The sequence below is a fragment of the Trachurus trachurus genome (assembly GCF_905171665.1).
Source record: "Trachurus trachurus genome assembly, chromosome: 8".
Classification (NCBI taxonomy): domain Eukaryota; kingdom Metazoa; phylum Chordata; class Actinopteri; order Carangiformes; family Carangidae; genus Trachurus; species Trachurus trachurus.
Window position 1 is genome coordinate 26242017 of NC_139905.1, and position 71570 is coordinate 26313586.

At 42.0% G+C, this 71570-nt stretch overlaps 3 protein-coding genes and 1 gene segment (V, D, J or C); 1 reads left to right on the top strand and 3 right to left on the bottom strand.

Moving 5' to 3' along the window:
• Positions 1-4510: 4510 nt before the first annotated feature.
• Positions 4511-8522, bottom strand: pex12 (peroxisomal biogenesis factor 12). Of its 2 annotated transcripts, none has more exons than XM_083977454.1 (4): positions 8087-8522; positions 7234-7370; positions 6551-7086; positions 4511-5106 (listed from the first exon to the last, which is right to left on the bottom strand). In XM_083977454.1, exons 2-4 carry the CDS (start codon positions 7354-7356, stop codon positions 4674-4676), a joined length of 1092 nt encoding a protein of 363 aa, XP_083833580.1. In that variant the 5' UTR covers positions 7357-7370; positions 8087-8522; the 3' UTR covers positions 4511-4673. The 2 variants fall into 2 exon arrangements, with proteins under 2 accessions (XP_083833580.1, XP_083833581.1); XM_083977455.1 differs by having other exon boundaries at positions 8314-8320.
• A 6863-nt stretch (positions 8523-15385) lies between these two features.
• On the top strand, positions 15386-17287 carry LOC310990181 (phospholipase A2 inhibitor). Its single transcript, XM_083977456.1, has 3 exons — positions 15386-15414; positions 15507-15669; positions 16904-17287. Exons 1-3 carry the CDS (start codon positions 15397-15399, stop codon positions 17203-17205), a joined length of 483 nt encoding a protein of 160 aa, XP_083833582.1. The 5' UTR covers positions 15386-15396; the 3' UTR covers positions 17206-17287.
• Positions 17288-32185: 14898 nt separating this feature from the next.
• On the bottom strand, positions 32186-32630 carry LOC310990389 (T cell receptor alpha variable 12-3-like). The segment is given in 2 exons: positions 32582-32630; positions 32186-32490 (listed from the first exon to the last, which is right to left on the bottom strand).
• Positions 32631-45042: 12412 nt separating this feature from the next.
• Positions 45043-65184, bottom strand: col1a1a (collagen, type I, alpha 1a). Its single transcript, XM_083977446.1, has 49 exons — positions 64953-65184; positions 62587-62778; positions 62269-62291; positions 61891-61926; positions 60375-60467; positions 58864-58932; positions 58721-58765; positions 57751-57804; positions 57605-57658; positions 57441-57494; positions 57282-57335; positions 57135-57188; positions 56380-56424; positions 56223-56276; positions 56051-56095; positions 55869-55922; positions 55254-55352; positions 55049-55093; positions 54755-54853; positions 54457-54510; positions 54244-54351; positions 53444-53497; positions 53223-53321; positions 53081-53134; positions 52883-52981; positions 52702-52755; positions 52541-52594; positions 52281-52388; positions 52131-52175; positions 51461-51559; positions 51244-51351; positions 50848-51009; positions 50684-50737; positions 50454-50561; positions 50274-50327; positions 49947-50000; positions 49692-49853; positions 49472-49579; positions 49120-49227; positions 48941-48994; positions 48709-48816; positions 48538-48591; positions 48325-48432; positions 48178-48231; positions 47968-48075; positions 47565-47844; positions 47242-47432; positions 46884-47126; positions 45043-46764 (listed from the first exon to the last, which is right to left on the bottom strand). Exons 1-49 carry the CDS (start codon positions 65032-65034, stop codon positions 46618-46620), a joined length of 4344 nt encoding a protein of 1447 aa, XP_083833572.1. The 5' UTR covers positions 65035-65184; the 3' UTR covers positions 45043-46617.
• Between the last annotated feature and the right edge of the window lie 6386 nt (positions 65185-71570).

Here is a 71570-nt window from a genome sequence, read left to right on the forward strand (position 1 = left end):
TCAGTTCAAATTCAACCGGCCAATAGTAGCTTTTCTGAGTTTCAATCAATCAATTTGTTTATTTCGGGCATGTCAATTTAAATCATCATCTTTTAAACAGAAGCAGTGTCTACTTCTGTAAGTGAATTACCATCCACTTGCTGTTGTCTGTTTTCACTGAACATATAACAAACCAAATGAAAACCGAGCCATGAGGACCTTTTTCCAAATTAAAACATGACCCAAACATAGGTGTCACATTTTTTTATCGTGTTTTTTTTTACTCTGCTCTCATTCGCTTGAGGTTTCTCTCTCAGGCTCTTTTACTCCCATCATTTTGTTGTGCCTTAGTCTTGTTTTAATGTTTTAATAACATTTGACTGGAGAATTTGTGCGGTGGGTGGTAAATGTGCATGAATGGAAGTGATCCAGTATTGGTTCACAGTAAAACAGCAGAGATGAGAGAGAAGTTTGGAAAAAAATACAACTTGTCTTAATATTTACTCAAAGAAAGGCATCGTGAGGAAGGCAGAGTGAGATCCTTGATGTAGAATCATCAAGATTTAAATGGAAAATTCAGTTGAATTATTAGGTATTAGCAACACACGCATCAATCAAAAGGCACAAATGGTAAAATGTGAACTGATTGGTTAGACCCAGTACAGTCAGACTGAAAAAAACAAAAAAACAATTCATCTCAGACTTTGTTGGCATCAAAACAAAAAGACAAGGCTCGCCTCAGAACGATCCTGTCTGTGGTGGTGGTTGCTGCTCGGTCGGGGCTGAAGCTTGAAGAAGAAGCTGTTTCAGTGGCCAGATGTGACTGGTGTGTGTGTGTGTGTATTGACACCTGTTGAAAAGAGGAGGGGGAGGGGGGGGTCACTAGAGAACCATGTGCACCAGTGGAGTTTCTGTCGTGTACATTTTCAACTCTTAACAATACAATATGAATAGTGTTGACACAGTCTGATGGTCCGTGTTGTCAGGGCAACCCCCCCCCACCACCACCACCAAGTCCAAGAGGCGACACAGCTTTACTGTTGCCACCACCCACACTACGGTGAAACGCACATTTTCACACACTCTGACGATTTTTACTACATGACTTAATACTGTATATTTCTTGATATGTTTGATACTGTGGTGTAACTGTAGTGTCCTGCTGTGATTGGTTTATTCGGGGGGTGGGGGTGGTGATTTTCATTTTTTTTTCTTTTTTCTTTTTTTTTTTGGTGGACTTGAGAGTGGGACAGAGGAGGTTCAGTATCAGTGCGACCGTCACCTTCTCTGTGTTTCCCCTCCCTCTGTCGTGGAGGGCAGAACTTTCTCGACTGAACAATTTGAAAATGCAGTTTTTTTTTTTTGTTTGTTTGTTTTGTTGGAACTGATCACAAGCACATTCCTGATTATTCTCTGTCCGTGCTGTCGTTTTATCCAGATTCTTTCCTGTTGCGACGAGACAACATGTGTTAAATTCTTTCTGACTCACATGTATATAAAAGTGCATATATGTGTACACATGTGCAATACACGCTATTCGAGCAATCTATTACTGTGACTATTATTGATGATTATACTTGTCCCTTTTTCGAGCTTTCGGTCCGTTTTTTTCCTTCTTTTCCCTTCTTGTCCTGATTTCCTGTTGATGAATTGTGTTTGCGAGAGCTTAAAAAGGGAAGGCGACTCTTGTGATTTCTTCACACTCAGTTTCATTTCAGGGTTTGTGGACATTTTATTGAAGCCCTTTTTTATTAGTCTCACTGTAATGTTGTGGCGTTGATCCTAATGATCTGTTTCTTTGTTGTTGTTTTTTTTTAAGTGGGCCTGTTGTTAAACTTTGTCTGGAAACTCAATAAAGCAATTCACTGACTATTTCACCCGCCGGTGGCTGCTGAGTACCAAACATAGCCAGCAGGATGCTAACCTAGCTTAGCATTAATAACACCTGAAACATATAGGAAACAGCTATTATGGCTCTGTCCAAAGGTTAGAAGCTAGGCTAACCAGGGGTGGAGGGGGAAGAAGATCTGCTCTGGCATTTTTGACCCACAACACGTTTTTTGGTGTCGTTTTTTGTTTGTTTCTTTGGCGGTTGGTTCGCATTGCCGGCAGTAAGTCGGACCTGTTCCCGGTGCATGTTGGACTCCAGCAGGGCTGCCCTTTGTCACCGGTTCTGTTCATTATTTTTATGGACAGAATTTCTAGGTGCTGCCAGGGGCCGGAGAGGGTCCGCTTCGGGAGCCACTGGATTTCATCTCTGCTTTTCGCAGATGATTTTGTTCTGTTGGCTTCTTCGAGCAAGGACCTCCAGCATGCACTGGGGCAGTTTGCAGCCGAGTGTGAAGCAGCTGGGATGAGAATCAGCACCTCCAAGTCCAAGGCCATGGTTTTGGAAAAAGGTGGCTTGCCCCCTCCAGATCGGGGGAGAGCTCCTGCCTCAAGTATCGGGTCTTGTTCACGAGTGAGGGAAGGATGGAGCACGAGATTGACAGTCAGATTGGTGCAGCGGCCGCAGTAATGCGGTCGTTGTGTCGGTCTGTCGTGGTGAAGAAGGATTTACTGCTCAATCTATGTTCCTACTTCACCTATGGTCATGAACTTTGGATGAATTTCCTCCACAGGGTGGCGGGGCGCTCCCTTAGAGATAGGGTGAGGAGCTCTGTCACCCGGAAGGAGCTCGTAGTAGAGCTGCTGCTCCTCCACATCCCCTGGACGCCTCCCTCGGGAGGTGTTCCGGGCATGTCCCACCGGGAGAAGACCCAGGACACGCTGGAGTGACTATGTCACTCGGCTGGCCTGGGAACGCCATGGGATCCTCCCGGAAGAGCCGGAGGAAGTGTCTGGGGAGAGGGAAGTCTGGCTCAGACTGCTGCCCTGCGACCCGGGCCCGGATAAACGGAAGAAGAGAAATAATCACTGTATATCACGATTATTATGCATTGATTAATTTCACAAGACTATGAATGTGTAAAAATCTAGTAAAGCCGAAATATAATTACATAACTAATTATATACACAAAATATTTTAAATATCTATTAATACAGGGCCAATTATTAATCCCCCAGGAGAAAATGTTTGAATTATTTCAGTAATTAGTTGTCATCTATACCAAATGTTTAAATTTATTTAAATCGTTTTTTAGGGGGTCTTTTATTTTGTTTTGCCTACAAATGACACACTAACATTTAAATTCCTACTAATTCAATGTTACGTTTGTTTTCGTTCCATGCAAGTTGTGCTGATCTGCCTACATGGCTCCACTCCAAGTAATCGTGACATCCCTAGCCTGTATCTTGGTGGAGTTCACGCCCCTTTGTAGGAAATCAGTGATTTACTGTAGTGTCATCTGGGGAAAATGGTGAGGGCTGTCTGGGGGCTTGTTTACCACCTGATTTCCAACCTGACTCTAATATTGGACTTATTGCATCAGTACACTCAAATCTGAACAAGTTAGCATCAGGGAACAGCGTCTGAAACCCCCCTCACCTGGCCTCTGTTTGTATCAGTACCTGTAAATCTCCTTTAGATGGAGCTGGGCTAACTGTTTCCTCCTGTTTCAGCTGTTTGTGCTAAGCTAAGCTAACTGTGTCCTGTCTGCATTTCCCATTATGTCAACATCTACCTTGAAGGTTTGGAGCTCCATCTCTGTACAATGTCTCGTGTCACCACAGAATGAGTCAGCTATCTGTTCTCTGCCTCATCAGAAAACTTCACACCTTTTTAAAAATTGTTGTTGCATTTATTCACTGGAAAAGAATCATCAAAGCTTCACATTAGCTTAACACTAAAGTAACATTTTCAGAGAAAGATCTTTAGACAGACTGATGCTTCACTTTCAAAAGTTAGGTTTAAAATAAAAAAATAATTTACATTAAAAAAATGTCAGATATCCCTTCATTCCTTATGTAAAATGCAATACTATTCATTCAATTAATATGATTAACATTTATTGGAAAGTATTGTTTTAATAATCAATTAATCATAATGTCACAGTACTATCACTGGCCACATCTTCTTTTTGAGATGACTAATAGATTTCTGTTGCAGTAACTGACCACTGACCACTGTGTTTCCAATCAAAGATTCTATTTGTCACAGTACTTAACTGATTATTACATAATACCTTGTAGAAGAAGTGCCATTGCAAACATTCTTAGGGGAAAACAATTTGTGTCAAATAAATTATCTAACAATATGTACAGCACAGATAAATAACACTGAATATTACATATCGATATCGATTACAGATTCTGATTGGCCAGTGAGCGCAGTTTTGACACTGCGCACCCGAGTAAAAGGCACAGACGGGGGACAGTGAAAGGATCACAGAGCACATACAGCAGGATTTTCTCCCTTAAAGGGATAGTTCAACATTTTGGCAAATTGCCATAATCCCTATAGTCAATGGAGTAGGTTCATTACCTTTAATTATCGGTGCAAAATAATGAACTACCCCTTTAAGTTTTGAATATTTTTCGGTCTGAAATAGAAATTAAACTGTACATCTAATTCAGGCCTGAAAAGATGAATCAAAAGTTTTGAGTACACTGGGAGATCTTTTTTTTTTTATATAAAAGTAAACAAAATGATCCATTGTCTCTCCCACAGCGTCCTGCAGCTGCTCAACACTCAGCATGAGGCTGCAGAGGGAAACAATCACAGATTAAGTGATGCAGGGGCAGTTTGTGGATGTCTAGCTCTCCGGTGAGTAGATCTTGACGAGGTGCTGCAGCTCGGTGGGGTAGCCGGTGAGCGGGCAGCGGTGGTTGGCCTTCACGTACATGTAGATGCAGCGGTAGCAGAAGACGAAGCCGGAGGTGGACAGAACCGTGGTGTTGGTCCGCGGCCTCCGGCACAGGGGACACCTCCTGCGCTCGGTCTCCCCTCCCTGCTCGCCCCTGCGGCTTTTCTCCTCCTCCTCCTCTTCCTCTTCCTCCTCCTGCAGGTGGAGGGGGGGCGGAGGAGCAGGGAGGGAGGTGAGGCCTTTCACAGCGTTCTGGTTCTCGGAGGAGTACCACCACTCCAGGAACTGCAGGAAGAAGACGCCCATGGACAGAGAGGTGGAGAGGGGGACGGCCACGCCCCTCGCCGCCCGCGACATCAGCCACCACGCTTTCTGTGCCAGGCTGGAAAGAGAAGCAATGCATTGTGGGTAATGGATTACAGATCTGACATTGGACTGATTCCAGAATATGTTTGCCTCCTTTATCTGAACCTTTCCAGCAACTTCTCAACTAGACAAAGTCAAAACTTAGTATGTACAGTGCCTGGCAAAAGTATTCATACCGCTTGAACTTTTCCACATTTTGTCATGTTACAACCACAAACGTGAAGTGGAAGGAAAATGATACATGATGTTCAAGACTTTTTACAAATTTTGCACATCTACACACTGAAATTTGTGCCCATTCTTCTTTGGATGATTGGATGGAGAGCGTCTGTGAACAGCCGTTTTCAAGTCTTGCCACAGATTCTCAACAGAATTCAGGTCTGGAATGCTTTGATGTAAACCAGTCCGTTGTAGCTCTGGCTGTGTGTTTAGGGTGGTCGTCCTGCTGGAAGGTGAACTTCCGTCCCAGTCTCAAGTCAACAGCTTGTCCTCCAGGATTGTCCTGTATCTAGCTCCATCCATCTTCCCTGTCCCTGCTGTAGAAAAGCCTCCCCACAGCCTGATGCTGCCACCACCATGTTTCACGGTCGGGATGGTGTGTTCAGGTTGATGTGCAGTGTTAGATTTCTGCCACACATAGTGTTTTGCATGAAGGCCAAAAAGTTCAATTTGTAAAAAGTCTTGAACACAATGTTTCATTCTCCTTCCACGTATGCACTTCTTTGTGTTGGTCTATTACATAAACTCCCAATAAAATACATTTAAGTTTGTGGTTGTAACGTGACAAAATGTGGAAAAGTTCAAGTGGTATGAATACTTTTGCAAGGCCCTGTATGTGTGGACTAGCTCTCAAATTGTATTTAACTTTATTTTAACCTGCAACATCAACCACCACATTCTGTCAGCTAGATTTTGTCATTTCACATTAAAGGGGACCTATGCAAGTCCGGTCGCTTTTCCACTGTTTTGCTAACCCTCCTCCCGGCCATGTGCATTTGTTTTCAACTAAGCCGTCGAGAAAGCAATCCATGGAGCGGTAGATCATATACGATGTTACAATTTGTATATTTGTGTAGTCTTATCTGTCATAAACAAGAGATTACGGGTTATGGGGGCGTGATTGTGTCGCGGCTGAGACAAAAGCTGGGACACCGGGTCGGAGGCTCTTATCTTGCCAAGTTGGTTTTCGGCCAAGAAACGCTACATGGAAGACAGAGAGCCTCCATTCTCCCTGAAACAAGTTACAAGTCATTTATTTAACCATCACAATCACTCTAAAGCTGTTTAATTAGGGTAAAAAAATCTTGCATAGTTCCCCTTTAAGTTATTTTTGTAAATTCTGTCTTATTTCTTCTGTTTATGATATGTGTGCGAGTGTGTGTGTGTATTTATATACATATATTTTTTGATTTTTTACTTTCTAAGTGTAATATGCAGACACTTTTGGGATTTGACTGTACCTCTGCTCAGCTGGGTATCCACTGCTGCTGCTCTTCAGCTCCATGTCTCTTAAATCCTGGGCATTAAGTCGTGCCAGCCTCACCCTGGCCAGCCACAGCAGGGGACTGTGGGTCCTGGCGACTCCAAAGATAAAGAGCAGCTGCTGGCAGAAGCTCAGCGCCTGCCAGGCCGACCTGACGTAGGGGTACGCCGCCACGGCCGCCCGGTACAGCCTCTGGCTCCTGGTCTGCGCCAGCTGGATGGAGAAGTCGGCCTCGTCCCTCTGCCGCTCCAGCACGGCCTCCAGCTTGGCCCGCAGGTACGGCACCAGGCACAGGAGGAGGAGAGATCGCCAGTGCGACTTCCCGCGCAGGCCCAGCAGAACGGACGACGCCCGTCCTCCAGAGACCCTCTTCAGGCCGTAGAAGTTCTCGGAGAAGGAGGCGCTGCAGTGGGACAGGAAGTGGTTCTGGAGGAGCAGGTCCAACAGCAGGTAGAGCTCATCGAAGCGTCGCCACAGGCAACCGAAAAGAGACGGGTTGGACTCCGCCAGGACCTGAGGTCAAATTAAAGAAACATTATTACACTCGCACAACACTCGCTGATGATGAACTTGACATTCATTTCCCTGTATCTATAAACAATCGGTCCCCTGGCTTTTTGTCCAGGTGTGGTTGAGTGATGTCACTGTGATGTCACTCACCTTGACAGCGTGTCTCAGCGCAGGTTTCACAGCCTCCATCAGAGACTCCTGAGCCAGGACCTCGAACACAGACGGCTGCTCGTTGACAGAGGTGGAGGTGAGGTGAGCTCCGGCCCCAGCCATGGTGCTGCTGGTCACTACACCAGAGGAGAAAGAAGAAACAATGCTCAACACCAGCTTTTCTTTTTAGAAAATAATGTTTTCGTTGTTTCTCTAACTTCATAAGTGGTTTGACAAGTAGGAACCATTCATTTTCATCAGTTGTTTCTTCCCGGCGTACATGAACCATGGCCATTTTACCAGTGACGATATTTTTACATTGCACATACAAGTTATATCATATCTTCCTATCTCAGACAAAATGCTTCACTAAAAAAGCAGTTTTACATACTATGCAGATGAGTATGGAGCCAGACCGACCACACATGATGAGCTGGGTCAGACTTGAAACATTGTTTATAATATATTAGCCCGTTTATAAAGATAGCATGTGCTCATTCAAGATCACAAGTCCTTCCTCCCTGCAGCTGATCAATGTGCATTTATACTTCTCCTTATCTATTATTTTGTCTTAATCATAATCTTAACCATACTTTATTACTGCTTTTCTTTATCTTTATTCATTATCTTCCCTATACATTTCTGTAAATGTCCCCAATGTGGGACAAATACAGGATTATCTTATCTTACTGACAAGAACCAGTGGATGGACTGTAGGATCAGTAGAGGAGGTGTCATTGACCTGTGGGGAGTTAAAGTTCATTTGAAGTTGAATTTTAACCTCCTTCACTGCAGAGTTCCTGCACAGTGTGAATTAAATAATCAATAGTCAAGTGCCGTGACATCATGTTACCGTGATGCAGCAGTCAGCAGATCAGACTGAGCTGTCCTGGTAGATGGAGGCTCTGATTTTTCAGACTTCGTCAGACGTTAAATTAAAGCACTTCCGTTTGCAGGAAACACCAACAACACACTGCACCGCTGCTTTAACTCCAGTTTATACGTTACCAGAGGAGCCAGACTGGACTGACCCGGGTTATTCATGCAGACATGTGGTCTAGAACTGGTTGGTCAACGTACCTCCCTCTGTTAGCCGTTAGCCTGGAAGTTAGCAGGAGCAGGTTGCTGACGTTTCCCCGGTCTCCGTGAACATCACACGGTCACTTCACACACACACACACCCCTGGTCCCGGTAAACACACACACACACACACACACAAACACACGCTTGTTAATGTCCATGTCTCCTGTGTTCACTGGCAATGCACAGTTCATCCACAGGTGCATCCATGGTGGTGCACTCCAAAACAACCACTACTTCCGCACTCAAAACGTGATGACGTAGGTGGACGTAGTTCCGGTTGTTTGTTCAGGCTCCTGTAAAAAATCCATTCATGAAATTAATATCAGGATTAAATTAAAGGATGGGAACTGAATTCAATCCAGGAAATTGTATAATTTGCCAGTAAAGAATAATAATAATAATAATAATAATAATAATAATAATAATAATAATAAAAATATATATATATAGTAAAAAAAAGCGCTATATAAATACAGACAATTTACCAAATACAGACCATTACATTATAATTGCTATTATTATAATATTATCAAATTATTTAAACGGGCCTACTTATAATTACATACATAGATATAGCACAATTTCAGTCTGTTCCTTTATCTAAACATACATGTAGTCTACATTTGACCTATCCAGCCTTTTATGCGACAGCAGTGATGCATGTCTATGTGAAAATCAGCTGTGGTTCTGTTCCTCTGCCCATCTGGCTCACCCAGTCGTTCACACACAAACTCGTCTCAAGCTGTTAAGAGTCTTTATATAATATTTAAGTCAGCGAAAACAGACAGATGGAAGGACTCCAAGGCTCCCTGGTGGTATTAAAGGGAAAGCGAGAGGGGGGGTAGAGAAACCAAAACATGGTGAAAACATCAGACAAACTGCCAGAGTTCAGTGGATGAGAGGAAACATTTGGTGATTGGAGAGGATTAGAGGATTACTGACATAGCTGACTGCACTAAGAGTCTCCATCAGCATCAGCATCATCACTGTCTTTGTTTCCCTCTCCATGTCTCATCGTCTCCCTGTCCGTCCTCACAGAGCCGTTTTGTGTGGTGAAGTCAGAAGACATGAAGAAGTCGTTGACGCAGGATGGAGACGTCTGGATTCCTCATCAACAGGAATGGTGAGTCAGGTGGTTGTTGCATATTAATTTTACACTCATTTCAGTGTGTTTTTTACAGTGTCATTATGTTAGCTGATCAGATTTCACCTTGAAAATTAACACTTGACAGTTTTGACAGATTTTGACAAGTTTTATTGTCCTCCAGTTATATGAGAGAGTGAAAAGTTTATTATCAACAAAACTATTTTGTCCAGTGTCTCTTAATCATATAGCTGTTATGTTGTGCATGAATTATTATGAAAAAACAAACAGCCCATTGCTTTCCAGTGAATTAGAAATGAATACAGAAAAACTGTTATTGCTTTCATACTATGTCATACATGAAACAACAGAGTCATCAGAGATGTTCGCTGAATTTAATCCTTTTCCGCTGCACTCCTCTTAATGGCTGTGATTATGCAATTACATTTGGGTGTGAAAAGAAGGCTATAGAGCAAAATGAAAAACCTGTGTTGAAAACAAGCGTCATAATTATGACCTGATTTTAAAATAATCCAGTTATGTAAAGGTGATAATTTGGTGCTTGTGCTTTTGATGCTGTTATTTGATTGTAGGGAGTTTGTGTGAGCGTACCAGTGCTGAAACACTATGTATTGTGCACATGAATATTTTGTTTTCCACAATATGAAGGGTTCATGGTTAAACAAGCCAAATTGTTTTTTGTTTTGTTTTGTTTTTATTCAAATGGAGGGACAGACGCTGTCCTGTGAAAAACAAGGTCATACTGTAGGTCGTCTGTGCAGCAGGTTATTAGGCCTATGACACAGAGTTAACAAAGGGCATGTGATGCTGTGGAAGTGCTTATTTTAACTAAAATCCCAATATTCATCTGAACCTAAACAAAAGGTGGTGGTGTCCAAACCTACCGGTAACTAAACTGTTACATTAACCACAGTCAGTGTGGCTTTTAATGTAGCTAACAATGACAAAAGAGGTCCAGCGGACACAGGAAGTAACGCTTGCCGTGGGACCTCAAGTGAACATTAAAATTTAATTTTGTGATCCGATTGAATTGTGCCATGAAAAAAAAATATGACCGTCCTCTACTTATTTAAAACATCGTATTTCATGCCAAGAAATCAGCAGTTTGTTGTAAAACTATTATAAAATAAAATTCCGAATCTATAAGACTACAGGTGGCGTAGGTGACGTTGCACACCACATGCCGCCCTTTCCCGTGTCAGCTACTCCACTGCCTGTCACTGTCCGTAGAGCCGTCTTCCAACAAAATACATTCTTCTGTTGCCGTTTTGTGACAAACTGCTGATTTCTTGGCATGAAACGCGATGTTTTAAATAGGTTATGGTCATATATTTTTCTCATGACACAATTCAATCGGATCACAAAATAAAATTTCAACTCCCATTCACTTGCATGGAAAAAATTTTCCAGAACTGAGGTCCCATGGCGACCTTCTCTTCCGCTTAGTCTCTCTATACTGTACAAGGCTGATATTTACACAGAGCTGTGTTCAGATGTATGTAAAACTTCATACAGGGCTCAGGTGGTCACAAGGTATTAAGAAATGTTTAAAACATTTATTATACCAACAAAACATTCACAGTGGCATGCAAAGCATGAAAAACTCAGCAGCAATATTGAAAGCAATATCAGTGTATTATTTTTGTTTTCTACAATTTTAGAGTGAAAAGGGGAAACAAAGCAGCAGCCTGCAAAAGAATGGGAAACCCAGGAGACTTGAGCTCTCAGATAACTTAATATTGGAAAATGCTTTAATGATTCTTTAAGTTAACTTGTAAAAAAAAAAAAAAAGGAAAACATTGCATGTCCTGCGATGTGACTATTGAACGTGCACACATCGCGATGGCGATGCTCAAACGGTATTGTGCAACTTTTGCTGCGGGGAACCTTTTCCTTTTCTGTCATTTTGAAAATGTAAAAAAGATGGACATAATATATATATATATATTGTTTAAAATGTAAAGGGAATTTGGCATCTGTGCCTTTTGGAGATCATTTCATCTTCCACTTGCTTTTCACATCAACAAAACTTTTGACCAGGGGTGCTCAAACTTTTGCATGTCACTGTATGTCTGATTTGCAGTAACTGATCTGAACAAATTGTCTTTTTATTTTATTTTATTCCCAGTTCCATCTTCACTGACTGCGAGGCTCGGCAAAGACAAGAGCAGAAATAAACCTCACGGCTTCTTTAACCTTCCTACGTTTTAACTGCTCCACTGGACAAACTGCCCTGGCAGAAATATGAGTCTTCTTCTCCTGGCCCCCCTCCTTCTGTTGGCCTTCCATTCGCCCCCGCTGCTGCTGCTGCTGCTCCCATCGGTCGAGAGTTCACACCAGTGTCCGCATGAGTGCATTTGCTATGAGCACGCCGACCTGGTTGACTGTCGCGATCGTGGGTTCCATCACGTTCCCAGGGGCCTCCCGCACGGCATGTGGCTGCTGGAGCTGGGAGGAAACAACCTGACAGAGATCTGTACCAGAGCCTTCAGCGGACTGTGGTCCCTGCGGGTGCTGGTGATGACAAACAGCCAGATACAGGAAATACATTCACAGGTGAAAAACGATGGGATGGCAGGAAGGATTTTTTCCCCTTGCCTTTCCTTAAAATGTTGGAAAAGATTGATTCCATGTTGGTGTGACGTTGTTGGACTTGAAGTGTCAGATCAAGTGAAGTATTGAAATGAGTTGATGTGAAGTTAGTTAATAACTTCAACTATCTTAAATGTTAAACCTTGTCTGAAAGGTATACAGAGTTTGATTTGGTTTGATTTAGGGACAATCTGCACTTACATTAATCATTTTTAAAAAGAAAAACCCCCAGAAAAGACAGGTGCACCGAGTTAATTTCCATCTTTAGTCCATAAAACATAAAATACACATAATGTTTTGTACATTCCCATACTCATCATATAATATACACACCATCCTATATACAACCTGAAGAATAGTATAGTAATTAAAAACGTGTATGAAAGTTAAAATATAACATAATCACATAAATTATGTGAGGTACCCATCATGCACAAACTCTGAAATCCTAGCTGGCTCAAGTAAAAGAACATCAAGATGGTCAGAGGAGGAAACATCAGAGAGACTCAGCCACATGTTTGAGTCTCAGTCAGACCCAGACCTGGGTGAGGAGTCTATGTTGAGACCAGAACCACAGACTAGCAGATGGATCATCAGAATGATTAGTACAAATAGCTTTTGTTATGTGTCTAATTTGTTCTTTGGCTTCTAATTGACGGTGGCTGTTAGTAGTTGTGCTAAAGCAGACTCTTACTCTGTGTAGTGCATTTAGCCCCGCACCCTAATTCACACAAGATCACAGGAATTGTTCATTATGTTTGTGATGTATGAAACTTTGGCTGGTGGTGTGATATGTAGAGCAGCCCCACATGACAAGTTAAAATCTTGATTTTCATTGGAATGGGTAAAGTAAATATATCAGTGTTTCAAGATGAAGATGAAGTTTTGCTAAATAAAAAATAATAAAAATAACTAATAAAAGAGAGTTGATGGGTAAATGCCACAAACAGATGAATTGTCAGGTTGTGAATAAGCTATGAAAGGAGTTGAAGTGTCATTTTTTAGATAAGAGATGGAAGTAGAAATAAGAACATTTCTTTTGTTTTAAAATATGGGAACAAACAGTGACCGATTTTTCTTCTTTCTCTCTTCACAGGCATTTTTCTCTTTGTCTTTTCTGGAGAAGCTGGATCTGAGCTGGAACCAGTTGACAACTCTCCCTGCCGACTTCTCAGCCAGTCTGTCTGCTCTCAGAGAGCTGCGACTGGAGCACAACAACTTACACTACATAGCTGGATACAGGTACTACCGGTCTGTCACCATGCTCCATACTCCCATCAGACTCCTCCTCCTTATTGTCAGTGCTGGTAAAAGAAAAAAGAAAAAAAGTCTATGCCATCATCTTTTCTTCTCCTTGACCTGATGTTTGATACCAGACTGTGTAGCAACAAGCTACTAATACAATAATACATCTAGTTCATCAACGATCTGAGCTCTTCACCTTGTCCTGAGACATTCTCTAAAGAGAATTCTTTCAGTCTTTACCAACACTGTTGTATCTTAATTTGGATCAAACCAGTGAGGTCCAGTACTGGCATCTGTATCATTTGTGTCATATGTATCTCCATTATTTTGAAATTAATCTTCTGTCAAGGAAAAAAACATGTAAATCGATTTAAAGCTGTTGAAATCAACATTTTCACACTTGCTAACTGAGATTTCTTTTTGGAAAATTTCCACTACAACATGTATCAACTCAAGCCTTCTTCCTACTAAATTAGACAACACTGGAAACCAAAATATACCCTATAATGCACATCACATTGAATAGTTCCATCATCGTGCCATTAAACAACACAAGCTGTAATCAGGCGTATGTATGAGTTATTTGGCCTTATCAACTCTAACTACAAACTCTCAGAGAGAGAACAGAGAGAGAGGAGAGCTGGAACAAAGGGAAGACAGTGAGTGCTGCCAGATCACGAAACAAACAAAACAGAGCAGCTTCTCTCCAGCACAAGTGGACAGTAGATGGAAGGTCAATCCCTCTCTGACGAGCTGATGACGCCAAACAGAGCAGCTGAACAGAAATAACAGCGCTGCGACCCAGACAACAAAACACATTACGATTGATACAAACACAACAGTCCCCCCTGAGTTTTATGGAGAGGTGGGCCTCTTCAAGCTCATTGGTTTGTTTTTCAGGCCTTTTGATAGTTTTTATCTCTAAAAAACCAACTGTCCATAACCTGCCCACCACCAAAGACTGACCAGCTAGTTAATACATCAAGATCATTATTCTTTTTCAGAATAAAGACCAGAATCAGAGGTTAAAGGTCAGAAACTTTTTCATTTGACCCCCAAACACAACTTAAAGGGATAGTTCAACATTTTGGCAAATTGGCCCATTGCCATAATCCCTATAGTCCCTTAGGAGTAGGTTTGTTACCCTTAATTGTCGGTGCAAGCTATTTTTAGAACGACGGAGCAGAGCCGCGAGCTGCTCAGAGCTACACTACAGAGGCTCATGGGATTTCTTGGTTTCCCTCATCAAACTCACCAAATACACAATCCAACAACTCCAAAACGCTCTGGTGGACAAGTTGTGACCTGCACATTCACCACGCTATGAGATAATAATGGAACGTTAAAAGACAGAGTTGTTTTCTAAGCAAATGCAGAGGCTGCTTGCCGAAGAACTGTTCCCGACGGGAACGCGCATCAGTGGTTTTGCATGAATTTACCTCTAAAACAACTCTGTCTCGTAATGTTCCGTTATTATCTCATAGCGTGGTGAATGTGCAGGTCACAACTTGTCCACCAGAGCGTTTTGGAGTTGTTGGATTGCGTATTTGATGAGTTTGATGAGGGAAACCAAGAAATCCCATTAGCCTCTGTAATACTGTAGGTTTGTCATATCAACCTGGTAAGTCAAGGCAAGGCAACTTTATTTGTATAGCCAATTTTTACAGTTTGTCTCAAAGGGCTTTACATGGCATCATAACAACATCCTCTGTCCTTAGACCCTCACATCCACTGAGGAAAAACTCCATAGAAAACCCTTTTAATATAGAAAAAGTTGGAGAAACCTCACGGTGAGCAACAGAGGAGGGATCCCTCACCCAGGACGGGCAGACGTGAAATAGAAGTTGTATACAGACAAGAAAACAGTTTACAGCACGGAATATGGGAAAACATGGAAATTGAATTGAAATTGAAAATTGTCAGTTTTCTAAGAGACGATATCCAGCTCTGATCATTCATCTCTGTGTCTCGTCCTCCTCTCGTCAGCCTGGAGTATCTGGACAGCATGGAGAAGCTGGATCTCAGCTACAACCAGCTGGTGTCCGTAAACCCTGGTGTGTTCAGGGGCCTCTCCAGGCTCAGGCAGCTCTATCTGCAAAACAACAGACTGACTGTGTTGCAGCAGGGGAGCCTGGACATGCTGCCTGGACTGGAGGTACAGTACGCACCTAACTGCTGAAAGGATCATGTGTACAACGTTGTCTTAATGTTCACCTGTCTGTGTGTATGTGTGTGTGTCTGTCTCAGGTGCTCCTGCTGAGTAACAACAACATCTCCAGGATAGACACTGATGCTCTGGCTCCTCTCTACAGCTTGGCCGTCCTGGCTCTGGATGGAAACAACCTTCATCACCTCAAGTTTAAAACCTTCATCAATCTGCACACAACAGCCACACACATCCAGCTGTCAGGTGACGACGACACCTACTGTGTTCACTTTGTTTTCATCATGTGATGTGACCATGCACCACACACTCACACTCTCCTCCTCCAGTGTTGAATAATGGCCAGATGTCACCGTGAAGTTGACCTTTAACCTTTTGGACATAATATTTCATCATTGTTGAGTTAAACTGTGTCATAATCAGGGCTTTAAATACCTTTTTTGATCCATCCAATGTGCTTGATAAGTTTCTGAAGTTACTAGCCATTCAGAAAGTCCACTAGCCATTAAAATGGAAGAAAGAAAAAAAAAAGACAGATGACTGTCATAGTCACGTGTGAGTGTGTAGTCAAACGCTGCGCGCCACTGCGTGCTGTGAAGTAAGTCCGCAGCCAATGAGTGTATGACATGTCATAATGTGGTGTTCATGGGGTACAACGGAGACTGACCAGTAACAGGGCTACAGGGAGAATGGCTTTGAACGATACAGTTACCTCATTGGGCGGTACGTTTTTATTGATAGCCACCAAAGTGAATTTTAACCCACATTTGGCAGGTTGGTGGATATTAATAGAACCCTGCCCATAATTATCATATAATTTGACAACTCAAGGCAAAAAAAGGGTTTTGTGAGTCACAGTGACCTTGACCTTTGACCTTTGACCCTTCACCTTTGACCGGGGGGCAACCGCCATTCCAACATCCCACCAGTCCAGCATAGGTCTCTAATTGTCTAAATGTCAAAACTTAATTTTCTATCAAATGTCCCATCATTCTGACAATTTTTGCCTCCTATGGTCGGAATGACGGTATTTTTTTTCTTATTTTAAACATCCTGCCTTTCCAACAATAGATAAGTAGGAGGGAGTCACCTGTTGAGTAGGGTACATTTCCTTATATTGAAAGCCTTGTCGGAATGGTGGGACAATGGCATGTTGGAATAGCGGTATGTCGGAATGGTGGTATGTTGGAATGACAGCATGTAACCCCTTTGACCACCACGACTCCAATCATTTTATCATTGAGCGTGATTAAAGAATTATACCAGATGATAAGGGATTAAATATTCCATTCATGAGAATAGGACCACCCAGAAAAGCCAAATACTAAAGACAATCTGTTTGAATGAATAATTAAATTATGATAAGAGGAGTTTTAAAATGGATGTTATTACAGAATAAAGAGCACAGTTGACTTTTCTAATCTACATTTTCCCCTCACCACTCTTCCTCCACTATTCATCCTTCCTGTTGCCCCACCAGGAAACCCGTGGAGCTGTGACTGCGATCTGCATCGTGTCTTCAGTAAGATCCTGCACGTCCGCCACCTCCACGTCGACGACTACAGGAACGTGACCTGCCAGGACCCGCCGCAGCTGACGGGGGCTTCGCTGGCCTGGGTGGACAGCCGGCTCTGCATCGCCGAAACCGCCACCGTGCTCGTCATCACCATCACCGTGTTGGTCACCGTGGTGGCGGCGCTGGTGATGGCCGAGAGGACCAGGAAGAGGAACAGTGGGAAGAACTGGGACACCGAGTCACAGAGTCAAACTCACGGTTCCTGAAAAACCAGTATGAAAAACCAATGTGATGAAGAGAGAGGAAGAGGAGAGACTGAAGTGTTCACTTCCTGGGTGATTACTTGAAAGGACAAAAAAGACTTGGGGGACACTGTAGTTTGAGCTTTTGGTCACGTTTCCACTTCAAAATATACACTGTTGCCCATAAAGTTGGAATAATTTTGTTTTGAGACACATTCCTATTATTATTCCTATTGATACACATCAGTAATTCAATACAATTCAAAAACACTTTATTTGTCCCCATTTAAAAGAGCATAACGTAGCTTAAAAATCACCTTTGACCAGGTGCAATGATTATACACTGTCCCAGTTACTAATACTTAATATTGGACATTCTTATGCATAAAATCACCTCAAATATATGTGTTTCTGTTAAACTGACCAAGGTTGAAAAATTGCAACAAGGCCCTCAGTTCTATTCTTCAATACACCCAATTTTGTACAGTTTGCAAAGGTTAAATAAAGTTTTGAGAAGATATACACTTTATCTATCAAGAATAAACCACAATGTCACAATCATTTCATGAGAAGAGGTTAAAAAAAATGTATTCCAACTTTATGGGCAACGGGGTGTTTTCCAGACCTTGAAATCCCTGACATGTATATTTAAAAATATATAAATATATATTTTCTTTGTAGAAACATTGAGCATTTTTAGTTAAGTCAGAGATTTTCTAACCCTGTAAATAAAAGCTTTACTATAATGTTCACACAGTGTTATTACTGTTTATAAAGTAGTTTACTAGAGGCTTTTAAATCCACCAATACAGACAATTCACTAAGAAAATGTATGATAACTAATTATTGGTAATGTGGTAAAGGGTTATTTCATAAGGTTGATTCCAGACTTTTAGCCCAAGAACTTTGGATCCTACATTTCCCATAAAGCAACACAATTCAGTCTTTCATTCCCGTCCTGGTGAACACCTTCAAGCTCCACATGTCCACTGTCAATCATCAGTAGGACTGATACACTCAAGAATAAACTAATCTCTGTATAAAGTTCTGTGTCCCTGAGTGTGATGAATAGATCCCAACACCTATAACTAGTTCATGATTCAGTGCAACCTACATTCAAAGCAAAGGTTTTACTTTTTTTTTCACATGATGGAAGCCAGTGGGCCACGTTTGATATCAAGATGTACGTAAAACATCTTAAAACTTTCCCAACCTGTCTGACCTCAACCCATTTACCTGGACCTTTGAAAAAGTTCATCCCCACTGACAGTGTCTTTTACAGCCTAGACCTCCACCAACATAGGGATTTTCTGCTGCCAGCCCTGGAGATGGATCTACTCCTCAGCTACAGACATCATTCATCTCTCCTCTTCCTCCACTGCAGCAGGATTCTTATTTGTGGAGGCTGCACACCTATTGACTACAGGCCATTGTGAGTATATGGTTTTGCTTTTGGGCTCCAGCTGAGCTCTCTTTGTTCATGTTGCAAACCAACAGCTTTTACAACCAATTTGCAAGTTGTGTACACTCACAACTGTTTTGAATCAGCTTTTGTTATTTCTCATTTGTGTTGTCTCTTTTGTGCCATATTCTCTTGCTTCTATGTAACTCTAGTAGTTGAACATAATAACTGTTCATTCAAAACATAAATCTTTCAAAGTGCAATCCATAATATCAAAGTAAACTTTGTAAACTTCTTCCGGATGCACCCCATGTTTGGGGTCTGGATACTGTCAGATGTCTCCAAAACATTTTAGACACTTATTTTTACAGTGTGAGACAGTCTGATAGACGGACAGCAGCAGAGACAGAGGCTTTGATAAGGACCATATGGCTCCTAACACCACAGTGGATTAGTGCTGGACCCATGGGGGAAAGAGAAAGAGAAACAGTCCTATTGAGGTTACAGTAAAGGCCAGATGTCAGGATGATTACTGCTGGATTGGAATACATTCATTCAATTTGTGGGCTACAGACAGAGGCCAGACAGGACTAACAGCAGACTGATATACAGTGGCGTGCACAGACTTTTTGAAGGTCAGGGGCGAATAGGAAAAAAAAGGGCACAGTACGTGTTTTGGCTTCCAAGAGGGCACTTTAGCACATGTTTTTCAACAATTGGGCCACGAGGGGGGCCGACTGCCCCCCCTGTCCTCCCCCTGTGCACGCCACTGCTGATATACTATTTTTATTTTCATGCAGGATTATTTTTTCATATACCTTTATATTTATTTATTTTATTATTATTATTAATCTCACCCCTGCTGATAAGTGGCTCATCTGAGTCTCTATAATGTTTCCTCCTTTAAAGGTCCAGTGTGTAAAATGGGGGTAAAACCGTGATATCTAGTGTTCAGATTCTAGTCTGCAGCACTCACTCACTCGCACTCACCCCTCTCGTCAGCAAAGTGACGGTGGCCTCTGAGGACAAAAAAAACTGTTTACCACGACTGGGAGTATTTCAGGAGCATGGACTGATGAGGTGAAAATTGAAACTATTTTAATATACAGTATGTCTGCTGTTTCCTACTCCTTCTTCTTCCCTTCAGCCTTCTCCTTCGTTGGTTTATTGATGCATACGAAACTCTCTGGCTGGCTGGATTTTCCGTTCGGGCTGCCGTTCAAACATTGTGGCGCAAGATGGCGACACTCTCAAAAGCAAGACCCTTGTATAAAAGAATAATTATACAGTAAGGCTATGAAAACCAAACCAATTTAATCTTATATTATAGTGATTATACACGTATACAAATGTTTTTGCTCTTGCACTTAAGCTACAGTGTAAGCAGCAGCGATGGTCGAAGCACAAGACCAGATCCAGAGTTTCCCAATGAGGAAGTAAATGTAGATGAGCACTTTTTATGTAAGAGAAAAGTGTGTTTAAACAGAATGTTAATTATGGGAGAGGAATATTTTTCCATATAAAATATGTCTGGAGAGGACCTCACTGTAATTACCACACAGAGGTGAACTAAATGTAGTTGATACTAGTCCACTTATGATACAAGAGGAGATCTCCGAGGGACTGTGGGACTGCACATCCATGTTAGCTGAAGTGAAATCAATAAAGACAAATTCAACCTCCCTGCCCTTCTTAGATAATAGGTTTTAAAGCTGAGCAAAACAGACTGGAACAACAGGGATTAGAGGGAGATTTACCTCACAGTGCCTGACTGACTGACTGACTGACTGACTGACTGACTGACAGACAAGGATATTTCAGACATTATACTCAGTGGTGGGCCCGAGTGGGGGAGGGGGAGTTGTTTCTCTGATCTCTGATGGATGACACAGAGTGGTGGAAATGTCCTGCATGTGAGCAGTTTCCCAACATCATATCTGTCTCTTACCACTCTGTTAAATGCAAAATGACATACAGCTCCTGTGGTATAGCTGAGATGCTAGCAAATATGAGGATGTCAATATTTATTTGAAGTTATTTCTTGCTATCTGATGAACTCTGAGACTCTACTATTAGCTCTATTTTTGTCTCCACCTAACCCCTTGCAGTACAAGTGTGTTGTTACATTTCTCTGCCTTGCCTTCCACCGTCTTTCTTGCTGCTTTGCCTGTATGACCGAATGTTTATTAACCCTTTCTGTCCCTGTCACTCTCTTGCTATTTGTTCGCATAGCCATGCTTGTGTGCTGTCTAGCTAACAACCTGAGTTTACTAATAGAGTCTGGTAAATGATGATTTGGTTTAGATAATATTTTCACAGTTTGATTGTAAATCCAATTTACATGACTTTATAAATGGTAATCACATGTAAATTCATTCAATAGTGATGTAAACAGCTTGTTTGCAACGTTTCTTAAGGTTTCTTTCTTTAATTGAATTGTAGTGAATTTCGTGTCCAGCTGTTGGACTGGCTCATTGTTGTAACAGCACTGGCTGTCCAGCAGGTGGAGACAGATCCCAGATAATGTCCATTTATTCTGAGTAGGAGTGTGAGATGTCAAATAGCCTATATGAAAGTGTTCTGAGGTTGAATGATGTGATTCCATTGCCAAAGTTACACACCCCATTCAGTTCCCCCCTCATCAAAAGCTGTGAGAGCTGTTAAACAAAAATGCCAGATTGTATTGAACACACACACACTGGCTGGTTTGTTAAAGGTCCATTGTTGTATAAAGTGAAATTTCCAAGTCTTTTTTTGATTATAAAGAAGGTATAGAGCCAATCAGAAGAGAGACTGGGAGCCCCCTCTCTTCTGATTGGCTCACTGACCTGTTGATATACACTGTAGAGCTCCAGAGAGAAGCTGAGAGAGGAAATGTAAAACTACAATAAGTAAGTTTTTGCTTACAAATATGCAGTGTCTTATGGATCAATACTTCAAATAAAACCCTGGAAAGTTTGTAAAATACCCTTTAAATATTTTCAGATCCATTGTATTTGTGACTTGATGTTGATGTAATCATAGGGATTTATATATTGTCACTTTACACTTATAAAAATCATCTTAAATGAACACAGCATTACACCTCCAAAAGAAGAGTTGATGACCAAGGATTTTTAAGTAAACTTCATTTTGTTACCTATGTGGGGTTCATTTAGCATTACACCGTCCCTACATTGCTTCTGTTCTGCAAAAAAAAAAAAAAAAATATTGAATGATTACAAATCAACATGTGTGCCTAGATTACTTATTTTCTCATACAATACTTGTGACTTAGTAAGTTAAATTTAGTGGGCTGATTAAATAATGATGTAAATCTATACACAATCAATCAATCAATCAATCAATCAATCAATCAATCAATCAATCAATCAATCAATCAATCAATCAATCAATCAATCAATCAATCAATCAATCAATCAATCAATCAATCAAACATCTGATGACTGTGTAGCACTAAAAACTGTAGCCCAATCATTGACTTAATATACGGTAGGCAAATAAATAAATGAACTGAAGAGTCCTGGCACAAAATGTTTCCTGGTTGTAATATCAGCATTAGAACCATGAATATAATGTCAGTACATTATGTATTTTACGTCATTACAGGTAAACAAGATGTTAATGATAATATTTGTAATCAAGATTCAAATTTAAGACAAATTTAAAAACTTGTTTCACACTTTTAATTTCTTGTGTTTCACGTCCTTTAAGATGTTTAATATGTAGGTGTCTCCAGAAATAAAGCTATTTTCTTTTAAAATAAATATTTTTTGCTACAAGAAGAGATATAAGACTTACTGTGTGTAATTGTGTACTTCAAAAAACTTAAACTTTAAATAGACACGTGTACTATTCTGAAGAGAGTCAGTTTTTTAAAAGAAACAGTTATTACCTGAATGAACCAAGAAATACACAATTAGTATTTTCCTTTCTTTATTCTGGCTGCAACAATTATAAGATTAAATTTAAAGAAAGAGAGTGAGGAAAGTAAAAAATTAAAAATTAAATCTTCCCAACACTCTCACAGACTCATATAATGAAAGCATGTTCATTTTTAAACTGCTGAGGCTGCAGCTGATGACTCTGAACAGCTGTGGGGTCAGAGCGGAGCTTCAGTTGACACAGAACTAACAGTTTGTTGCAGAGGTGTGTTGTTTGGAGGCCTGTTGCACAGATGCAGGTGTTGTTTGCAAAGGTTGTGGTGAGAGAGGAGGTTGCGGCTCCGTTGCTTCTCGGTGCAGAGAGCGACTCGCTGCTCTCTCCCTCCGACCACATCCTCTGCTCTGCTGTCGCTCTCGGCGCCTCCGCAGGGTTTGTTCTCCACTGACAACAGCCTCAGATGAGAACATTGATTTCCTGTTGGGTGGTTGACTCGCATTTGAACATCACATTATCGTTATCAAATATAATATGCAGCTGTAAACCATTGTGCAAAAATGGAAAAACTAGATCTGACTTAAATCCACTGAGGTAACTTTAAATGCACATGAAAATATTTCACAGTAGTAGATTATTTTAGCGTGTAGATGTTATCAGAGACACTCTTTTTGTTTTTGCTCTCTGGAAAATCTCATGATCACTGGAATGACCCAGTTTACAGGACCGGGGCTTTGTGCAGGGGATAGAAAGAAAGGGCAGATTTTTCACAAAACCAACAGATAAGAAGGCAGCTAAAAATAATCCAACTGACTCTGTTATGTCTGTCATAGGTGGGAAGTTAATTCCTGCCTTCATACAAGTGTGGAAACAAAACGTGCACACTAACTGCCTCCAACAAGTAGCTTTACAACTTACAGATGGAGAGATTACAAAAGGTTGTGTTTGTTATTTGTGTGTGCAGAAATAAGATTAACAATCATGTCATTTATCTCTTCTGAAATATTTTATTGAGGAGAAAATCCAGCGTAAAGCAGCTCACAGGCTATTACACAAACAGTATGCATAGGTAACAATCAACATTGGATATTAAACAGTTCACAGGGTTTAAAGGTCAAGCAAGTTGCTTTAATATGCTCAGAATATGATTGGCTGATTGAAGCAAACATCACTTCAATTTGAGTCACTCACAGGAACCAGAGGAGTCGTCTCGGTTGTTCAGTTTCCCACGAAATCCCTACAACAAACACAGAGAGACACATTTTTAATGACTTTTTTAAAAAAGAATCTGTTTTCTTTCATTAATTCAACACACTGATGTCACACTGATGGGCATCAGATGATTTCAATGTAATTGTAGTTTTACATCTCAAACTCAAGCCTCAAAGTCAACACCTGTATCCCAGGGCCGGATTCAGCCTGTGGGTTGTTGCTAACTGGGCCCCAGTAGGGCCACGGGGGGTACCTGCTCAGATCTGGCACATCCCCATGACACCTCACCAGTGTGGCACTAGTCTAAATTTTGTTTTTGTATTTGTTCCACCTTATTAAGAAGATAAACAATTTACAACCATTAAAAAAAGGGGACTTGTAGGATTTTTATCCTACAAGTCCCCTTTTTTTTAATGGTTGTAAATTGTAAAGCACTTTCTGCAGGACAAATTGTCGGGTATCTGTAGATATTATTATGAAGAGAAGGTCTAGACCACTGGTTCCCAACCTTTTTTGGCTCGTGACCTCATTTTGACACCACAAATTTCTGGTGACCCATCAATCAAGATGCACCAGCTCAGGTATTTGTATATGCTGCATTTTATTTGAACTCAATACTGAAAGTAAAAGTATAGAATACAGTTGTTTAAAATTGTGTGTGGTGTTTTTAATCATAATTTTAAAAAGAATAATAATTAGTTAAAAAACATTTTTTATTAGAATTTTCTTTTTTTTTATCAATTACTAGACATTTCAGGCGACCACATTTGAATTCCAGGTGACCCCACATGGGGTCTCAACCCCAAGGTTGAAAAACACTGGTCTAGACCTTCTCTATATATGAAGTATGCTGAGATTACTTTTATTGTGAATTATAAATGAAATTGACTTCTGACTTTTAACTTGATTTGAAACAAAAATCAAGGATTCTGCAGGTTTGAAGAAGGCCGTTCTTTCCTGAATCCAGATTGATGATTGAGTAGTGAGCTTAACAATAAAGTGTAATAATTGCTGGGAGGAGCTGACATATAATGAAATATCTAATATGTATAGTCTTGGTAAATTAGTTTCAGCCATTGGACACAGTGATATCTTTAATACTTTGGCTTTGACACTAAATTAATTTTGAAATTTAATCATATTCTACTATACAAAATCAATCAATATTTTCAATATCCATAGGCTCTTTTGTTCTTCTTTGTGTTCTTCTCTTTTTTCCTTTTTTGTTTTTTCTTGTGTTTTTTTTTTGTTTATTTTCTTTTCTTTCTTTCTTTTTTTTCTTTCTCTTTTTTAAAATATTGTTCTCTCTAAGTAAATGGTAATGGTTGGGGTCACTCCATAAGCCCTCCTCACATTTTCAACCTCACTGGCATGTTCCCTTCTACTCTACATTAAACTGTTTACTGTTTGTGTATGTGGAAATAAAGAATAATAATAAAAAGGCTGTATAAACATGTAGAAAGGTGCATGCATACAAATTTAAACTTGTAAGCCAGTGTGAAATTTCACAATTACAGTAATGTTGTAGTGGAGAACTAAGTGAAGTTTATGTGCTGCTCCACCTGTTTTGTATATAAATAAATATAAATATATATTCATATACACACAGTGATGTAATGGACCGACCTGAAGCTTCCACACCAGCAGCGTCACAAACAGTCCAAAGATGCCGCTCTTCCCGATCAAAACTGCGTAGGACATTTTGATGTTGTTTGAGACCCGCACAAATCTCCCTGTGAGAAAAGCGTAACAGTCAGTGACATGTTTCAACAACATTGATGCTTTATGATCTAAATGTTCACACAAAACTGTACTGACCTCCTCGTGGTACTGGGAGGAGAAGAAGGGAGAGAAGGTTCAGTGAGTATAGAGTCATGATTCATGTCATTAATGTTTGGATTGTTCGGAGCTGTAAGTAAACTTACAAGTGGTCCCTGTGATCGAGTTTGACCAGGACACTGTTTCATTCCCAGTGAAGAAGTTGACAGTGCAGGTGAAGTTGCTGTCAGGTGAGTACCACATTGTTAATGGGATTGTCAGCCTGCTGGTGATCTGGTAGGTTTCCCCATGGCGCCGGGCTGCTCTGTCAGTCGCTATTCCTTTTGTGGTATCCTCCCTATTGATCAGCCAGGGATCCTCCTCGTTGATCAGCCAGGTATCCTCCCCGTTGATCTTCCAGGACACACTCACATGGTCCGGGTAGAAATCAGAGGCCGCACACACCAGGGTCTTCTGTTTTATCTCTTTGTTTTTATTGTGTCTACACTCTCTCTCTGATGGTTCATACACAGTCACTTTTGGAAGGGTGACATTACGGTCTGGTTCTGTGAAGACAAAAATAAATTATTAGATTAGTCTGAAATTTCGGAGAAGATTAAAACTGTGATGTAAACGTGTAGCTATAAGAAGCAGTTTAGCTCATCGTAAAGACTTAGACTTTGTATTTCACTGAAAACTGACATGTGGAAATAAGGGTTCATCATTTAATGTCAGCTTTACCTGCCAAGTATTGACCACTCTGATTTTTCATAGGGATCATTGAACAATTTATGAATCACTTTGCTGCATTCCAAATATTATTTCAGATTATTTCCCAGTGACAAATATGTCATTTGGAAATATAATATGATTATATACTCTAATATTTCCTCTAACATTATATTCAGAGGAAAGATGTGTGAGAGTCACAGTACTGTGTGTAGGTCAAATGGTGGTTTAGAGTTATGGTCGGGAAGAAGTAAACTTTTTACGTTCATACTTGGATTCTTTATGAATAAAACTGTGAGCTAAGAATAACTACAATGTTAATTCTATTCTAAATATATTTTATGAGACATCCCCTGACTTATTAATGACTTTACAGCTCTGAATTTGAAGCATTTAATGAAAAATTTACACTATTACACAACTTGACTTTAGATTATGTGTGTTCAAAATTTGACAGAGACAATTGTCACAACAGAAATTTTAAATTCAAAGACAATTTTATAAAATAATTTGTTTGTTTTTTTGTTTTGCTGCAATAGTGCTGCGATCAAAATCTACAGGATTGTAGCTGATCACACAGACTCACTGCAAGTTTCAAGTCTTTTTGGTCTTTTTTGGATATTTACAACAAAATTTGAACAAAAACTTGAACACCATGAGAAAAATCTGTGATGCAATTTACCCTCTAGAGATTAGACGAGCTAATTTGGGACTTGGGTTGGGATTAATGTTAATTTGGGCTAATTTTCAAGATATTACACATTGTAACCTTTGAATTATCTAATATAGTAATATTTATCTAAGACTGTAAGGCTGATTCCAGACCCAAAGTAAACCTCTGACTTGAACTCACCGTTCTTCCACAGACTGATAAAGACTAATCTGGGCAAAGAGCCAGTTCTTCTGATGAATAGCAGGTCAGGACTGACTAGTTCACATTAACTAAACTAACTGCTGCCTTAAGGCTGTTTAAAGAAAGGATTTAATGATGCTGAATAAAATCACTCTAAATTCTAATCTAAGTTTAGCTTGTTCTCTCACATGAACACAGTGTCACACATGCCTCAGACAGATTTGTTCTTACCTAATACCGTCAGTTTAGTCCCAGCTCCGAAAAATGCCTCAGAGAATGAACACGGAGCTCTGACACTGTGACAAAAACCCTTCCTGATGTGAACTGTGCTCAGAGCAGCCTCAACTTACAGCTGACAATTTAAATCTTTTAGTTTATCTATTATACTAACATTTCCTATGATTCCTAAACGCAACACAGCTCTACTACAGAGTATTAAGCTGGAAGACAAATTTCTTTGTTTCAAAAATTGATATAATTCATAGCTATCACATTAAGCTTTTTACATTGATGAAATAAAATGAAAATTTGACAGGTTACTCACCAAGAACAGTCAGTTTTGTACCCGACCCAAAATGGGCTTCATAAGACACACAGTGCACAAACCTCATGTCAAAAAGCACTGCGCTACAAGAGCTACAGAGGCTCAGCAGCAGGGTTTCTAAACTACAGCAATTCAACCACTGTACATCTACTTAAAACTGTCTATTATGCTCCAGTTCCAGTTCATATACTGTAAAGACACTGAGCATGAATTCCCTCTGTCACCAAATCACCTCCACACATTTATTCTCTGAGAATCTGAAGATATGTCCCCAGAATCCTAGTCAAGGCCACAGCATTACAGTAGAATCACAAATTTTGTCACAATGGAGGTCAAACTTACCCTGAAAAATGAGTTTAGTTCCACTTCCAAATTAAACTTCAGCTCCAGAGCCACATTAATTGGATCTTCTAGAATAAAAAGTGGTAAAACTGCACATAACTGTCTCTTGGAAATAATCAAACAGCCCATTTTTTAAAATCACTATAGGGTGAGCTGAGACAAAATGTCCAGACTGTCCTCTTAAAAAAAAAAAAAAAGTTTAAGAATGGATGAAGCCCAAGAGCTGTGGATTGGATTGTAATTTACTCAAAAAAAAAAAGTCCTCCAGTGTCAGAGGAGTGAGGCATCATCAACATATTAAAATGCTGAAGCTTCTGTTTTTGTTTCCAGGTGTCACAGCTCATTCCTGTGCTCCACACTCAGCGTTTTTAAAGGCAGGAGGTTTTTGTACGGGGACTCCATTAGGTTGTATCACCGTGTCCCCCTGTCCCCACAGTGAAAAAGCTTTACACAAAAACCTGACTTCTCTCCGCTGCTCTCAGCTCGTCTTCAACCCCCCTTCCTCATATCTCAGCCTCCATCTGTCTCCAGCTGTCTGCAGCAGCAGCTGTGTGTGTCGGGCTGGCTGGTGGCTGAGGTGAGCTCCATGCTGCCTCACTGATGCTATTCCTGTTACAGCTAAAACAAGAAGAAAACAGTTGTGTTTCTATGTAGAGTAGCTGCACAGAGGAAGTGACGTGTTTCCTGGTCACACCTCTTGATCCTCCCAGTGCAACCCAGTCACAGCTGATGAGCTACAGTGACTAACACTCACTCAAACACTGTATGTAATGATCCTATGTTAATTGTTCACAAGTGTTTGCACACTAATGATATTTGCTATGCCAGATTACCATGAATTTGAGTGTAGTCACCTTTGTCCCCAGAGGATGATCCCTGTACTTATACTATTGTTCCCTTTCTCTGTTGTAGTGGGGACCAGAGCCATGACATGACATGACTTTATCTCATGTTTCTGTCGCTTCTTCTTACCTTTGTCCATGGACACAGAGGTGAGTGTCAACTTGTTGGACCAGACATTGTTTATCCAACCAAAACAATACTTTAACACGGTCTGAATGATTGATATCCACAGAGGAAAACATGTATTTTGTTTTATTATTAACTCAGCAGCCATGATATTTATATCATCTATATAATAAATCTATATTAAATTGGAAGCTTTGATGATTAACGATGAGATAAATTGTTCTTATGACAGCTGAAGGATCGCTGATTTGAATAAATAAATCCAGATAATGATTACTCCAACTCTAACTAATCTCTCTTAGGAAAAAGAAAATCCCTCTGAACCTGAACCTGTACTTTGTTCTATCACTAAAATAACTAACATTCCAACTTCTCTTAAAGTTGTAGTGGATTTAGTCTCCAGCCGATTAAACATGACACCAAAAGCCCCATTTTTATGGTACACAAAATATTGTAAGGTTATCTCTCCACTCCGTTACATATTCCATATGTGCAGGGGTCATATCCCTGTACATATGGAATATGTAACGGTGTGGAGAGATAGTCTCGAGACAATAGAGAAATTCAGTTTAGTCAGGGAGACATGAATAAGACACATTCATTCTCTGCAGGTGAGGAACCTCTGTCATTATTGTTTATTGTAAAAACTTTAAAAACAATGGTACATCTTGAAAATGATAAGATTTCCATAATTTCTAAATGTAATGGTAATAAATTACACAATATCACCCTGATGAAAAATTTTATCAATAATTGCTGTCATTTACAGTACTGTAAGTGTTAATGAGTGACTGAATGAATATATTATGTTTTTAACAGAGAAGTGAAGGCTTCTATGTAATATAATTTTGATACATTATCTAATAAGAGCCAAAGCTACAGCTTTCCATAAACAAATTTCAACATTCTCTGCGATTTGACACCCAACGTTTTTAATATGTAATACCAAATACAACCTGTAGAGGTCAGTGTATGATCAACTCTTACACTTGGTCTTTTCTACCAGTTACAGCAAAAAAAAAGAAAGAAAGAAAGAAAGAAATCCTTGGTTTTCTCAAGAAGCAAAATAATTAAAGTCTCTGGGTTAAATGAGAGAGCATAGAGCAGTCTGCAGGTTCAAACCACCATCCTCTACTCTGTACCAGCACCTGTGGACTTATCAGACTGATCAACTTCGTGGTTCTGCAGAGATATCAGTGAACTGAAAACGTTCATGTTCATGTGAACTACAAGTAGAGGATATATGTTTAATAATTCCGCCTTGGAAATTTAGAGGACTATGATTAGCATTTACATGTGTTGGCACTGTGTTGCAGTGGTTATTGCCTCACAGCAAGAAGGTTCTGGGTTTGATTCTTTCTGGCTGGAGTTTTCATGCATTCCTAGGGTCTGTGCGGGTTCTCTCCATTTTCTCCAGACTTGTGACATGTCCTGCCCTAACCCTGTGTCAGAGATGGCTCCTATCCTACAATGATAACCTACACAGCAAATTGAAAAGAGTAACATTTTTGGTGTCAGTGAAAGTTATCTATACTCATATTCAACTCATTAATAAGTGTTACAAACAAGTGTAATGATCAACTGTTTTCAAATTGACGATTCAAGTAAGTGTCATTATAATGACTCTGAACCTGGCTGTGACACTGACAGTGTTAATTTAATTAATTCATTTAATTTATTTATTTAAAACGGACAATGCACATTAATAACATCAGCTCTTTTCTCTTTTTAAGGAGAAGTCACATTTAAATCACGCCGCCCTCATCTTCTCAAACGCACCAACAGAATCCAGAGTCCAGAGTCTCCTGCTGTCCGCACTCGGCCCTCAGCAAACCCTGTATGTTGTAGGCTACTGTAAGTAAATAAGAAAAAATGTTAAAGTAATAATTTGATATCGATATTATTATTTGTTTTGTTTCATGGTCAGCTAACATAATATACCACCACACCGCAACACAATGTTTTCTTACACGGCAATGACAAGTTTGCAATGCAGGAATTTTTCATTTTGAGGTAGGCTATTCAATAAATAGATTAATGCTAATTTGTCGGTATTTTGGACGAGGGTTTAGCTCGGATGAGGGATTATCTTGGCGTGAGCTAACGTAACGCAGGGGTCTCCATCATGTCGCTTGCGAGCTAACAGTAGCTCACAGCCCCTTTCCCAGTAGCTCGCCAAACGATTAATGAATCATACATACTACATTTGAAAACTTGCTTGGTCACTCTGCAAACCTGTACCTTATATCTAGGATTTTCCCTCCCTATTGACCATATTCACAGCGTCGCCATCTTCCCTTACATCACCATTTGGGGTGGGTAAACAATGACGTTAGCCGGCGTCTTCAAAAATGTTAGCTAACATTTTTTTATGAAGATGTTAGCTGTTATCAACATCCGGGGTCTGGAGGTTGACCTACTAACCTCTGACCTGGATGATGTCATCTCTGATAATAATGATTCCGCTTCGGCATTCGGATCCATTTTTAGCGCAACTAGCCAGAGCTTTAGTAAGTCCAGGTTGTGGAGAGGAAGCCTGTGGAAGCTGAACTTCGTCCAGCTGCTCATTTAGTTCTGACAAGTCGGAAACACACAGACACGAACCGTAGCATTAGGGGTAGCAACAAGCACGGCGCTCAGAGATGACATCATCCAGGTCAGAGGTTAGTAGGTCAACCTACAGACCCTGGATGTTGATAACAGCTAACCCCGGACTCAGAGGGGACTAGCACTAGCGTATCATAACAAAATATTGGTGAAATGAAGGAGTTTCGCGGTAGATAATGTGTTATTTAGAGGCTGCATTCCACTGCCCCGTGTACTCGCATTATACGGATACGCGGCTCTCGGCTGGAGCTAATTTCGTCAGAACGACTTGTAATGACACCAAAGTTATCTGGGTGAGTAAATGATCGTATTTTGTGCTAGACCACCTCAACATTGGCTAATTCAAATGGTGGAGAAAAACAATGAGTGAGTGGTGGTATATTGGTATGATATTAGATTTATTTCCCTTAGATAGACAATGGATGGATGGATGGATGGATGGATGGATGCATATTACCTGCCAAGACTGATGACTCCCTAAATGTTGATAATAGAGCTTTTAAACCTGCATAACATCAGCCAGCAGGTTGCAACACTCCTTCAAAAGGTGAAACGAAACAAATATGTCTCTGAAATCATTACAAATGGCAAATTTGAAAATCCCATCTGATCCCTGCTTGACAATTTGACTGACTCTCCTGCCTCTAAGCTGCAGCTGTAAGTGAAAACACAGCGAGGGCTTTTTGTGAGGCGGTGTGATTGAACCACATCACTGTGCCCTTGCAGCACACAGATACACAGCTGAGTGGGACGTGTTTGCTCTGCGAACGATCAGAGCTCCGCTCATTACGTCTTCACTCCTCAGCTCAAACTGATCCTTGAACTCTGGCTCATAGTTCTGGACTCCCGATCCATACCCGTACCCAATGAGGGACAGCGAGCGACTGTCTTTCTGTTGGTACCACAGCATCAGTGAGAAAGTTTTATCCTCATGGCTGCAGTTGATGTGGACCTCAGCCCCCTCTTCCACGATCTGAGGAGGACTTTGGTGTAAAATGATGCTGCTGAGCTGACCTGAGGGCAGTTTAGATGAAGCAGAGCGGTTAAAACGAGGTGGTTTGGATTAGATTCTGTTAAGGAGTCTGTTCGGATTTGAAGATCTTACCTGGAAACCAGATGAAGAGGAAACAGAACACGGACAAGAGCACAGACATTGTCACGTTCTGCTGCGTGAACAACAGCTTTACTCTCAGTCAGTCAGGTTTTGGTGTTTTTGTCCTGGGGAGGTGCTCATTCATCACAATGGGCCCTAGTTTGCTGGCGCAGCGCAGGTGGCGCAAGGTAGTGCAGCCGGTCTAATGCAAGTTTCGACCAGCGCAGCCTAGCGCAAAGTCAGATTGGGAGATTTGTAGATCGCGCTGCGCTGAGATAGGCGTGGCCGCGCAGCAGGGGGAGGCGTCACAGATTCAGCTTGGTGCAGTGGAAGTTTTGTGCGAAAATGTCTCGCCGAGGTTGCGCTGAAAGCTCGCCACCTCCAACCAGGTCTACTCTCAGCGCAGGGCGAAGCGCAGCAGGTGCAGTGGAAGTTTGACTGACTGACCTGTAGTGCACACACGTCACCAAGACCTCACAGGCAGATTTCCACAGTTCCAGACACATTTCAATGCAATAAATATCCACAATAACCACTATTTAATGCAACTAATGGAATCAACACGTGAATTTATATCTATATAGATTGTCCCGTCACATCTGACGTCAGATCAAAGCAGAGATCAAAGGCTGTGGCACGCGTAATGGAAACTCCACCTGAATTAACACAGCAGGGAGGAACTGGCACTGAAAAGCAGCTGTGGATGTCCCAAAAGCAGGACTGAGGGTGGATGACTGCATGTCTCTGCCGTGTTGAGATACCACTCTGCGCTTGTGATGATCGCTTTATTTATTTATTTACTTATTAAATCATTAGCGCGAGCGACCGCATCAGGCAGCCGTAATGAAAAACAAAACACAAATCTTCATCTCTCTTAGTCCACCACAGCCTCGGTATCAGATAGTCAGTATATAGCCTACTACAGTATACTCTGCATCTCTCATCACAGAAAAAAAAGAGAAAAAAAGAGACGGACAGAGAGAGAGAGAGAGAGCGTCCTTTACGCTGATTTCATCCGTTACGCATGGTGTTTGTTTATGTTGTGATTACACCTCTCATCTCGCTTACACAGGGTTTGAATAAATGTGAGTTTCTTTATTAGTTTATTAGTTGTTGTTTCTTACATTGGGCAGGGGTTCTCAGTGTATCAGATCAAACCTGATTAAGGATATTTGTATTATTATTAGTAAACTCATTATTGGTCACTCTGAGCTCGGACCTCGGAGAGGTTCGGCCTCTGGCGTCGCTGTCTCCTCCGTCCATGTCCAAGTATAAAATGACAAACTTGCAGCGCGCATCGCCCTCCGCGCAGTTAAAGGTGAGGAGAGGAGCTCATTTGATTGGTGAAGATCTGACTCGGCTGTGTCAAACCCACTCCACGCCTTTCTCTCCTCCTCCTGTCTCCCTCCCGCCCTGTCTCCTCCCTCTTCGCCGTTTGCGCCGGTGGGAGGGACGAGGGGAGGGCTTGCGCTGGTCTAAGTCTGACTGCGCGGCCCACCAATCTTGCGAAAAGGACCTGGTCCACGCCCCGTTGGCGTGGCGAAGCTGCCCTGAGGTTAGACTTCGCTCGGTCTAAGAAACTAGGGCCCCATGTGTTAAAACCTCTGCACCGTGTGTGTGCTCTGCCTCCACCTGTTGGCTGAATATACTGAATATAATCTGTGATTCATTTTACATTCGGTTAAATATCTGGCTTCATTCAGACTGGGTCAAGCACAGGCCATTTTCAATTCACTCTCACTACACTGCTGGCAATGGCAGCATCATTAGCCAAAAAAAAGCTTTGTGTGCAGATGTTTATTTATTATTATCAGCCATGTTTGACTTTTTTTCGTTTCACTTTTTTACCACATGCTTATTTTTTATATAGTCTGACTTCATATCAGCAGGAAAAACAATGATAATAATGAAGGACTGTTGTGGTGCTACTAAAAGGTAAAACTGCATTTATTTTACATTTTACACACATCATTAGGTTTATTACTCTGAAACTATGTGGAGGAAACTGGCTGCTGTGTTTATTCTGGGCCACAACATTGTTGACATACTAAAGCTGGCCAACAGATTGCTCACAAAGGCAAGGGATATTAATGCTACTGATAATAAAAACATCCAATCAAATCCAATCAAATCAATAAGAAACACCTTTAGAGACAGCAGACATATTAAACTATATAAAGTATTGTGTACCATTTTGAAAACATACTGTAAATAACACAAAGCATTAAGCAACATTAACAGACAATAGAAAAAACACCGGGAGGTTGACCGCCCAGGCATCAGGTCAGCACACCGGCCGCCGCCGCCGCCGCCGCCTCTGTGAGCCGCTGGTGCCGCTCGGCTGCTCTAGTGGCTCTGCGCTCCTCCGAACACGGAGAATTGTAAAACTATTTATTTATTTATTTATTGAAGTAGCCTAAATATGGTTGAAATATGATTTTTGTACGTACAGAGCCCCAAGGCTGCGCTGCTCACACACACCTGAAGCTTCACTTTTCATTCAAATGAACTAAATGCGACTGCCACAGTGCCACTGTTAGATTTCATCAATGAGACCAACATTTATCTCCTAAAAACAATTCAACCAACCGGCAGAAAACCTCTAAAAACCTGTGGGGAAGTTACTCGGCTCGTTTTCTTCCCTGGGAGGAGGACAGCTGCTGCCCGGCCGATGAGCTCAGCTCCCCGGCTGAGGACGCGAGGACGAGCATGCAGCGTCATTTGACGTCACATCCGCGGACAGCGCGGGAAATTCGGACCCAGAATTGCAGCGCATTATGCAGCACACAGCCTGTTCAAGGCAACGGAGAGATACGCGAGTGGGCTCATTCTTTTTGGTTTTGAACGCTTCATCGCCCATTAGCAGTAAAAAACTTAAAACGCATGTGCATTTCTTGCCTCATGAACCTTTAATAATAACAAGTATTCATGTAGATGTATAAATGCAGGTTAGAGATAATGATTACTCTCTAACTCTCTGGATTCTTTCTTTCTTTCTTTCTTTCTTTCTTTCTTTCTTTCTTTCTTTCTACAGTTAATATGTGTCATTCACTGAAATGACATAATTCTGTAATTGATTCAAAGATCACTTTTATCATCTCGATTTGTATCAGTGTGAGTTCAAATGAGGCAGACAAGGCCCCTTGTTGGAAGACAGATGTTTTGTGGTGTCGTCACATGATCCCAGTGGTGTCTCTCCTGTGTGTTGGTATCTACTTAATCATCACGGTTTTTGTAAGAGAGACGAGCTGTTTTCAACACGGTGCCGATCTCGCTGCTGCAAAATACTCTGCGCTGTGTTCAGGGTGTTTAGGGCCTATGATGTGAAGATACGCCGTGTCCTTTCCTTCGACACTAAAATTGAAGTGGTCTTTGAATGATGGTTCAATAAACGAGCTTTCGTAATAAATGTAGCCGATCAGCTTCAGGGCAGTTTCTCCCTTTGGTTTCTGATACCAGAGAAAAGTGGAATGGTCACTGAGTTTGCTTGTGCACTGCAGTTTGACATTGTCGTTCAGAGTCAGCAGCTCAGCTGGAGTCTGGAGAACCTGCATTTCTTTACTGAGGGACACTCCTGTGGAGACAAAGAGAGGACATCAGGATAGTCTCTAATACAGTCTATGGAAAAGTGAGTGTGAATAGAGCAATAAAACCTTCAAACCTTAGAATAATGGGTGCCACTTTTTAATTCTCAGTTATAAAGGTGTATACATTGCAACTAATTTATTCATTGCAACTTTATTAGGATTATTAAAACATTCACATTCACTATAGAGTAGAAACAACTGGACGACTGAATACAGGCAAAACAGAAAGTTTGAAAGAACAGAGAACCCTTCCGCTTAATGCAAAAACTTCTTATTCTTATTCTTATTCTTATTCTTATTGCATCCATTATGAAATCTCAGACTGGGGCAGGACTATGACTTCGAGACAATGCAACAGTGTTCAAATCAGCAAAGTCACAATATGTGAAAATAATCAAACAAACTTTCTTACTATAACTTTCCATTATTTGTAAAGAAAGGGGACAGACAGTCCAGAAGATGAGTTCACTGACGAACCAACAACTGATCTATAACTTACTAAATAAAAATAATAAAAATAAATCACTGATTAGCTATTAATAAAATAATTAGCTGCACATTATAAACCCAAAGAAGTTTATCAATAAGCATCAGATCAAATATTCCTAACTCAATGTGTATGAATACCTTTGATCCAGACGATGATGGGAAATATGATGATCATGTTGAATGTGAAACAGCAGCTAGAAACCAGCATCTGAAGACAGAAGATGAACTGACTGTCTGCCAGAGGAGAACTCTCACTGTGTTTCCTCTTTAGCTCCTCCCACTGTGTGTGTGTACTAGTGTGTGTTCATGTGGTTGACTAACAGGTGTGCATGGTTTTTGTAGCAGAAGTCGGGGCTTTTTCATCATGGTGCGAGGCTGCACAGAAATAATCCCCGCTGTCTCTGGGATGGCGGGGTTGGAGATGCAGGAAGGCCTCGCTGTTCCCGTCTCCACTGACGCTGCAGATACTCTTGTAGGGGTTTTCAACATTGAAAACGTTAGTGTAACTTGTATAACCTACTAGCTTTAAGGAAGTGTCCCCTCCAGGGCGATGGTACCACAGAACAGTGTAATAGCCGCTGATGTTGTGCTTGCAGCTCAGTTGGATTTTATCGCTAACATTTGCGATCACAGCAGCTGGAGTCTGATCAACATTTTGATTTGTTAATATCCCTGCATGGAGGAAGAGAGAGAGAAAACAAAAACAAGAATATTAATCCAGCTGATGTCACATGATCAGAAATAATGCTGATGAAATAATGACTTGATGTACCTTGGATCCAGAACAATGCAACTATTATTGCAATCAGAGTTTTCATGTTGAGCATCGGCTCTGCTGAGGACAAAGAGCTCTTCACTGTGTGAGTCTGCAGCTGGAGAGGAAGTGATATGATGGAGGCAAAAGATGTGTGACTCGTATGTTGGAGGCTACATCCCAGTGGGTGGAACAGTGTGTTCACTTGTGTACTGCAAGTGCTGCTGGACCTTTGACCTCTTCAGACTGTTTTCCCTTATGTACCTTTGTTATATTGATATTATGAAGTTGTACCCAAAACCTTTAATGTCTCTCAGGCTTGTTGGTCAGACATTCTCCCCTTACACAAACGTAATATATCTTCATATGAATTTGACTCTGGCTATGTATGTATAACTGATCAATGTTGTTCTGTGACCTGCCCTGAGCGGGTTTCGGACCCGGGTGGCCCACACGATGCTAACTGTTTTGCCAAGAGGTCAATGACCACAATGAGGTCAATGACGTCTTTTATGGGTGAGTGAGTTTACCTTCAGTACCGCTAACCGCCACACGCTGTCACTTCTCCTTACTGGTACTGTACCTCGTGACTGTGACTATACCCACAGACCTCCGTTACACAAGTGTAGACATGCATTATTTAAATGTACATTATATACAGTGGGATGCATAACTTATTCATTCAATTCAGTCAAATTGGCTTTATTGACATGACACTTTTATACATTTAAATATAATTACTAGTAAAATATGGATAAAGCTACATATTAATACATAATATACATATAAACATACACCATCAGCCATAACATTCTTTTTTTTTTTTACCTTTTTTTTCTTTTTTATTAGTGGAATATAGTGTGAAGACATACAATCAAAAAGTACAGGGGTGCAACAACAGAGAGGAGACAAGAACAGACAAAAAATTTAAATAAATAAATTAAAATACAAAAATAAAGAATAAAAGATGGGTTAGGTGGGATAAGATCATCAGCCATAACATTAAAACAGGTGACTGGATAAGCTCAGTGCCGCGCTCCTTTCCAAAGTTTTAGTCAAGTGTACCGGCAATTTAGACCATTTTTGACTTTTTATGTAGAGCCACAGTGTATTCTATATTATTGCCACCAACACATACTGTGGCTCAATTGAAAGGTTTAACTTAATGCTTCAAGTGGCCACAAACCGTTTGTTTCTACGTGCCTCCGTTCCTGAGAAAAGTCAAGCTAAACATGGCTGGGTTTCACCAAAATCCCTCCTTTTTTTTCTAGAAAAGGAGATAGAGCGTCTTTTATGAAAGGTGCGCTGTTTGTGTCTGTCGCTCTTCTCACACTCGCATTTCTGGATCAAAGGGCTCGTATAAGATAAATATATACAACAATTGTTGTTCTATTCACAAAACCACCATCGGGGGCGGGGGGGGGGGGGGCGCCACTAAACAACAATAACACAGACGCACCGTGCCGTGTCACAGCTTCTCGCCGCGGAGCGTGAGGGTCAGTCGGCCACCGCGGCTCGGGAAGACCGGTCTCGCCGGTGGTCGCGGTCCTTCTGTGGTACGGGTCGGTGGTGCCGGTCTGCTTTGGCCCAGAGACCATCAGATTTTACCGCGGGAGGACTTTGGGGAGGACACGGTGTTGCTCCAGCTGAAGACCGGGCGGACTGTCGGCTGAGAGCTTCCTGGTTCAGCTCCGAGCAGCTCGAGCAGCTGGAGCAGCAGCGCGGGTGAGAGCAGAGCAGCTGCGCTGCATCTGCATGCAGAACTCGTTTGCAGAAGCCGAGTTATGATAAAAACTTCCAGATCATGAGCTGTCATGTGACTTTGATCGTCATCTATTTCAGTTCTCCTCGTCGTAGAGTCCCCACATTTACATATAATGTGTATTAAAGTGTCTATTTTCATAATTTAAAAAAAAGGCAAAAAACGTAAAATTACGTTGTTGGCACTCAACGCATGGGAACGAAAAACGAGAAATTACGTGGTTGGCACTCAATGAGTTAAAACAGGCCATGATCAGAAATAATGCTGATGAAAAAATGACTTGATCATCCACAACAATAAAACCAGTTACCATGATGTTGCGGCTTAATATTAATCAATGTATAAGAGCACATACAGTAAGTAAAAACAGTTATAAATATATTTGATTCAGAATCTGAATCTGAATCAGCTTGATGCCCAAGTATATGCAAGTATAAGGTGCCTGAAAACAAACTGATTCCAACTTCATGGGCAACAGTGTATATGTACAGTAATGTATATATTGGGCTTGTACTGTCTCTCATTTAGTAGTAAGGAAGTGTAATACATTCTGACTGTACCTCTGTTCAGATACAATTTCACTGCTACCCCCTAGAGGTTGCACTCTTACTTGCACACAATGATACAAAACTTGATAGAAGTGGATTTGTGATACAGTGGTTAGCCTCACAGCAAGAAAGTTCTGTGTTTGAAAGTCTTTCTGTGTGCCCGTAAATGAGAATGAAGAAGACAGACTGGAATATTTGTCGGAGATTTTAAAACAGGACAGCCAGGTCATGTGGTAGAACCTTCACAGGGCCTGAATTGGGAAAATCAATCAGTCAATCGATCAATAGGACTCTTCATCACCAATCACCTCAGAGGTGAAGCTTCATGAATCTCTACATTAAGATTCTGATGACTGCTGGTCATTAGTTAACTGTTGATATTCGCTAAACAAATGAACTTTTCATGGGTGACCTAAGACTGTCCACAGGACACACTGAACTTGTCTTGCTGTTGTCTCACTCACATTCTCAGTTATATTAAGATGCTCTGAACAGCATAGTATTAGCTGATGGTGGCACGATATCGAACCACAGAAACAGGTGCCTGCTGCATGAAACCACCAGCGCTGAAAGTCGAGTCGAGTCGAGTTTTTGTAATGAGCATAGGAACTTTGAGTTAGTGTGCATACCTTGCTGCGCAGTAATACACTGCACTCATCTCCTCATGGCTAGTCACAGTGAATATGAGAGAAACATTTTTTTCAGAATTCCCACTCAGATCGCCGCTGATTTTAAAATGCTGTTCATACGGCTTTTCCATATTTTCCACATTATAGTTCAAATGTCCAATAAGTTTGATGTCGGTCAGTCCTGGAGGCTGCTGGTACCAGAGCATCACTCTGTACTCAGTTTCATTGTGGGTGCAGACGAGCTGTACTTTGTCACCGGGGCTCCGGATCAAGACAGAGGGAGTCTGATGGACCTCGACACCCAGACAGTCACCTGGACACAGATGGACACATGTTTTATTTCATTGTGGATTAAAGAGAGAAGCAATATTTTGGAGAAAAAAAAATCATCATTACCTGCAAGGAGACAGAAAAAAAGGAGGCAGATCATCTTGACTTTTTCCTCCTCACAGCATTTCTATCTAATGAACTGGTAGCTCTGCAGAGCTGCCTGAAGTCTGAGGAAAGAGATGTGTGCTCATAACTGAACTCCGCCTCCATCACATCCAAGTCATCAGCTGTGGCCTCTGTAACACCACCATGATTTTTCCCCAGTAGAACAGCTACACATGAGATTTAAAGTTACATTTTTGAAACAATTTGAATGAGCCAGCTTTGACATTGTGATTAGAGGTTTATGTCTCAATCTATATTCTATACAACCCTCCTTCTCCTTCCTAATATTGTCAGACAGGACTAATTTAGACTTAGTCAACGTTATTTCATCCAGTTTTTCTGAAAGGAAGCAATTCAATTTATTCAGTAATTTCTTACATTTTACACTTTTTCTTACACAATTTTGCATATTCTATCAGAAGCCCAACATTGCATTTTTGTTTTTAACCTTCGTCTTGTGTTAGCTTTCATCTCCTGTGTTCGGGTCAGTTTTGACCCGTGTTTTAAATCAGCTGTAAAATACACTAAAAACATGGGTGAGTGGGTTTAACTTCAGTACCGCTAACCGCCACACGCTGTCACTTCTCCTTACTGGTACCTTGTAACTGTGACTATACCCACAGACCTCCATTACATAAGTGTAGACATGCATTATTTAAATGTAGTGGGATGCATAACTTATTAATTCAATTCAGTCAAATTGGCTTTATTGGCATGACATGAAATAACCTTTTATACATTTTAATAAAATAATATAATTACTAATAGAATATGGATATAGCTACATAATGTACATACACATATTTAAACATACACCATCAGCCATAACATTCTTTTCTTTTTGGCCCTTTTTTTCTTTTTTATTAGTGCAATATAGTGTGAAGACATACAATCAAAAAGTACAGGGGTGCAACATGGGTGATTAACAAACAACAATGGTCAAGAGTGTATACTGTATATACAGTAATGTATACTGGGCTTGTACTGTCTGTCGTTTTCTGCCCAATCATTTAGTAGTAAGGAAGTGCAATACATTCTGACTGTACCTCTGTTCAGATACAATTTCACTGCTACCCCCTAGAGGTTGCACTCTCATTTGCACACAATGATACAAAACTGGATAGAAGTGGATTTGTGATACAGTGGGCAGCCTCACAGCAAGAAAGTTCTGGGTTTGGTTCCCATTGCTGGAGTCTTTCTGTGTGCCCGTAAATGAGAATGAGGAACTTGTTTCACCTGATGATGAAGCCAGATCAATAATCACTGGGATGTTCTGAGGACCTTAAGATTCTGATCACTGCTGGTCATTAGTAAACTGTTGATTTTCGCTAAACAAATTAAGACCAGGAGACACTGAACTTGTCTTGCTGTTGTCTCACTCACATTCTCAGTCATATTAAAGGGACAGCAAGGAGTTTGTATTTGGTTATAAAAAAGTCTCACGTGAATGTGGATGAATCTACGTTACCCACACTTGTTAATGGCTCCATTTTCGATAAATATATTGTTTTGTCTCTACCGAATCGCCGTTTATGGTTGGAACTACGACGGTATCTGATCGTCTTCAAACCTCTGACTTTAATTCTTGATGAATGAAAACATTCTTGGCATGACGTCCGTCTTGCGCCCATCCAAGAATTTCACAGTGCGCGTGGAGGCTCATGGTAAATGTAGTATGAAAACACTTCGCTTTCCAAAACTCCTCGTTGTCCCTTTAAGATGCTCTGAACAGCATAGTATTAACTGATGGTGGCACGATATCGAACCACAGAAACAGGTGCCTGCTGCATGAAACCACCAGCGCTGAAATTCGAGTCGAGTCGAGTTTTTGTAATGAGCACAGGAACTTTGAGTTAGTGTGCATACCTTGCTGCGCAGTAATACACTGCACTCATCTCCTCATGGCTAGTCACAGTGAATATGAGAGAAACATTTTTTTCAGAATTCCCACTCAGATCGCCGCTGATTTTAAAATGCTGTTCATACGGCTTTTCCATTTTTGCCTCATAATAGTTTAAATGTCCAATAAGTTTGATATCTGTCAGTCCTGGGGGCTGTTGGTACCAGAGCATCACTCTGTACTCAGTTTCATTGTGGGTGCAGACGAGCTGTACTTTGTCACCGGGGCTCTGGATCAAGACAGAGGGAGTCTGATGGACCTCGACACCCAGACAGTCACCTGGACACAGACGGACACATGTTTTATTTCATTGTGGATTAAAGAGAAAAGTAATATTTTGGAGAAAAAAAACTTCATCATTACCTGCAAGGAGACAGAAAAAAAGGAGGCAGATCATCTTGACTTTTTCCTCCTCACAGCATTTCTATCTAATGAACTGGTGGCTCTGCAGAGCTGCCTGAAGTCTGAGGAAAGAGGTGTGTGCTCATAACTGAACTCCGCCTCCATCACATCCAAGTCATCAGCTGTGGCCTCTCTGTAACACCACCATGATTTTTCAACTTTTTTTCAACTTTGCAACATTTTGAATGAGCCAGCTTTGGTATTAGAGGTTTATGTCTCAATCTATATTCTATACAACCCTCCTCCTCCTTCCTAATATTGTCAGACAGGACTAATTTAGACTGAGTCAATGTTATTTCATCCAGTTTTTTCTGAAAGGAAGGAATTACATTTATTCAGTAATGTCTTACACTTTTTCTTATACAATTTTGCATATTCTAACTTATTTGTAATTACAATCAGAAGCCCAACATTACATTTTTGTTTTTAACCTTTGTCTTGTGTTAGCTTTCATCTCTGTGTTAGGGTCAATTTTGACCCGTGTTTTAAATCAGCTGTAAAATACACTAAAAACATTTCTATGTTCATCCAATTTGTTTCTCATCTCTTGGTTACGTTGTTAGGCTTCCTTATCCATAAAAAAGGTTGGTTTTGCACTTATGATTTCAGTTTTAACTATCATTATTGTTCTTATCGTTATAACCGGGTAAAAATTGACCCTAACACCACAAATGACATAATTTTAACCAGAGCATTTTATAATTTTGTTTAAATACAGGTTCCTGACAAAGTCAAAAAGCCTTGATGCAATAAACACATTTACTGTTTGAGGTACTTTCATGCATTTAAAACCTGAAAACGGGTCAGTGGTGACCCAAAACGAGGAAGGTTAAGGTTTACAGCATGTCTGTTTGGTCTAAATTTGCAGAAACCTGGGATGCATCATTTAAATAACATAAGGATTCAGAAACATTTCATCTTTTTAAACAACAATAACAAAACATTTTTAACAAGCAATCCTAAACAGCACTGCATCACAAACAATCCAGTTTGTGTGGACTGATCCTTGTACAGCACCATCTATCTGCTTTTACCCAGCCTCACCCTCATCTGCATCAATCTAATATTTACCCTCAGTGTGAAGTCCCACCTGCCTGCAGTGGGGTTTCCTCTCTGCAGATAAAGCCTCCTCTGTGTCTGAAACCGGAGAGGTCAGCATTCCTGTGCCCAGGCCTCAAATAGAGACCTAAATTCTTGCAGAAACAGTCCCCGGTTCCCGCTGGGAGTTGGAAACCTATCCTCTGTTCCTGGGCAGCTGCCTCCCTCAAGGTGGACAATCAATGTCTTTGTGAAGCCAAGCCGATGCCTCCTGCGCAGAGCCGGTGCAGATCAGTCTGCCCGCCGCACAGCCCCTCAATCCTGCCTGTATGCAGTCGGCTGGAAGAGCTGTGGGAACCCTGGATTATTTTTTTCGCTTGGATGTCACCGTGATCCTTGTGATCAGTGCTGGATTATCAGAGCGACATGTTGTTTTCTCTGTGGATTATGGATGTTCAGAACTTTCATTTACAAACTGGATTTAAATGGCGCACATTAAAACATCACCGGCTCTTTGGGACCGCCTGACAACAAGAAGGAGTCTCCAGCAGGTAGGCCACAGTTATTCCTCCTCTCTGACTCAGACATGGTGCCCAACAGCAGCACAGACAGGGACATTTTTACTGAGCAGTCAAGGTAACAACAATGTTTAAGATTAAAAACTAAATAGACACAAAATGTTTAGTTCAAATGTTTCTCAGTCTATTTGGAGTTTGACCTGATTTGAAGAACAAGTTAAGAATCTGCTACTGCCCAGCAGACAGTCGTCTTTCCACACAAGTTACTGGCAATTACTGAACGTTTTTAGACATTTCAACACAGCTAGATAATTGTTCCACATTCAGTCACAGTACAAGTGGTTAGAAGGTACAAAGCTGCTTGAATTCAAGCCCTGTTGGGGTGGTAGTCAGTCAGGGAATTAGGCAGAATTCAACCACTTAACATGCTTTATTTCAGCATTCAAAATAATTAAAAACATCTCAATTTATTATACATATACAAAATAGGTACAGATCCTTGTGGTGTTTTTTGTGTCTGCCTTCTCTCTTTCTGTGCATTTTCTAAAAATTCGATTCCAATTTTGTATCTGAGAAAAAATTCACTCTTTGCACAAGAACAACAAGAAACAAACCACAACAGTTGTGTGGTGGAAAGAGGGCTGGAGGAGAAATTTGGGGTGACAGATGCAAGGTGGACAGCAGGTTTAAAAAAAACAAAACAAAACATTAAACCATGGAAGTGTGACGGACGAGAAGAGATGCAAATCCACTTTTCACTTGAACTCAAAAACAGAGTTAGATTTTCACTGCCAGTATGACCAACCAAGGCTGAAAACAGAAGAAATCTGTCTCATACTGGGCACCAAGATGTTATAGCTGTGGTATCATTTTTTTAGCACCAAAGGAGGCCCTGTCACAGCAGAGTGGCCCTAACACTACAGAACAATACAGCCACAATGGATGGGACAGGGAACCTCAAATAAAGAATAGCACCTTAATTTCAGCTGTTTCTGCTTCTGCTACATGTAAAGTGTCAGTAAAAACCTCTACCATCCCACCGACCAACACAACTACTGCAGGCACTTCTAAAACACAGGGCCCTTTTTCATAGCTGGTACTCCTTGCTTTCTGAGGTAGCCATAGGATTATTATTTCTTTCTTTCTGTCTTTCAAAAAAGAGGTTTAAACCCATGTTTCTCTGCCGGTGGTTTTAATGTGACTTTTCAAAAAAAATGGAGGAATAAAAACAAGAAAAAGCAACCACAACAAACAAATCACAACAGCTACAGCATGAGCAGATGTAGAGGAAGGGGTTATACCAGCCTTGTCTGGGGCAGATGGAAGAGAAAGAAGATGAGGAGGGGGAGGTTGGGGAAGATGGGGGGGCAGAACAACAGAGACAAACATGGCTGTCAGTTTCACCGTTTATTCATCAACACCTGAAACGTGGTACAAAGCAATTGGGTTCTGTCTGTTGGGACTGTCCTTTCATTCCTCTCACCGCAGTGGTGTATAAAAATACAAAAGTCAACTGTGTGTTTCTGTAAACTCCAGAGAGGCCTGGTTTGGCTGGATGAAGAGGGGAAGTAATTTTTTTTTACACTTTACAGAAGCATATATTATTTTCTTGTTGCCAGTGAAACAAAATGTCTTCTCTACAGGATCCTTGGTGTTGGTGATGGTAAAAAAAACAAAAAAAACAAAAAAAAACAAAACAAAAAAAAGAGTCAGAAGCAAAAAAAGTAGTGGTCCCAAACGCGATGATGCAGACACTGCCACATCACCGCCATCTTGTTGAAGTGCAGGTTTTAGGCAAGGTGGACCATCGGAACAACGGCCGAATGGAAACTCGTAGAAATCGGGAGTGAGGGGTTGAATTTTTCAGAAAAATGGCATTAGAAGAATGTTTTGGTGGGGTTTTTTTTATAAAGAGAGAGATGACTGCTAGAAAAAATAAAACACACTCACACACACAACAACAATTTCAAGTCCAGATTTCTCTTTTTACAAGAAACAGACAGGTCCAACTTCAAGGCCAAACTCTTGGTCTGGAGCACCAACGTCCATAGGAGCGATATCAATGATGGGCAGGCGAGATGTTTTCGATGTCTTGTAGTCGATGACTGTCTTGCCCCATGTACCGGTGTGTGACTGGAAGGAGAGGAGAAGAAAAGGGGGAGTCAAAATGGGCAATGCATAGAACACTGGGAGCATTGAAACTTACAGAACTGATACCCGGTTCCTCTAAATCAATATCAAGATTTGCTCACCGTGCATCCGTCCTCCAGGACGCTGTAGGTGAAGCGGCTGTTGCCCTCGGCTCTGATCTCGATCTCGTTGGAGCCCTGGAGGAGCAGGGCCTTCTTGAGGTTGCCAGCGGTGGCGTCCATGTAAGCGACGCTGTTCTTGCAGTGGTAGGTGATGTTCTGGGATGCCTCGGTGGACATGAGACGCAGGAAGGTCAGCTGGATGTTGACATCCTCTGGCTGAGAGCCCTCGCTTCCGTACTCGAACTGTGCCGGAAAGGAAGGTAGAAGTGGGGTAGATTAGTGATCGGTACTGTTGGGCTGAAAGGAAGATGGGGAAGGACAACAGGCGGAAACCAAAGAGTGAGGAGAGGGCATTTACCTGGAAACCGTCGTTCATGGCCTCTCCGAACCAGACGTGCTTCTTCTCCCTGATGTTCTTGCTGACGTACCAGTTCTTCTTGGCAACCTCAGGCTGAGTTGGGGTTACGCAGGTCTCTCCGGTCTCCATGTTGCAGTAGACCTTGATGGCATCCTGAGTGCAGCCCTGGTCGGGGTCAATCCAGTACTCTCCTGAAGAACCAGGGTTCAGAGAGGAAAAACGTTAGAACCCCCATGTGATATTTGTCTTCAAGAAGTCCTAATTCTACCGCATGCCTTACTGTCTGTCCTAACTCTACCCTTTCAACTGTATCGGAGACTCACCGCTCTTCCAGTCGGGGTGGCACATCTTGAGGTCGCGGCAGGTTCTGGCGGGGTTCTTGCGGGTACCGTCGGGGCTGCGGATCTGCTCGATCTGCTGGCTGAGGCTCTTCAGGGTGGTGTCAACCTCCAGGTCGCGGTCGCGGAGAACGTTGGCGTCGTCAGCGCGGAACATGCGGAAGGGATCGGGTGCCTTCTCCTGGGGCTGGGCAATGAAGCCAAGGTCAAATCCGCCACCGGGGGCACCAGGTGCTCCAGGAGGTCCAGGGGGTCCGGGAGGTCCCTGAGAGGAGAAGAAGATATAGGGAAGAGCAGGAAAAAAAAAGGAGTTGGTTAATTCATTACTGAGGAAGGTTTTCTGGTGCTGAACAAATGAACTGATGGATAGTTAGATGGTCAGACTTACAGCAGGTCCCATCTCTCCAGAACGACCACGGGGTCCGGGGGGTCCAGTGGGTCCGGGCAGACCGCTCATACCATCCTTACCAGCAGCACCGGAAGATCCGGAAGGACCCTGCAAACAGCACAAAGGAACAGCTTAAAGTGTCTGAAGGACAAAGAGTCTCACCGAACACTTTCAGACATGAAAAACGGCAAAGATGGTGGGCTAACTCACTCTAGCTCCAGCGGGTCCAGCAGTTCCAGCGGGTCCCTGCTCTCCTGAGGGTCCCTATGGGTTCATGAATGAAAACAGTCAGAGATACACTCTCCATATGAGTTGTTTCTATGAATTATGGGTGGGCTAAAGTGTAACATAACATACAGAAGGTCCGGGAGGTCCCTGCATGCCAGTGAATCCTCTGTGTCCCTTCATGCCTCTCTCTCCAGCCTCTCCGGACTCTCCCTTGTCTCCACGAAGTCCCAGAGCTCCCTGTTAGGGAAGAAGAAGAGGGTGAGGAGCTTTGCTTTGACTTCCTCTATATGAGTTTTCCATCTATTATAGTAGTCTTTTAATAGTGATAATGGTAATGCTTACAGCGGGGCCACGAGGTCCAGCAGGGCCAGCAGGACCAGCAATACCAGCAGGTCCCTGAAACATAGAAAAAACAGTTTGGTGCATTTGCTTTTACCCATGCTACATCTGACATTGATGGCTAAGGGAATGATCTGAAGTTGGAAAGATAATCAGGAAGGCCTCGTCACTCACAGTCTCTCCACGGTCACCACTCTTTCCAGCGGGTCCAACGGGTCCGGGGGCACCAGGGGGTCCAGGGGCACCGGAGGCTCCACCAGGTCCACTCTCTCCACGATCTCCCTAAAACACAAACATAAAATCACTTGATTTCACCAGCTGGACTTTTTTGGGCGGAAAAATGGTCAGCTAAAACTAAATATCTGTTCTTTGCTTTCTGATTCTGGTCCGTTAGTGATGAACTCACCTTGGGTCCAGCGGGTCCGTCGCGGCCAGCAGATCCCTCGTTTCCGGGGGTTCCCTAAAACAGAAACCCGCAACAGGTTAACTGATTAGAAACGCTGATATGGTTGACTTATACACACTAGTATACCAAAGTCAGACAGAAAGCCTTGTTGTTCTCAGGTGCCATTTGTTTCATCATACCTCACGTCCGGCCTCGCCAGGGGCTCCAGCCAGTCCAGGGGGTCCCATGGGTCCAGGAGGTCCACGCTCGCCACCGGGGCCGGCAGATCCCTGCTTTCCAGGCTCTCCCTGTGGGTGACACAGCCACAGTCAGTCAACAACATAGTTACAATAATTGAATTGAATTGAATTTATTGAGGGATAGCCCCTTGAGATGCAGCATCTCATTTTCGAGGGGGTCCCGATAATCTCAGTTGTCATCCGTCATTGAAACCATCTTTTACTTTACATTTCATGTAGGTGAGCTGAGGTTTCACATATAAACTAGAGTTGAATAGTATTTCCAAGTCATTCTCAGAAATGATTAACTCACGAGAGATCCGGGCAGGCCAGGGAAACCTCTCTCTCCTCTCTGTCCGGGCAGACCAACAATACCACGCAGTCCAGCGATACCCTGAGGTCCGGGAATACCAGAGCTACCCTGCAGGTGACAAGAGATTGAAATTGGTTAGACACAGTTGGAACTGACAGCAGTCAGTGGTTTTGTGATCATTTTAATCTGTGGTGAAAGTTTCGCCATAAAGATAACTTACAGGGGAACCCTCAGCACCAGGGTTACCCTTCTCTCCGGGAGCTCCTGGGGGTCCAGCGTTACCGATCTCACCAGCGCGACCAGCGGGTCCAGTCTCACCACGGTTTCCTTTGGGTCCCTCCTTGCCAGCAGGTCCAGTGGGTCCGGCAGGTCCAGAGTTGCCCTGCAGGTGGAGGAAGGGTATTTAAAATTAAACACTGCTAAAAAGAAAACGTATAAAAAGTGGACATTCTACCAACGTTGGGGAAATACTCACAGAGGGGCCGGGAGGTCCAACTCTGCCAGCAGCACCAGGGAAGCCAGTAGCACCCTAAGGAAACAGATACAGGTCCATTAGCGGGATGAGGTTGGAGAGATGGCTACATCAAGTCAGTGCAAACATTACAGAAACAAGAAATGAGCCATGAACAATGTGCTCTATGCAATACAAGTAGAACATCTGAGAGAGATTGTGTTTTTGTGGATTATCTGCAAACTGCTGACAGTGTGCTCAGACTCTCTCTACTGCTTGATATGTTGAGGTTGGTCTTAATGTAAATGTTAAAGAAGGATAAGAAAGAGTAGAATGACAGTTGTGACTTACAGGAGGTCCAGCGGGGCCACGGGCTCCCTTGGCGCCAGTGTTTCCGAGGGGACCCTGAAAAGAGACAAAATAGTGTCTTTGAATTAGGGAGAAACAGCAGCAACCGAAGCAGCTGTTTTATTACATATCACTGAATTTTTTTTAAATTGTAGTGGGGTGTGACTGTGTAAGTTTACTAACCTGAGGTCCAGGGGCACCAGTGGGTCCAGCAGGTCCGGGGGGACCAGCATCTCCCTTAGCACCATTGTCTCCAGACTCTCCCTTAGCACCAGCCTGTCCATCAGTACCCTGTGTTGAAACGGCCATGGATGGAGAGAGAGACAGAGTGTTAATGTGTATTGAAGCTTCAAGCAAAAGACAAACCATTGTTAGAAAAGGGCAGGCAGGACATCCATGGAGAAGTTACGTACAGGTGGTCCAGCGAATCCGGCAGGTCCGGGTGGTCCAGACTCTCCACGCTCACCCTGAGGAAGAGGAGGGGTAATAAGAGTCAATCAAAGGGCTTTAAGACTCAAGAATGAAGTTGCTGGAGAACTTTCAATTTCATTTTTCTGCTCCTGAGGCTGTCACTCACAGGGGCTCCACGGGCTCCAGCGGGTCCGACAGCTCCAACGGCACCAGGCTCTCCCTTATCTCCAGTGGCTCCAGCAGGTCCGGGAAGTCCAATAGGTCCGGTCAAACCACGAGGACCATCCTTACCGCCAGCTCCATCAGCGCCCTTTGCTCCTTGGTCACCCTAAGTTATTGGATGGCGAAGAGGTTTGGGTTATGCACAAGAATGATCATACAACAGATCCTGTAATACTGGAAGTATTCTGTAGGGGGCACTACAAGAGCATGGTGATACTGGGGAGCTACTGTGAATGGTGGTAACAGCCTTAAACCGGTCAGAAAGCCTGATCAAAGTTGTAGTTGGGTTTATTGAGGTTATTCTGGGGATATTACTAGGAATATTGCTGAAGTCACTTACTCTGTCTCCTCTCAGTCCTGGAAGACCAGAGGCACCGCGCTCACCGGGCATTCCCTGCAGTCCAGGAGGACCCTGAGCACCGGGATTACCAGGGGCTCCAGCATCTCCCTGAGGAAGAAGAAGAAGGATTATGAGAAAGAAATCAAAATAGTCAAATAAGATGCTGCCCGACAACAGGACATCCACTATTTTCTCTTTGAAAAACATCCTTATTCACCTTAGCACCATCGTTTCCAGCAGGGCCGGGGGATCCACGAGCACCAGCGGGTCCAATGGCGCCGGGGGCACCACGCTCACCGGGGAAACCTCTGTCACCCTGAAGGGGAAGGAGAGGCAGTGAGTCGACTTTGAAGCAAAAGAGTGGTTGAACAAATCTTAAGGATCTACAGTATTAGCCTGGATGCCTTCTCAAAAAAGCACATGGTCTTCCTCAGAGGGAAGCACTACTCTGAATTTGAAAGCTTTCATCTGTAAACAAAACACTACATTAGCCTATTTGTCTGGTTGAAATTAACCATATCACATTGCTGGCCAAGCTAGCATGAGCCTGTTGTTTGTAGCATTACCACTGGTGTTTTAGCTCAGTTAGCCTGCTAGCGAGTTAGCAAGCTCTCTCCTCTCTGTCCAGGCAGACCAACAATCTTTGCTAACAATTATGTGGAGCAGAAACAAGCCCCAAATCAGTTCACTGTTCCAGTGACCTACATTCTAACTAATGTTTTAATTTACTTTAATTAGAAACATAACTGAATAAATTAATAGCAGTGATATGGTAACAACAATCATAGTAAAGATGTATTCATAGTAAACTAAAAAGACAACTTTCTAATGATTTGTCATTAAAGGACACAAGTGACAATTGTGAACATGATGATAATATTACTCACTCTACTTCCAGCAGGTCCAGGGGCTCCAGCCTCACCAGACAGACCCTAGATAGACAAGAGATACAGACAAAGAGGCAGGTTAATGCATTTCATTCACCAGAAGTATACATTTGATCATGGTGCGTGGGGGCAGTCGTATCGCAGTCTTACCTGCTCTCCGGGCTTGCCAGTCTCACCAATGTTACCCTGGGGTCCTGGAAGACCCTGGAATCCAGGAGGTCCGGCAGGTCCTTGCTCTCCTCTCTCGCCAGCGGGGCCCTGCAGATGAGCAAGTCAATGAGTGTGAGAAGCAGCAGTACATCGTATGGGAATGACTTGCTATGCTACATCTAGCTATGTGTATTTATAAGGGATGCTACAGCTGAGTCAGGTGTTAATGTGGACATATTTGGTTTGTGTGTTTTACTTACAGCAGGTCCAGAGGGACCCTGGGCACCAAGGTCACCGTCCTTTCCGGGGGCACCCTATGTAGAAACGTGGCAGGCTTTTAGACACACAGTCTCTATACGTACCAAGAAAATAGTGGAGTAGTACAACAGATTCAAGGACTGGCAAAATGTAGACTACTTACAAGAGGTCCGGTGGGTCCCATCACTCCTCTCTCACCGGGCTTTCCACCCTCACCCTAGAGACGGGGGCAGAAAAGCACCATCAACACAGACACATAGACTAGTGGCAAAACTGTCAGTAGTTCATTGATCAAAGATACTGTGACCGAAGACACTGTGTAGCAGTTGGGACACATTACTTACAGCGGCTCCCTTGGGTCCGGGGAATCCCATGACTCCAGGCTGACCTCTAGCTCCAACGGGGCCAGGGGGTCCGGGGCGGCCATCTTGTCCAGGGGCTCCCTGGTGAAGAGGATTAATTATGTTAAGTTAAGTTAAATAAACTTATAATGTAGGTATCTGGAGGAGTTCAATTTATTTTAATACTGAATATAAACTTACACCAGGTCCAGTCTTGCCATCAGGTCCGGGGCTGCCTGGGCTGCCAGTCATACCCTACAGATCAGAGGTCAGATGTCAGAGCAGTGCAGGGCCAATGATGTTGTTGTTGACAACCGTGTGAGACGTTTATAGGGTATCTCACCTTAGCTCCGGGGAGACCGGGCTCGCCAGTGCGGCCAGGCTCACCAGTGGCTCCCTTAGGTCCAACAACACCAGGGCCTCCACGCTCACCGGTGGCGCCCTATAATGTGCAGGGAGAGGGAGAAAGAATTAAAGAAAAGCAACAAGTGTAATCCCAGTTCTTCAAAAGAATCTTGTGAGTGAGAAAAATATGTCACATTCAAGTGTGTATGTTTTACTCACTTTGGGTCCAGAAGCACCATCAGAACCAGGGAAACCGCGACCACCAGGGGCACCCTGTAGAGAGAACCAAACCCACCTTGCTTAGTCATGTGACCACAACTGTTACATGTAGACAAGAGAGCCCTATATCAAGAGCCAAAATGTGTCCCCACCTGAACCCTAGCCCTTAATCCTGAATTGATATCAAATAATAAAAAAACACTAAAATCACCCAAAACATCATGTATTATGGGCTGGATCTGGGTGGTCTTCAAGTACAACCCTATGACTTGAACACCCCCTGGTGTCTGCATTAGACCTTGCAATCAGTGGCTTAAAGCCATTCATATTGTGTGCTGCTCCATTTCAACCCTTTCGGGTCTATCCATCATGCACAACAGTATTTCCAAATGTTTGTGTTTACAGCTCAACTGTAGACTGGACTGCTGGCCTGGAAAGTTTGTTTACATGGTCTTGATGCAGGCAGATGGGTATCTACATCATTTTTAGCCTCTGCTATATAGTGGTATAATATAGGTAGGAAATATTGGGAACATTGCCTCTCTCATGTTTGTGTCTAAGTCTAAGTCTAAACATTTAATCCAATTTGCTTTGATCAGCGTATTTAAAAAAAAAACAACAAAACAAAACATGTAAAGTCTGTAGCCACACAAAAAGACCTAGAAAAAATGTCTATACACATTCTTGAAGCCATTTATCTTTAACATAGTATTGTACCACCAGAGGGCAGTTGTGTCAGTCAGTGTAAAGAATATAAAAGTGTGTCGCACAACATAATGAAAATCATCCAAGATACATACACGCTCTCCAGGGGCTCCACGGCCTCCTGCAGCACCAGGCTCTCCTCTGGCTCCTCTCTTGCCCTCCTCACCGGGAGGTCCTGGGGGTCCTTGGATTCCAGCGGCACCCTAGAAAACAGACCCATGAACGTCATGATGGACATCATGATTTGCATAATGTCATGATGGGAATAATGTCAGAGCTCTGCTTCATGCTGACTGTGTTGAACTTACACCCTCTCCCTTGGCACCAGCCTCTCCCTTGGCTCCTGGGGCACCAGCATCACCCTGAGGGAAACAAATAAATTAGTCAACACAAACAAAAACATAACACAACACAAGAAACAAAAACAAGACACCTAAACAACAAAAACAAAATAGCATTCAACAATAAACAAAAAGCACTGGAAGAAAGCTAATGCAGTACTGTATCTTTACTTTTTTTTTTTTTTTTTTACTTTTACATCAGTGTGCTTGAAGTGACAACTTATTTTACATTTAAGAAATTCAGTTATGAGAGAGCTTTACTCACAGTGTTACCCTTGGGTCCGGGGGCACCACCTGCACCCTGAGGTCCTGAGGGTCCACGAGGTCCGGGGAAACCGGGAGCTCCAGCAGATCCAGCAGCACCCTGTAGGGGACAGCACACAACAACAACCCAGTCACATCATGCTCCACTGTAACGGCAGCAGTGAGTGTAGTGAGTGGCTGAGCCAACTCTAAGAGCCCAGACCTAGTTGAGTAGCTCAGCCATTTTTTTAGCTAGTCAGGGATTCAAACCGTCAACCCTGACATGCTTATAAAGGAAATGCAGTGAGATACTTACAGGGACTCCCTTAGCTCCAGGGGCTCCATCAGTTCCGGGGTTTCCCTGAAAGAAGATAGAAAAGGAAAAGATTGTCACAGATAATCCAAGGACCAGAAAGAAGCAGCCAATGAGCATTGTGTTGTTTGATGATCTCCATTACGTGGGTCACAAATAATTCTTCTGTGGCCAGTTTTCTTATTAGGACATTATTGTTGGTACTTACAGAGGGTCCGGCGGCGCCAGCGGGTCCAGGGTTTCCGGGCTCACCACGGGCTCCAGCGGGGCCCTCAGCTCCACGAGCTCCCTGAGCTCCAGCATCACCCTGGGTAGAGGGAAAAGTAATGAATGATTAAATCAGGACAGATGATATGCTATGATCTCACAGGGTTGAAAAAAAAGACAAATAAATAAATACATTTGAAAATGTGCTGCCTGCTTTCAAGTAAAAAGGACATTTTCAAAAGTCTCCTGGACTTGATGAAGATTTAAAACTAATACTGTAGTAAGATCATACATCATCACTGAATAATGACAGTTTACAAACAATTTATATTTTATAATAATAGGACTTTCGGTTATGACCTTCTATGGTCCACACACTCATGTGATCCATGTGTGTTGGGTCAAAGGTGAAATTAAAGGTCAACTATCTACACACATTAATGGACATACTTCTAAACACTGTAAAGGCAGGTCAGACTTTCTAATGACCCTTACAAAGAGAAGAAAGGAAAAGATTGGTTGAGTGTGTTGAAGATAAAGGACATGACAAATTCCAAATTCAGGATGCAAAAGATTATTTCTATTTTTTTTTAGATAATTTAGGGATGTGTTGTACCTTGGATCCAGGGCCACCAGGGAATCCGGGGGGTCCAGCGGGGCCAGTGGGGCCCTGGGAAGAAACAACAAAACAAAGAGAAGTTTCAGAAGCAGTTTCATCTGTTCATGGCTGCCACATATGGCAACATTAGTTTGATCTGCTTGATTCATTTAAGAAAAGTAACAGTGCGTCATACTTACAGGAGGTCCAGCAGCACCAGCAGCACCATCGTTACCACGAGCACCCTGTAGCACAGACACAAATGTGTTAATCACAAATATGTGATTGCTTGTTCAATTTTTTGAGCAATTGACTGAATAAAGACAATTGGTGTGTGTGTGTGTGTGTGTGTGTGTGTGTTTGTGGACTCACAGCAGCTCCATTAGCACCAGCACGGCCTCTCTCACCAGGCAGACCACGAGGTCCCTAAGACAGAGAGTGACAGCAGGTCAGCAACCGATTTAAAGTGACCTCCACTGGAAGGCAGAGAAGAGCCAAGATGGCTGCTTCATAAAAAACATTTACTCACCATAGCACCGGGGGTTCCGTTCTCACCAGGAGCTCCACTCTCTCCCTGTACACAGAGACACATAGGCAGGTGAGCTGATGAGAACCAGTCAGTCCACTCAATGTGGCTGCCACAAGCTAATTACTACTAGCCAATACAGCTAAGCTAATAACTAGCCAAAATGGCTGCCACATGCTAATGACTAGCTAATATGGTTGCTACAAGCCAACTAGCCAATAAGGCTATTTAATTACTCAATATGGCTGCTAGACTCTAACAACTAGCCAATATGACTGCCATAAGATAATAACCAGACAATAAGGCTGCTACAAGCCAATCGCTTGTAGATAACATTGCTCCTTTAATGGACAGTTCACATACAAGGTTGGATTACAAACCATTTGGACATGTTTCTTATTGCGGACTACAGATGAATAACAGAATGCTGTTAGTTGCATTATGTGAAATTTAGTCCACTTTAAGGCATCATCACATTTGCTGCTTCCTTATTAATATCTGTCTTGTACTGTATCTACTGCTATCACCATTATTGACATTAGTGCCACTGTTAAAGCTACTACATGCCACTATGACTGACTTGCTGTACTGCTGACTGCAATATCAGTACTTCTATTACTGCTACTATAAAAGCTGGCTTCTTCTATTGTATTGCTACTGAAGCAGCCCTCTGCTGGGTGTTTTTGACATTTGACATTTTTGGCATTTTTCAACAAAGAGAGGTGTGGTGGAGCAGTAAAACATAGAGGGACAGTCACCTTGGGTCCAGCAGGGCCACTCTCTCCCTTAGCACCATCCAGACCGCTGAATCCCTAAAGGGAAAGAGACACACACTGTGAGCCCGACACAGGTCCACAGAGAGCAGACGGTATACGGCTGATTGGTCATGTGTAGTGTTGACTCACTCTGTGTCCCTTGATTCCGGGAAGACCGGGGGTTCCGGGGAAACCACGAGCTCCCTGGGAGAAAGATAAGACAGGGAGACATAAATTATTACCACAGCTCCATGTTTTCATCTTTTGCATCACTACGAATCACCGTGCCATGGAAACAACGTAACCTACCTGTGGGCCAGAGGGTCCACGCTCACCACCACGACCAGGTTTGCCAGACTCACCCTGAAAGAAAGAGAGGCAGAGATAAAGGGGGTGAACAGAGAGATACATTCGTTCTGTAACATAAACTGAGATAAAGTGGGCGAATGCTGATACAAATCCAGTGGACTTACATCCTCTCCGTTCTTTCCAGGGGGGCCTGCAGCTCCACGGGGACCCATGGGACCCTGTAGAGAAAGACACACGCGTTGAGACAATGGCTATAGACTAGAAAGGCACAAGTTCTAAGTGTGTATTTGTTTCGGTGTTCTTTACTTACAGCAGCTCCAGCCTCACCAGGCTCACCAGGGGGGCCAGTGAATCCCTGAGGTCCCTGTAGGGGGAGACAGAAACACCATCAGCAAATCAGTTACAGTGTATGAGCCACTTGAAACAGGAGTTGTTGTCTGTCTGTCTGTCTGTCTGTCTGTCAGTCAGTCAGAGGGGCATCACTGTGTCATGGCTGCTGTCAGCTGACGTGGGCAGTAGTGATGGGAAGAACTGAACTTTTTTTTTTTTTTTTTTTTGCTCCTCAAATTCACTGAGTTGTTATGGAAAGCATTTGCATGTATTTGTCCTGACTTGCTTCAGCTGCATTCACAGATTCTCTAGCTCCAGCCCACTGCATCAGTGTCTCAAGTCCAGATAGATTCGCTTCAGTCTCGAGCTGTCTCTTGGATTTTATGAGAGAATCTCAAACCTCCCTTAAACTGTGATGTTCATATCATCCTCTCCTGCTGTTTTAATTCAGACGCTAAGGAGGAGAATGTAGGATAATGCATGCAGGGAGCTGTTTCACTGCTGTTTTGTTATTTTTCCAATCACTGTTCATTCATCCACATAAGTCTGGCCACTGTATCACTTGTGTTAACTCACCACAAACAGTCAGACATCATTTTACATAACTAACTAGCAACAAACGCAATCAAATTAGCAGATTTTTGTCAATTCAGCATCTGTGAAGCTGAATCATCTTCAGCTCACATGGATGCATCTTTGTATTCATCAATTATCATAATCAATTAGCTTTGTGCTCTTGGCTGCATGTGCAACTAGGTTGTTGAATTACACATCTTTTTGTTTTTATTTCTTGTGCCTTGTTTTCATCTTACTCAGCTAGAACATTATGAAGCACAAGGCGGTCGGCTGAGTAATGATGACATCATGAGGTAGGGATGCCCTCCCTGCTCTCTCAGCTAACAGATCTGAAACATACTGAGTTGAGGAAGGAGTGTAGTGGTGTTACTTACGCTTGAACCGGGAGCTCCAGGGGATCCACGGGGTCCCATTGGGCCCTGTCAATCAAACAAATAAAGGTCAGACAAAATGTCATCATGACTCAAAGGGAGGTGATACAGTATAGGTGTAAGTGTGTGTATGTGTGTGTGTGTACCATTGGTCCAGGCACAGGCATGGCAGGGGATTTCTCGTCATAGCCACCAGACATCTGAGGGGAGAAGTTCTGGGGGGAAAAAGACAGACATGAACACATTAGCCACAGTGAAACATCATGTCACACTGATGAACTGATATTCAAATCCATCTGTCGAATCACTCGTAGTATGACAATGCCAATTCCCCACAGTAAGATTAGGTTCAAATTTCCCTATGTCACCTATGCTCTTTTCTCCCACTCACATGGAACATTTTAATATTTAATCAATATTTAATTAATACAATGTACTCAGAAGCTCATAAAAAAACATTCAAAACAGCCAAATGATGGCCCAATCAAATCTGGGAAACCTCCAGCAAAACATGTTGGATCCAGCATCACAGTGTACTACTTCCACCCTCCATCATCTACCATGTCCCTTGATTCCTTAGCTTTGTGGATGATGAGTATTGCAGTGATAATGCAGTTTACAGTCCAACAGGAATCATCCCCTGACCTTTGACCTCACTGTGGTCCTCTCTACTCTATGGATGCTACTGATGTTATCTGACCACAATCTGCATGTACATGCACACTGCAGCCAAGGCAGAACATGATGTCTGAGGGAGTGAATCTGGGATAATTCTGGCTTCGGTCTGTCACTGACATGTTGCGGTCTGTTAGTAAATTAGGCGTGATAAATTAGATTCATACAGAATTCTGCTAAATGACAGCATGTCGTTAGTGGTCAATCATTCTGGGATTGTAAATCATGTTAGCTTAGCCTGGGAAATTAGCATGTGGGTCAATGATACATTTTTTTTTACGGCAATGCTAGCTCAGTATGCTTAGCAAGAGTGATCAGAGTCAGTTAAGTTGGAGTTTATTGATGAACTGCATAGATTGTGATGAACCTGTAATGCTAGCTTAGCATTATAATATGAGGCCTGTGGGCATGAAATTGTTCCCATGGTAAATTCAACTACTTCACATAAACAAAAAAAAACAATGAATGGATCAAAAGCTTCTCATGCCTCCAATGACACTAATGACCTCCTGACCTCCTGACCCCAAACTTAAAGAGTCAGTCACTTTAAGCCAAAAATGCATAATGTGGTGGATCAGATCTCCCCGTCCTGTCTGCACTCACACCCAACATGCTCTGACTGGTTTATACTGCTCCTTTCTTGTGTCATTCACCACAGCACAATCAGAAGTGCTCTTTGTCTGAGAATGTAATCTGACAAACCACAGGAAGCACAAGATACTATACAGAAACAAGCACAGAGGGGCCAAGAAAAACTAAACTGGGTTAGTTTTCTTTCTGTTCCATTAACTTGTCTGACTGCCCCATAAAAAAAGGTTGTACTTATTGGTTTTACTTAAGTTGATACAGTATGACAGCTCTGTCCAATCCATGAGCTACATGCATGTGTCATGTGACATGTGTCATTTTGGGCCTGAACCAGGCAAACAGGGGAATAACAACGAAAAAATAAAAACAAATGACAAAAACTCTGACAACTTACTCCACCGAGGCCGGGAGGTCCAGGGGGGCCGGGAGGTCCAGGCAGACCAGGCTGGCCGTCGATACCATCGTTACCAGGGGGGCCAGGAAGACCCTGCAGAGGGGGGGGACAAAACAGAAGAGTCAGAATAAAAAGGGCCAACTGCGATACAAATACCACAAATAGACAAACATCTGATCCGTATCACATGGCAGCCTGAGGTCACCACAACAGATCTGTGTGTGTGTGTGTAACTTTTAGTTTCCTGTGTGTTTTTCTTGGCAGGTTAAGTATGGTGTTGGAAGCAGCATTAAACCTGGAGGGGATGCAGTTTTGTCACCTAAAAGACTGACCATGTGACCAACCAGGAAGGACTGGTGGTAGTCATGTGACATCAGGATGCAGGAAGTGGGTAAGAACAGTAAAAAATAAAATAAAATAAAATAAAATGCCTTCAAGTATTTAAGGAATTATACAAATGTTCATAATAAATTCCACATTACAAATAACATCAGAAGCACATTATAAAAAAACCCAGAACTGGAAACTCCCAGTCATAAACCATTACAACCAGCAGCTAAAGACCTAAAGAGTCTTCAGATCCAATTTGTCAGCCAACCCTCTGCAGCTGAATCCAGTCCAATTATAGCAACTCAAATGAAAATCTAATTCAAGTAGAAGTAGCATCAACACTGAAAAAATTACAATACTAAACCTGCATAAATAAATAAAAAAAACTCTTAAAAGCCACATCTGAATTTTGAGAGGATCAGTAATATTTGTGCTTCTTGTAAAAACAATTACTTCATAATTTAGCTGAACATTAGTTTATTTACCAAGAATCTCAAGTTTGATCTCGATTCGTCTCCATTACAATGTGTAACTTTCCTTCAACCAAGCAACACTTAAAACTTCCTGTCCCAGTCCAAACAGCTTCACCCTCAGCCTGCAGGTTCCAACTTGACGCCCTGACATGTTTTCACACACTGCTCCCAGCCAAACACACACACTCTGTTAAAGCAAGCTGCTCTCATTCACACCACTGCTTTAAAAGCATGCCTGGAAGCAACAGATATCGACTTCACTTGGTAACATAGCACAAGGATTACACTTCAGTGCAGTTGTATGGAACTATATCAGCATGTTACATTTATTTTTATTTTTTCCCCTCTCTTTACTTTTATGAAATGACTGCAGCTAAAATGAAAAATCCATCACAGTGAAGAAGACAAATGTCCAGTACACAGTTTGGCCTGAGACTATTTGGACCAGGTTCTCTACTTCACATATTAGACTCTATGTCAACCCTAATTTTGAACTAAATCCTGTTTCCTCATAATGCAAGAACAATGCAAACGTATGGAGGTTTTGTCAGTGTAGCTTTTTCCTCTATGACATGAACACACACACACACACACACACACACACACACACACACACACACAGTGCTGGACCTTAAATCAACCAGGCGGTTGCCACGTGACCACAGACAAATGACACAGAACTGAAACATGGGGAAAAGAGAGTTTGAACTTACTCTCTCTCCCTTGGGTCCACGCTCGCCCTTGGGTCCCTGTGGGGGAAAAAGAAAAAAGAAAAAAAAAGAGGTGTGTCAGTATTTAATTCATGATCAGAGGCTGATTCATGTATCAGAACATGATGTATCTGATCTAATCGTTAAAATGATCCATTGCTGATAATAATCAATCTCTTACTACAGAGTTAAGAATTATCATCTTATCCTTAATCATCACTATATGACAACCATCAATCAGTAATCAGTATTCAACATTACACTGCAATGTCAAACAAATTCATTAGTGTTTCACTGCTGCAATGGTCTATAATGGCCTACACAAACTATTCAGAGAGGTATTTTTAATGATTGATGATCAATTAAGTAATTGATATTTACCTCAACTTGACCCTCCTGGAAGCCTGCAGAGGTGAAGCAGACAGAAATGTATGTCAGATTATGAGAGAGAAAAATACATAAAACAATGATATATGTTAGTAAATATAGAGCTATAGATAAAGAGCATTAAATCCCGAATGATGACATAATCGATGTATTAATCGATTATGTGGTGGAGGAGGGACAGCTGTATCTGGTGCTGGAGGAGCAATGTGTCTGTTGGTGGTAATGTATGTGTTTTCCCATTCCCAATGATGCGTTCAAGTAACATCGGAGTGTTTCTTGTCAATAAAGAGCGGCAGGTGTAATCCCCCGTACCGTCGTCGGGGCAGATGGGGCAGCACTCGTCATGGGGAATGACGGGGTTGGGGCAGTCAGTTGTGTCCTCGCAGATGACTTCATCGCACATCACCGTGCCGCTGTCGCACACACAGATCTGGCATGGCTCTGGTTTCCACACATCCCGGTCCGCAAACACCTGGCCGTCCAGGGTGCAGCTTCCGCCCGTGCCTGAGGGGGCGACAGAGACACACACACACGACAGGTGAGATACCTGAACACACGCACTCGCACACGCACTCACACAAACAGTCACACGCATACAGGTGGACACGCTACGCACAGAAACACGAGGAGAGGATGTGACTTAGCTTTGCATAGGCTACACTGTAAAATTATTAAAGTTGAAAAAAGTTGAAAAAGAACAATGTGAAGAGGTTTTTTTAAAGCAATTTGAAAAAATATATATAGTCAAACAAAGAAAGACAAAAAATATGGGTGTTTCATTTAAAATTAATCCACTTCCTGAAAAAAACAACACCTATCTGCACTGTAAAAATGGGAATAGAATAATATTTTATCACTAACCTGCTACTGCATATCTAATGAAAACTAAGCTCCCTACAGGCCTATGTTTGTTTTGACTGGCTAGCACCTTTAGCTTGAGAGGAATGTTTTAACATACAAAAAAGTATTAATATGTTGAACTTAAAACCAACTGAGAGCAAACAGAGATGGATAAGACAGAAACATAAAAACACAAAGCTGAATAAGTGACTGTTGGAAAGTCTGGACATGAGCTGAGCCTCAGAGAAGAAGACACGCTGAGGTGACAGACATGCACATCATGTCGTCACGCTGCTGACTTCATTCCCCCCTTAAACTGGCTATTCCTCTGCTGCAACGGGTCACATTTTCCAATCTGAGCTCCATCACTGCTGCTGCATGTTCCTCAGGCCAAGCTGGGCCCCCTTCTAGGGCTTATAAATCTCCCAGCATGCCAAAGTGCTGAGCTCAGAGGGAAAAGCAAAAGCAGCAGCAGCAGCAGCAGCAGTGCCGCAGACTGTGGGCTTGGCAGCTGCTGGTGGAAACAGTCCGCATGTGTTTGCAATTAGAGGAAACCAAAAAAAAAAAAAATGAGTGGAAAGAAGAAGAAGAAGAAAGGGAGGAGGAGGAGGAGAAAAGAGGAGGAGGTGCGGGGGACGTGGCGGCCAGATGTGTCTGGAGATGGTGAGAGAAGCCTCTAGGTGGTGCTGCAACACAGTTCAGAGGGTCAGAGCACATCTGCTTCAGATAGACAGGCAGGAGGGCAGACAGCTGGGTCTCCTCCAGAGGAGAGGAACATCTGGAAAAACAGAGTTTCTGCTCCATGGTTCTGGTTTCCAGGACTGAGCCCGTGAGACCGACTCTTTGTCTCTTTACAGGAGAAACTATTTGTGCCTTTGTTCCTCTGAGTGGCCTACTACACAACTTCTCTTTATCTATATCATACAACACACCTGAGCTGTAGTGGACTTGGAGCTTTAAACTGAAGCTGGAGGTCAGATGTTTCCAGCAGACGAGACTACGCCTGCTCACCTACTGTCTCTCTCAGTTTCCTCCCTATGTGACTCTCCCTCGCTCACCTGGCCAACTCAGCACTCGGCCTCAGGCGGTGAATTACTCTGCCACATCAATCAGGCCTGTGAGAAGCTTTCCCATGTCTGGAAGCACACTAATCCTGAAGATGCACAAATGCCAAACCTTTTTCCTTTTTTTTGCAACTTTAACATCCAAAAACTGCAGAGTACACCAGCATATTAGAGTGGACATTAACTTATGGGGAGGGGAGGGCTACAGGCAAGCCTAGTTCAGGGCTGTTACGTTGGTAAAATGTCATGGACTAAAGCAAAGAAAACATTTTTCCAGCTCTTTTAGGTATTCAAATTTGACAAAACTTCTCCTCATATATATTTTTTTCTGTTGTTGTGTCCATTAGAAACCCCTTGCCTGGAGGAGAGCCTGGAAAACTTGCAGCAACTCGCTCTGCATGCATGTGGGGGAGGTGGGGAGGTAGAGACACATAGACAAACACAAGGAGAGGAGGAGGAGAGAGAGGGGCCTTCTTGAGATGCCCAATGCATTACGCACACTGTCCTGTCTAAACTACAAGCTGCTCCATTTGCCTGCCTATCTATCCCATCTATTCATCTCTCCATTTATCTATCTGGAGACAAAGGTGCAGCCAAAAGACCAAAAGTTCTTATTTCTAGTTCAAACTGTTTTTTCTTTTCTTCTCTCCTCTGTCTAGATCTCAGCAGCCGTCCACCCACGTAGAGAGAATCCACTTTCAAAAACCAGAAAAAACAAAAAAAAGGAAAAAAAAAAAAAAGGTTGAGAAGCTCCAGTAAAGTGATGAAACTTACGGTCGTCCTCGCCCTGCGCTCTAACCAGGAGCACTGCCGCGCTGAGCAGCAGCGCCAGCCGCAAATCCACAAAGCTGAACATGTCTAGATGCCACTAGACATGTAGACTCTTTGAGGCAAGAGAGGAAAAAAGTTGGGGGATGTTTTCTCTTTCTGCTACACTCCACTCATACACGGGTGTTTGGGGCAGGGTCCGCTTGTCGGTTCACAGTCCTCCTGACCCCAGCAGAAAACTCCCTACTGCCTACACTCACTTTCCACCAGGGTTTTTATATGGGAGCAAGAAGAACTGGGAGGTGCTGGGGACTGGACTGACTGGGGACGCACCCTCATTATCCCGTTGCTGCCGCTCACGTTTAGGGAAGACAAGAATGGACCCCTCCTTCAAAGAGAAAAAAAAAAGAGAAGAAGGAGGAAAAAAGAGTAGGTCCCTCCTTCCATAATTCCAAGAGTTTCAGTTTGGATCCGAGAGAGAAGGGGGAGCTGAGCAGGAGGAAACCTGATCCTGAAGAGCATCAGAGGGTCGGAGGAGGATCTCCACCTCCAGCATTACATGGGTTTAATCCAGATTTTATTTCTGGTTCTGGTCTACTTCCTGGTTCACTTTGATTTCAGACTACTCCTGGTAGTCCTGCTTCAGTTTTAAATTTTCAGAGCAATCCCTTTTCTTTTCTTTTTCAGGTTCAGTTCACAGACTAATGGACCAGAACGTAGGGGTTTTTTAGACAAGTTCTGCTTTTAGTTGAATTCTTGAACTTTTCACATTAGTTTCTGGGTGCAGAGCTCTTCCAGTTGTTTTAGTCTTCCAGTGTGTTTGTGTGGTCTTAGCTGGCAGAGTGTTAACTTGTGCTGGACATGGCTGCAGGCTTAGAAGTGTTTGGTTTAGCTTAGTGTGTGTTTTTGTTTCTGTTGCTAACTCAGTTCTGATCAGGGTGGAGGGTCATGTCAGGTTTGGGAAAATCTCAGTTTTTGCATTGTTTGCATGACTTCAAATCAATGTATTTAATGTTTAATGTATTGTCATCACAAATCAACCTCTTACAGTATACGTATATGATGATTACATCTATAATATCATAGAGTCTGTTGTTGTTATTCTTGAGGATAAATCAAGTAAATAAAATAGCTGGAATAAAAGTTGTTTTGGATGTTTTATTGACCATTTTCTGATTGTACTTTGTGCAAGGAAATAGAAAGAAGTTGGAATTTACCAGAGAGGAAATGTCAAGTTGCATTGTGGGAACTGTAGGATCCAGCATTATTGGAGTTTGACTCATGTGCTCAGGTTTGATAGTTGAGATATTTCAGCCCCAGAGTTTGTTGTGTGAGGGGATTTTTTTTTTCATTTCCATTTATTCAGACACAACTTAGATTATAATCAGTGAGTCACCAAGAGTGAGTGTCTGCTACTCTTATGTTTAATTATGAGTTCTCCTGAGTCAGCTCTCAGATCCATACCGCCTGTATAGTGTGAAAAGTATTACAAAGCTTTCTGTTGATCATGTGACCTGAGCCCCTGAGACCTTACAGTGCTCATTGTTTAGCTTTATATTATTTCTGCAACATTGTGAGATTAACAATATATAAGAGAAGTGTGACATCAGAGTATAGGACCAGAGATGTTATATTACTTAATCCCATGCATTCTTCTTCTTTGTCGCCTGGTGCTGACAGTACAGTGCATTTTGACCACCACCAATTATGTCAGAGGTCCAGGTGTGCAGTTGCATTCAAACCTCCTGATTATCTTTTTTTTTTTTCTTTTTTTTTTTAAAGGTTGTGATCTCCATGCTGCAACAAGTTATGTCATTAAAGGTCACAGACACCTTGGCACAAAAGATGAGATGAATGAACTTTCTGACGATTCTATTGCCCTAAGGCTTCAACAGTAGCTGATGGTAGCATGATTAGAGAAATGGCCAAAAGGTGTGTGAACATGCTCACACACTGTGTAAGCCATAGGAATCTGATGAGATATGTTGTATCAAATCATGATGTAGAGCTGGAGCCTCCTCAAAGAACATCAATACTTGAGATCAGACTTAATATTGCCTATGTCAAACTGGTGACAGTAGCTTGTAACGGGATCACAAAAAAAACAAAAAAAACATCAATTTTTTCATTGATTCTTCCTCTGGGAATGGCAACACTATATTGATCATGTATACTCTTATAGAGGTGCAAATGTGCACAAAAGAAAAATTCAGAAGTGTCAAAAAAAATCATTAATCATCACAAAGACCAGGAATATTCAATATGTGTCTGTAGATCTGCCCATGCAGAAAAATATACCTCTGCACATTTGAGATTTACTGTAAGTCATAATTTCATTGCTGATGTAAACACCAGCATTGTTTCTCTGCTTCTCTTATTTTATGTCTTTGTTTTGTTGTATTTTTTTATTAAAACCTCTTCCTCTATTACGTAACGTAATGATGTGTCTGCTGCATGGTGCTGTACACACATACACACACATACACTGACTTGAGTGTTGAGATGCAGAGCTAAGTGGTCATAAAGAAATACATATTCTTCATGCTTCATGCTTCATTCTTCCTCTTCTAAGACTGTTGTCTTTCTGATCCAGTTCTTATTGTTAATGGACCAAGTTCACATTTAACATTGAAGGTTTAAGCATCGGCACCCTCTGATTTGTAGCTTTTGGAAGGTGACGGATCTCTCCTGATTCCCAGAAGTGAATTCTCTGGGCCTCAGATTGACCTTCTGCTTATGTTGGAAATATCTGCAGAAAAAAAGATTAAGAAGTGTGTTTACTTGTGCTTAGTCAGCAAGGAAACTGAAAACTACCTGCAGACTGAAGATCATTTACTGTAATATATAGATAGATAGATAGATAGATAGATAGATAGATAGATAGATAGATAGATAGATAGATAGATAGATAGATAGATAGATAGATAGATAGATAGATAGATAGATAGATAGATAGATAGATAGATATGAGATATGAGTGATTGTAAAAAAAAAAAAAAAAAAAAAAAAAGCCTCATGAGACTCATGAGTGAACCAGATGTTTGCATTTTTAAGTGAGTGGCTGCAGTCGGCTGAAACTGCCTCTGTTTGGAAATACCTGCACAATTGTGGGGTTTGCAGACATTATGGTTGTTATTGGCTCTAAATAATAAAAGCCCTTTTTTTTTAAGCGGCTGCATTTTTCTCCCCCCCCCTTGAGCCCAAATAGAGGTTTATATGGGCGATCCTCTGTCCCCCCTCCTCCCTCCTGCAGGAGGCTGTGTGCAGCGCCGGCCGGGCTGCAGGTGAGCTGTAATTAAGCAGAAAGCAGACATTATGGAGCAGATGAGCTGCAGGGAGACACAGAACAGCAGCTTTCTGCCATCTGATCCACCAGCAGCAGACACGTTGCACAGTCTGAAGCTGGCCAAGCAAGCCTCTAATTCACTCCTCCTCCTCCTCCTCTCTCTCTCTCTCTCTCTCTCTCTCTCTCTCTCTCTCTCTCTCTCTCTCTCTCTCTCTCTCTCTCTCTGTCCTTCACACACACACATGCACACACACAGCAGATACCTTCACATTATCCATGTGTCTGCCTGCTCCTTTTTTTTTTTTTCTTTTTTTTTTACAGGGAAGAGGATGGAATGCAATCTGTCTTTCAGGAAGAATGAGAGGCAGAGAAGAAGAAGAAAGAGAGGAAAGCGCCACCTCACCATTCCCTGGTTCGACCTCCAGCTCTGATCGGATTCTCAGAGCGTCACAACCTAACACACACACACACACACACACACACACACACACACACACACACACACACACACACACACACGCTGCAGCAGGGCTTCAACTCAAAACTACTCAACTGTTGTATTTTCTCTTTAAATCATTCAACAAACTTTGGATAACGATGTCAGCTGCCAGAAGCTCCTTCTGCATCACAGTGACTTCAGTTAAAAATGTAGACAGGCTTAAGCTTGGCCATGTCAAATGAATGAGTTGATGTGGTTCAATGTGTCTTGCACTGTATAGTCTTTTAATGCAAATCAGCCATTTGTTTTTTACTGTAAATGGTCCTTGGAAACAATCTTCTAAAACAGGATTGTGCATCTTGTTGCAAAATGTAACATTCTAATATTGTAACAGATTTAAAATGTCAAACTATTCATTACACATAAACCACCCAATACTGTAAAAAATTTTGCATTAATGGACATCAGTACGTGTATAGAAATGAGCCACTGTTTGCAAACATTTAAATTAGATCAACTAATTCAAATGGGATAATGTCAGTACGTGAACCCACGTTTGGTCAAAAAGGTCTCTAATTGTGCGTCTAGCTCTACTTTGAATTAATTCTGTATAAAAAGAGAAAGAACATGAGATACTGTGCAGATAAGCACAGACGAAAAACAAACAAACTGTCCTGTATATATTTTTTCCATCTGTGTAGTCTGGACCGCATGTGTTGTTTTCGTGTTCGTTTTTAAAAGTAACGGGACCTAAATTAAAGAGTACCGACTCATGTGGATTTTCTCTTTCACTCTATACATAAACATGGGGACCTTGATTCCTGAAAAACAATTTCAAGTGGTTTATCGTTAGCATGTTGGGTCATATCAGTTCTCACAAGGAGAACACTATGTCTGACCACGGACATGAAACTGTCGCACACACAATCCATACATGTACGTATAATCTAATTAAAGCACATTACAATGTTATATAGCAATAAAGTCTGCTTATCAGTGAAGCAAAAAAAATGGAACTCTGTAATTTCCAGTGTTTTCCTGCCAGTGCAGAGCTGGAGAAAACCCATGGAAATGTTTAGGATTCCTGCACACGAGGAAGAGACTGAAATGACATTTCTTATCCCCAAAAATCAGAATGGAGAAAACTGCATCTTGTTAATGCCACTGTTGCTTTCATAAAGGATTGTATTACTATCCATTACCACCTTGCCTGGGTAACTTCCCAGTGAGGTTTAGCACGGCTGAACTGTGCCACTGAAAACAGCTGTTTTATATGATGATAAGATCTTCTGATGTGGAGACACAGATTGCGCTCAGTGGTACTTTGAAATCACTTTGTATGCTGATGACTTGCTTGTGTATATGTTACTACAATTCTAACAGAAAATGCAGGATGAAGTATTGCAAATTATTTGGGAATACATCTAAGAATTAAAGTATGTTTACAAGACTGTAGATTATAATACACCTTCTGAGACTGGAGACTGCAGTGACAGGGTATGACAAAGTTCAATGGGTTCAACTGGGCCGGGGGAAGCTGGTTAGACAGAAATAGGAGCATATCAAAAAGTTTGCTTTCCACCTCCATAGACAGCTCTTGGAGTATAGTTTGGAATTCAATTCAGTTTTACAATAAACTTTCATGATGAACTCATAATGCTTCTTCTAGACTGATAAGTTATCAGCTGTTAATGGAAACAGCTATGTTTCAATAGAAAGCTGTAACATTTTATGCCCAAACATTGAGAAATTAACTTGGGGTGTAGGCTAAATTGAAAAAAAGTTTAATTTCTTTCATTTATTTGTGATAAAAGCTGTCTATAAAAGCTGAATAAATTCAAAAAGGTATATCTAGTGACAAACCAGGTCATGCCCCAGAAATAATGAATTCAGCAACACTTAGGAAGATTCATTACCTTTATATTTGTTACAAAGAAAGATGTTGCAAAGGTTTAAGCCTGTATAAAACAGTGGCTGTCTCCTGTCCCAAGTGCTTTTAGAAACTCCTTAAAAGAGCTGATGCTTTAATGAATCACATGTTTATTTTGTGCAGAGAATAATGGCAGGGACAGTTTTCAGAGAGGTGGTTTGAGCACTGTTGAAGAGTGTTTTGTTTTTTATAAATACCGTATTTTCTTTTCTTCAGTTTTATTCGAGTCAGTCGATGATGTAGAAAATTGTACTAACGTGTCACAAAAATCTTCCACTCTCTGCTACCTGGAGTCGTGGTCCACAGGTTGCACACTGGCACGAAGTGAGGAGAAGAAAAGGAAAAGTTGGCTCCAAGTCTTTGAAAAAGAAGAAGAGAGAAATTCTTCTTTATGGAAAAACGTTGAGCAGGAATCTGAGGAGGCAGCAGCTCCTTTCACTCCGAGAGGCCACGGCACATTTTAAAATCATTTTCTTCACAGCTCAAACCCAGCGATAGAGCACTGTTAGACAAAGCTTTGTAAATGCTGTGATGAGAGAGTGCGGACACTGAAAATATGACTTGAGACTGCTGAAAAAATTCTGCTAAATTTGTGTTATATTGTTCACAGAGCATCATATCATATCATCATATTAGCAAAAGATCAGTACAGTCAAATGGTGAAATTGTGTGTATTCAACTTTATCAAGGTTTCTCCAAGAGACTGTGCAAGTGCTGTATGTTTTTTTTTTTAAAGAAATTCTTTGGGCGTTTTTTGCCTTTATTTGATAGGACAGTGTCGAGGGACAGGAAAGAAAAGAGAGAGACTGGGGGAATGACGTACGCTAAAGATCATCTCGGTGGGGAGTCAAGCCGGCGATCAGTGCTGCAGGACTTGCTCTCTCAACACTCGACCACCGAGCACCCTGCACTGTATGTTTGACCAAAACGATGAGCAGGATGAGAATCACCTCCTCTGAAGTTTTAATT

Excerpts from the sequence above, each read along its gene's own strand:
- LOC310990181 (XM_083977456.1), top strand. Across the intron at positions 15,670-16,903 it reads CACACACATCCAGCTGTCAG|GAAACCCGTGGAGCTGTGAC; the intron begins GTGACGACGACA and ends TTGCCCCACCAG.
- pex12 (XM_083977454.1), bottom strand. The coding sequence starts at position 7,356 with ATGGCTGGGGCCGGAGCTCACCTCACCTCCACCTCTGTCAACGAGCAG. Across the intron at positions 7,087-7,233 it reads CGCTGAGACACGCTGTCAAG|GTCCTGGCGGAGTCCAACCC; the intron begins GTGAGTGACATC and ends ATTTGACCTCAG. Across the intron at positions 5,107-6,550 it reads GGATACCCAGCTGAGCAGAG|CCTGGCACAGAAAGCGTGGT; the intron begins GTACAGTCAAAT and ends TTCTCTTTCCAG.
- col1a1a (XM_083977446.1), bottom strand. The coding sequence starts at position 65,034 with ATGTTCAGCTTTGTGGATTTGCGGCTGGCGCTGCTGCTCAGCGCGGCA. Across the intron at positions 54,511-54,754 it reads CCGGACCCAAGGGTAACACT|GGTGATGCTGGTGCCCCAGG; the intron begins GTGAGTAAAGCT and ends TGTTTCCCTCAG. Across the intron at positions 47,127-47,241 it reads CCATGAACGACGGTTTCCAG|TTCGAGTACGGAAGCGAGGG; the intron begins GTAAATGCCCTC and ends TTTCCGGCACAG.